Source organism: Microcaecilia unicolor, chromosome 7 (genome assembly GCF_901765095.1).
Source record: "Microcaecilia unicolor chromosome 7, aMicUni1.1, whole genome shotgun sequence".
In the NCBI taxonomy this organism is placed as follows: domain Eukaryota; kingdom Metazoa; phylum Chordata; class Amphibia; order Gymnophiona; family Siphonopidae; genus Microcaecilia; species Microcaecilia unicolor.
In genome coordinates this window covers 104435521-104507297 of record NC_044037.1, presented here as the reverse complement: position 1 = coordinate 104507297, position 71777 = coordinate 104435521, and the positions used below count along the sequence as shown (strand labels likewise).

The 71777-nt window shown below is 47.0% G+C and overlaps 1 protein-coding gene across 1 annotated transcript; it reads left to right on the top strand.

Moving 5' to 3' along the window:
• The first annotated feature begins 33215 nt into the window (after nt 1–33215).
• On the top strand, nt 33216–70849 carry MVP (major vault protein). Its single transcript, XM_030208881.1, has 17 exons — nt 33216–33297; nt 41836–41985; nt 46738–46933; nt 47441–47564; nt 53703–53834; nt 56033–56127; nt 56223–56459; nt 58600–58725; nt 59315–59473; nt 64720–64958; nt 66350–66547; nt 67451–67595; nt 68139–68350; nt 69322–69438; nt 70052–70178; nt 70322–70510; nt 70623–70849. Exons 2-17 carry the CDS (start codon nt 41864–41866, stop codon nt 70761–70763), a joined length of 2559 nt encoding a protein of 852 aa, XP_030064741.1. The 5' UTR covers nt 33216–33297; nt 41836–41863; the 3' UTR covers nt 70764–70849.
• Nucleotides 70850–71777: the final 928 nt, after the last annotated feature.

Sequence of the window (71777 nt, the reverse complement as noted above, 5' to 3'; positions counted from 1 at the left end):
GTAGGTGTCCGTGGATGGGGGTCTGAGTGTGATGTGTGTGCAGTTGATGAGGCCTATAACCGAGGGAAAGCAGACTATGGTGAACAACTGAGCCATGTTGTTCTGGAGTGCCTGGATGATAATGGGGAAGGTAATTAGTGTTAGGCATGGATGAGAAAGGCACTGAGGAACTGGGCAAGTGTCACGCCCCTTACCTCCTCGTCGGAGGGGCTCTCCGGTGGCGTGGGGACGCTCACTGTCTCTACGGGTCTGGCACTTCGGGACGGTGCTGTGCCCTTCCGTAGTACTTTCCAGCTCTGTGCGCGCACCCGGGTCCCCCATGTTGCCCTGCCTGCGGTCGGATCAGCGCGCTTCCTGAGGAACTTCCAAGTTGGCTCTGCCAGTTGGCTTGTGACCGCCAACCCGCCTTCCTGCTCCATGGGCGGGCTCCTGCGCCCCTCCCCTCACTGCCTTCCTGACCTGTCAAGCTCTCCTTCTCCAGCTGCCTCATGTTGACATCAGACGCCTGCACTACTTCAGGAGAGCTTTCCTCTGCATTATTGCTTCGGCTTCTAGTTGGTAAGCTTTTATCTTCACTGTGTTCTGCCTGTGTTCCTGGTTCTTGACCTTGCTTATACCTGGATTACTCTCTCGTCTGCTGCCTGCCTGTAAGACCTTTCTTGGACCTGGACTACTCTCTTGTCTGCTGCCTGCCTGTAAGACCTTGCTTGTACCTGGATCTCTCCTTTGCCAGCTGTCTGCCTGTTGGACTGTTGCCTGTACCTGGGCCACTCCCTTGTACTCTCCTCCAGCTGGTTTCCTCAGCGCCCCTCTCATTTTCTCTCTACATAAGTCCTGTCTGCCACCCTGTACTGCTTTGGATTTACAGCCTGTCTCACTGACACAGACTACTCAATAATTACTGTGGATTCTTTTGGATTCGTATTAGATAAATGAAACCTTTATTAGAGGTGCTAAATTCTACAATGATTAAGGTATATACAATGATTAGCTATATAAACACAATGATTAGCTAAACAATCATTACATCATTGGTCTCTACATCTAAGCAATGCTAAGAGCTCTTAGACCAGGAAAAGAAGCAATAATACATACATACAACATCACTGGTCCTTACATCATCCAGGCTCTTATCATCAGCTGGGGGGGCCCGTTACAGCGAAAGCCAGGAGCATTTTAGACCAGGAGCAGATCCTCTGTGCAGTACGTACGTTACTCACGGATGAGCTCCCAATTTCACTGAAAGAAACTCCCCTTTTTATTAGGCTCAGAACTCATGTTCAGAGCTAAGGAAAATTACAGAATGCTTCTCTGTCTAGGTAAACAAGCCATACTGTGGGAACGTGGTCACATGTTTCCTAGTCCAGATGGCCAGTCTGAACCCGAAAACAAGCTCCATCGTTCCCTTCACATAACAAATTAATTAGAGCTATGTCATATCTTCTGCATTCCAACTTGTTTTTGTATTTACAAGAAAAGTTACTTTCGGTCAAAGACAGAAGATTTCAGAGTTCATTATTGATCAAAGCAGGGTTGAAAAGCAATCCTTTAAATCTTCCATTACACGCCCACACCTGGGGGCTCAACCCCTGGGGAATGGCGGTCACCGCAGGTCAGGGGCGTATCTGGACTCTGGCAGTAGGGGGGGCCAGGGCCAGAGGGAGGGGGCACATTTAGTCCCCCCCCGCCATTGCCAGAGCCCCCCCTGCCACCAACGACTCCCCCCCCCGCCATTACCAGAGCCCCCCCTGCCACCAACGACTCTCTCCACCTCCTCTCCCGCCGCCAACCCTCCCCCGCTGACGTTGTTTACCTTTGCTGGCGGGGACCCCAACCCCCGCCAGCTGAGGTCCGTTTCCGCCTGCTTTTAAAAGTAATTCTTCAGCTGGCGGGGACCACAACCCCCGCCAGCCGCCGAGGTCTTCAAAGTTCTTGTTCGTCGTCCTCCTCCGTGGCCATGTTGTACGCTGCTGATTCGGAGTCTGTCTGACGTCGCACCACGTTGTACGCACGTACAACGTGGTGCGACGTCAGACAGACTCCAAATCAACAGGGTACAGCATGGCCACGGAGGACGACGAACAAGAACTTTGAAGACCTCGGCGGCTGGCGGGGGTTGGGGTCCCCCGCCAGCAAAGGTAAACAACATTAGTGGGGGAGGGTTGGCGGCAGGAGGGGGGCCAGGGCGAAATCTGCGGGGGCCCAGGCCCCTGTGGCCCCACGCAGAAACGCCCCTGCCGCAGGTGAACCTCGGGGTTGCTCGGCTGCCAAGCAGAGTCAGGGTGCGTTTCCTCGCACTCAGCAGTGCTCCATTTGGTACAAAGAACTCACAAATTTGACAGCAAGACAGTTGGAGATGGCAGGTTGAGGAAGGCCTGCATTGACTGCTAGCACTGACTAAGGGCATAGCCAGACAAACAATTTTGGGTGGGCCTGTGCCCAAGTTGGGTAGGCAGAAGAATCCCACCCCACAGGTGAGCTGGTCTCTCCCTCTTCTGCCCGCAGGCAATCCAGTCCTTCACCACCCCCCCGCCCCCCACCCATCCACTCTGCCGGCAATCCAGTCCTTCAACACCCTTCCCCCCCACCATGTACTTTTTAAAGAGCAGATGTTTGCTGGCAGTGAGCAGCATGACTGATACACACTGCTTATGCCAGCCCCACAACGTGAATCAATCACACTGCTTGCTGCTGGCAAAGATCTGCTCTTTTAAAGGTATGTGGGAGGGAGTGTATTAGAAATGAATTTTAAAGATTGTTTTTCAACTCTGCCTTGAACGACAAGTGCACTTGAGGTCTGTTTTTCAACTCTGCCATGAACGACAAGTGCACTCGAGGTCTGTATTTTGATTAGAAATAATTCTGTTTGTATGGAATATAGAAGATAAGACACAGTTCTAATTAATTTGGTATGTGAAGGGGGAGGTGGAGCCTGTTTCGAGTTCAGATTGGCCATCTGGACTGGGAAACATGTGACCACATTCCCACAGTATGGCTTCTTTGCCTAAATAGAGAAATTCTCAAGTATTCTGTAATTTCTCCGAGGACAAGCAGGCTGCTTGTTCTCACGACTGGGTGACGTCCGCGGCAGCCCCCACCAACCGGAAAGAAGCTTCGCGGGACGGTCGGCACGCAGGGCACGCCCACCGCGCATGCGCGGCCGTCTTCCCGCCCGTGCGCGACCGCTCCCGCCAGTTCCTTTTTTTCCGCGCCTGGAGAGAGTCGTGTTTTGCGCTCTCTCTGTTCAGCCGCCGGATCGTTCGATCGCGTATACGCTGATCGTGTTTTTTTCTAACTTTGTTTATCGGTTTTAGTTACCGCCCGGTTTCCTTTTAAAAAAAAAAAAAGAAAAAAGAAACCCTGCGCGTGTGGGACACGCGCTCCCTTTTTTCCCTCGCTTCCAGCGGGGACGCCACATTGCGGCCTAGTGGCCGCTCGGTCGTTTGTTTTTCGTGGTGTGATTTTAGCCACCATTGACGACTTTGACTTCGCCGACGCGATTTTTCCGTCGATGTCCTCGAAGGTCCCGAGTGGATTTAAAAAGTGTGGTCGCTGCGGCCGGCCGATCTCGCAGACCGACACCCACGCTTGGTGCCTCCAGTGCCTCGGGCCGGAGCACAATCTCAAGTCGTGTTCTTTGTGTCTCGGTCTCCGGAAACGGACCCAGGTTGCGAGGCAAGTTCTGCGGGACCGTCTTTTTGGAACTTGCGCCGGCCCCTCGACGTCGACCTCGAAGGCATCGGTATCGACGCCCGGCCCTTCGGTACCGGTATCGATGCCCGAGACATCGGCACCGATGGCAGCGACCCCAGGAGAACAGGTCCCGTCGGCCCGCCGGTCTTCCGGTGAGAGTGGGGGTGAGAGGCCGCGTGGGCAGTCGGCCCCGGTCACGCCCTCAGCTCGTGGGCCGCGAGACCGAACCCTGTCTGACCCGGTACCTCGAGACCGAGGGGGATCGACCTCCTCCTCCTCCATGCCCTCCGGCGCCGGTGACGTGCATCGGAAGAAAGACAAGAAGCGTCGTCACCGGTCGCCTTCGGTGCATCCCGATGTTGGAGAGGAGACGACGCCGAAGCGTCATCGTCGTGAGGAGAGGTCTCCGTCGGTTGTGGAGGTACCGACGCGTCGGGGTTCCGGCACCTCGGTGCCGTCTCCTGGCCCCCAGCAGCTTCCGGCACCGACACCCTTACCGGCCCCACCGCCTTTCCCGGCAGCGGGCCTGGACGAGTGCCTCAGAGCCATCCTTCCGGGGATCCTGGAAGGGCTGATGCGCCAGGCTGTGCCGGCGCCGGGGGTGCTTGCGCCCTCGGCGCCGATGACTGTGGCGCCGGCGAGCTCTAGCCCGGCGCCGGGGCTGTCGACACCGCCGCCGCTTGCGGTGCCGGTCTCGACCGCCACGCAGGTGGAGTCCCCGTCGACGTCGATGGAGGGAGCTCCGTCCCCGCCGGCGCGGGAGTCCACCGCTCGACGACACCGAGAGCTCGGTGCCTCGACGTCGAGCCGGGCCCGGTACAGGACTCAGCTACATGAGCTAATGTCCGATACCGAGGATGAGGACTCGTGGGGGGAAGAGGAGGACCCTAGATATTTCTCCTCAGAGGAGTCTACGGGCCTTCCCTCGGACCCCACGCCTTCACCGGAGAGGAAGCTCTCACCTCCTGAGAGTCTCTCCTTTGCCTCCTTTGTGCGGGATATGTCTATCAGCATTCCCTTCCCCGTGGTCTCTGTGGAAGAGCCGAGGGCCGAGATGCTCGAGGTCCTCGACTATCCATCACCACCTAGAGAGTCCTCCACGGTACCGCTGCACAATGTCCTGAAGGAGACGCTGCTCCGGAACTGGGTGCGACCATTAACTAACCCCACCATTCCCAAGAAAGCAGAGTCCCAGTACAGGATCCACTCTGACCCAGAGCTCATGCGGCCCCAATTGCCCCATGACTCAGCGGTCGTGGATTCTGCTCTCAAGAGGGCACGGAGTTCCAGGGATACCGCCTCGGCGCCCCCGGGGCGGGAGTCTCGCACTCTGGACTCGTTTGGGAGGAAGGCCTACCAATCCTCCATGCTCGTGACCCGCATCCAGTCATACCTGCTCTATATGAGCATTCACATGCGGACCTATGTGCAACAACTGGCGGACCTGGTCGAGAAGCTCCCGCCGGAGCAGTCCAGGCCTTATCAGGAGGTGGTCAGGCAGCTGAAGGCGTGCAGAAAGTTCCTGTCCAGGGGTATTTTTGACACCTGTGACGTGGCATCTCGTGCTGCGGCCCAAGGTATAGTGATGCGCAGGCTCTCATGGCTGCGTGCCTCTGACCTGGACAACCGCACCCAGCAGAGACTGGCTGACGTCCCTTGCCGGGGGGATAACATTTTCGGTGAGAAGGTCGAGCAGATGGTGGACCAACTGCATCAGCGGGAAACCGCTCTCGACAAGCTCTCCCACCGGGCGCCTTCAGCATCCACCTCCACAGGTGGACGTTTTTCCCGGGCCCGGCAGGCTGCACCCTATTCTTTTGCGAAGCGTAGGTACAACCAGCCGGCCCGAAGGCCTCGTCAGGCACAGGGACAGCCCCAGCGCGCTCGTTCTCGTCAACAGCGTGCGCCTAAGCAGCCCCCTGCGCCTCCACAGCAAAAGCCGGGGACGGGCTTTTGACTGGATCCACGGGAACATAGCCTCCCTACAAGTGTCCGTACCGGACGATCTGCCGGTCGGAGGGAGGTTAAAATTCTTTCACCAAAGGTGGCCTCTCATAACCTCCGACCAGTGGGTTCTCCAAATAGTGCGGTGCGGATACGCCCTGAATTTGGCCTCCCTGCCTCCAAATTGTCCCCCGGGAGCTCAGTCTTTCAGCTCCCATCACAAGCAGGTACTTGCAGAGGAACTCTCCGCCCTTCTCAGCGCCAATGCGGTCGAGCCCGTACCACCCGGGCAGGAAGGGCAGGGATTCTATTCCAGGTACTTCCTTGTGGAAAAGAAAACAGGGGGGATGCGTCCCATCCTAGACCTGAGAGGCCTGAACAAATTCCTGGTCAAAGAAAAGTTCAGGATGCTTTCCTTGGGCACCCTTCTGCCAATGATTCAGAAAAACGATTGGCTATGTTCCCTGGATTTAAAGGACGCATATACTCACATACCGATACTGCCAGCTCACAGACAGTATCTCAGATTCCGCCTGGGCGCACGGCACTTTCAGTATTGTGTGCTGCCCTTTGGGCTCGCCTCTGCCCCACGAGTGTTTACCAAGTGCCTCGTGGTGGTAGCGGCCTACCTACGCAAGCTGGGAGTGCACGTGTTCCCATATCTCGACGATTGGCTGGTCAAGAACACCTCGGAGGCAGGAGCCCTCCGGTCCATGCAGTGCACTATTCAACTTCTGGAGCTGCTGGGGTTTGTGATAAATTACCCAAAGTCCCATCTCCAGCCATCCCAGTCTCTGGAATTCATAGGAGCGCTGCTGAATACCCAGACGGCTCAGGCCTACCTTCCCGAAGCGCGGGCCACCAATCTCCTGGCCCTGGCTTCGCAGACCAGAGCGTCTCAGCAGGTCACAGCTCGGCAGATGTTGAGACTTCTGGGTCATATGGCCTCCACAGTTCATGTGACTCCCATGGCTCGTCTTCACATGAGATCTGCTCAATGGACCCTAGCTTCCCAGTGGTTCCAAGCCACCGGGAATCTAGAAGATGTCATCCGCCTCTCCACCAGTTGCCGCACTTCACTGCTCTGGTGGACCATCCGGACCAATTTGACCCTGGGACGTCCATTCCAAATTCCGCAGCCCTCGAAAGTGCTGACGACGGATGCATCTCGCCTGGGGTGGGGAGCTCACGTCGATGGGCTTCACACCCAGGGTCTGTGGTCCCTCCAGGAAAAGGATCTACAGATCAACCTCCTGGAGCTCCGAGCGATCTGGAACGCACTGAAGGCTTTCAGAGATCGGCTGTCCTACCAAATTATCCAAATTCGGACAGACAATCAGGTTGCAATGTATTACGTCAACAAGCAGGGGGGCACCGGATCTCGCCCCCTGTGTCAGGAAGCCGTCGGGATGTGGCGTTGGGCGTGCCGGTTCGGCATGCTCCTCCAAGCCACATACCTGGCAGGCGTAAACAACAGTCTGGCCGACAGACTGAGCAGAGTCATGCAACCGCACGAGTGGTCGCTCCATTCCAGAGTGGTACGCAAGATCTTCCGAGAGTGGGGCACCCCCTCGGTGGATCTTTTCGCCTCTCAGACCAACCACAAGCTGCCTCTGTTCTGTTCCAGACTTCAGACACACGGCAGGCTAGCGTCAGATGCCTTTCTCCTTCATTGGGGGACCGGCCTCCTGTATGCTTATCCTCCCATACCTTTGGTGGGGAAGACCTTACTGAAGCTCAAGCAAGACCGCGGCACCATGATTCTGATAGCGCCCTTTTGGCCCCGTCAGATCTGGTTCCCTCTTCTTCTGGAGTTGTCCTCAGAAGAACCGTGGAGATTGGAGTGTTTTCCGACTCTCATTTCGCAGAACGACGGAGCGTTGCTGCACCCCAACCTTCAATCCCTGGCTCTCACGGCCTGGATGTTGAGGGCGTAGACTTCGCTGCGTTGGGTCTGTCTGAGGGTGTCTCCCGGGTCTTGCTTGCCTCTAGGAAGGATTCCACTAAAAAGAGTTACTTTTTCAAGTGGAGGAGGTTTGTCGTTTGGTGTGAGAGCAAGGCCCTAGAACCTCGTTCTTGCCCTGCACAGAACCTGCTTGAATACCTTCTGCACTTATCAGAGTCTGGCCTCAAGACCAACTCAGTAAGGAATCACCTTAGTGCGATTAGTGCTTACCATTATCGTGTGGAAGGTAAAGCCATCTCTGGAGAGCCTTTAGTCGTTCGATTCATGAGAGGCCTGCTTTTGTCAAAGCCCCCTATCAAGCCTCCTACTGTGTCATGGGATCTCAACGTCGTCCTCACCCAGCTGATGAAACCTCCTTTTGAGCCACTGAATACCTGCCATCTGAAGTACTTGACCTGGAAGGTCATTTTCTTGGTGGCAGTTACTTCAGCTCGTAGGGTCAGTGAGCTTCAAGCCCTAGTAGCTCATGCTCCATATACCAAATTTCATCACAACAGAGTAGTGCTCCGCACCCACCCAAAGTTCCTGCCGAAGGTGGTGTCGGAGTTCCATCTTAACCAGTCAATTGTCTTGCCAACTTTCTTCCCCAGGCCGCATACCCGCCCTGCTGAACGTCAGTTGCACACATTGGACTGCAAGAGAGCATTGGCCTTCTACTTGGAGCGGACACAGCCCAACAGACAGTCCGCCCAATTGTTTATTTCTTTCGACCCTAACAGGCTAGGGGTCGCTGTCGGGAAACGCACCATCTCTAATTGGCTAGCAGATTGCATTTCCTTCACTTACGCCCAGGCTGGGCTGACTCTTGAAGGTCATGTCACGGCTCATAGTGTTAGAGCCATGGCAGCGTCAGTGGCCCACTTGAAGTCAGCCACTATTGAAGAGATTTGCAAGGCTGCGACGTGGTCATCTGTCCACACATTCACATCACATTACTGCCTCCAGCAGGATACCCGACGCGACAGTCGGTTCGGGCAGTCGGTGCTGCAGAATCTGTTTGGGGTGTAAATCCAACTCCACCCTCCAGGACCCGAATTTATTCTGGTCAGGCTGCACTCTCAGTTAGTTGTTCTTCGTAGGTCAATTTCTGTTGTTTCCTCGCCGTTGCGAGGTTCCATTGACCTGGGTTCTTGTTTTGAGTGAGCCTGAGAGCTAGGGATATCCCAGTCGTGAGAACAAGCAGCCTGCTTGTCCTCGGAGAAAGGGTATGATACATACCTGTAGCAGGTGTTCTCCGAGGACAGCAGGCTGATTGTTCTCACCTACCTTCCCTCCTCCCCTTTGGAGTTGTGTGTTTCATCTTTTGCTAGTCATTCAACTGGCGGGAGCGGTCGCGCACGGGCGGGAAGACGGCCGCGCATGCGCGGTGGGCGTGCCCTGCGTGCCGACCGTCCCGCGAAGCTTCTTTCCGGTTGGTGGGGGCTGCCGCGGACGTCACCCAGTCGTGAGAACAATCAGCCTGCTGTCCTCGGAGAACACCTGCTACAGGTATGTATCATACCCTTTTCCTTAACTCTGAACAGCCTAATCAAAAAGGGAGTTTCTGTCAGTAAAATTGAGAGCTCATCTGTGAGTACATACTGCGCAAAGAACCATATTTCCTGGTCAAAGAAACTCCTGGTTTTTGCTGTGAACAGGGCCCCCCCCCCCCTAGCTGTTGATAAGAGTCTGGCTGATGTAAGGACCAGTGATGATTGTTTCTGAGCACTCTACCAGAACCTTCATCCACACTCTCATCTCTTGCTTGGACTATTAGATTGTAAGCTCTTTGAGCAGGGACTGTCTTTCTTCTATGTTTGTGCAGCGCTGCGTACGCCTTGTAGCGCTATAGAAATGCTAAATAGTAGTAGTAGTAGTAGTAGGACTACTGTTTCTCACCACTTGCTTCTTACAGGTCTTCCACTCAACCATCTCTCTCCTCTTCAATCTGTTCAAAATTCTGCTGCACGATTAATATTTTGCCAAAGTCGCTATGCCCATATCAGCCCTCTTCTGAAGTCACTTCACTGGCTCCCTATCCGTTTGCGTATACAATTCAAGCTCCTCTTATTAACCTATAAGTGCATTCACTCTGCTGCCCCTCACTACCTCTCCACCCTCATCTTTCCCTACACTCCTTCCCAGGAACTCCGTTCACTAGGCAAATCTCTCCTAATTGCACCCTTCTCCTCCATCGCTAACTCCAGACTCCGTTCCTTTTATCTCGTCGCACCTTATGCCTGGAATAAACTTCCTGAGCCATTACGTCAAGCTCCATCCCTGGCCGCCTTCAAATCCGGGCTAAAGGCCTACCTGCTTGATGCTGCTTTCAATTCCTAACCTGTCACCTGCTCATAACCTTTATCTTGTCTTCCTCTCTTCAATAGTCCCTTTTCCCTATGTGTCCTATCTATCTGTCCTTCCCTTATCCCTTATTTGTCCTGTCTGTCTGTCCTGATTTAGATTGTAAGCTCTTTTGAGCAGGGACTGTCTTTTCTTCATGTTCAATTGTGAAGCGCTGCGTACGACTGGTAGCGCTAGAGAAATGATTTGTAGTAGTTGTAGTAGTAGTAGTATAGTTTATTATTGCTTTTCCTGGTCAAAAAACTCCTAGCATTGCTTGGATGTAGGGACCAGTGATGTAATGATTGTTTATAGATAGGTATTGTTTAACTATAGATAGATATCATTGTTTCTTTTCAGTTATATATATATATATCTCATTGTGCATCTTAGATTTTAGAACCTCTAATAAAAGTCTCATTTACCTAATACGAATCCAAAAGAATACACAGTAATTACTGAGTAATCTGTGTCAGTGAAGCAGACTGTAAAACCAGGTCAGAACAGGGAGAAGTGTTGAGAGTTTTCAGATGGCGGGGCTTGGGGATCCCCACCAGCCACATCATAGGTGTACTGTTACTGTGGCATTTTGACCCACTTGCTTTTATGTGGAGAAGTTTTTGTTGACCCATGATGAAGGTCTACTGTCTGGTGAATGCGAGGGGCAGAACTTGGCACTTAACCAGTTAAGTGCATACAGTTAGGATAGCAAAAAGGGTGTCATAGCTTTTCCGCAGAGCTAACCAGGCACTGATCTGGATACCAGCTGGCGCCCGGTTAACTTCCAGATGACTGCACTTATGTGGATATTCAATGTCGGAGTCCAGACGTGGCTTGGCATTGAATATCCAGGCTTAATTCAATCCATGGCTGTCAGCAATTTAAAAGCCGCTGACTGCCATACGCTACCAGATCCAATGAGTTCAGGCTCCCAAGGCCTGTGCTACTGAGGTGTCTAACTGCTACTACTCTTTTGAAAGCCCCAGAAGTGAGGGCTCACCACAGGCAGAGTGGAATGCAAGAAAAGTGATGTTTAAAGGAATAAAATATTTACAATTGAAAATTCACAAGTACATAAGTACATGAGCACCGCCATACTGGGAAAAGACCAAGGGTCCATCAAGCCCAGCATCCTGTCTCCGACAGCAGCCAATCCAGGCTTCAAGAACCCGGTAACCCCCACCCCCCAAAAAAAAAAATTAATAATGTTCAATTGACTTTTCCCTCAGGAATCTGTCCAAACCCCCTTTAAATTCCGTAAGGCCAGCTGCTGTCACTACATTCTCCAGCAACGAGTTCCAGAGTCTAACTTCACGCTGAGTAAAGAAAACCTTTCTCCTATTTGTTTTAAATCTACCATATTCTAGCTTCATCTTGTGTCCCATGGTTTTCTTGTTGTTTGAAAGTGTAAACAAACGTTTCACATCTGTCCGCTCTACTCCGTTCATTATCTTGCAGACTTCTATCATATCACCCCTCAGCCGCCTTTTCTCCAAGCTGAAGAGCCCTAACCTTCTCAGCCTTTCCTCATAGAGAAGTCCATTCCCTTTATCATTTTCATCACCCTTCTCTGCACCTTTTCTAATTCCTTTATATCTCTTTTGAGATGCGGCGACCAGAATTGGACACAATACTCGAGGTGCGGTCGCACAGTGGAGCGATACAATGGCATTATAACATCCTCATGTTTGTTTTCCATCCCTTTCCTAATAATACTCAACATTCTGTGCGCTTTCTTAGCCGGCGCAGCACACTGAGCAGAAGTTTTTTACGGCTTATCCACGATGACTCCCAGATCCCTTTCTAGGTCCATAGTAACATAGTAACATAGTAGATGATGGCAGAAAAAGACCTGCATGGTCCATCCAGTCTGCCCAAGACAAACTCATATGTGTATAACTTACCTTGAATTTGTACCTGTCCTTTTCAGGGCACAGACCGTATAAGTCTGCCCAGCAGTATTTCCCGCCTCCCAACCACCAGTCCCGCCTCCCATCATCGGCTCTGGTACAGACCATATAAGTCTGCCCTCCCCTATCCTAGCCTCCCAACCACCAACCCCTCTTCCCCCCACCTGCCGTAACTCCTAACGCGGAACCTTGCATGACATAGCTGTAATTCGGGTTCCTCTTACCCATATGCATCACTTTGCACTTGTCAACATTGAACTTCATCTGCCACTTGCATGCCCAATCCCCCAGTCTCGCGAGGTCCTCCTGTAATCTTTCACACTCCTCCTGCGACTTGACAACCCTGAATAATTTTGTGTCATCTGCAAATTTAATTACCTCACTAGTTACTCCCATCTCTAGGTCATTTATAAATATGTTAAAAAGCAGTGGTCCCGAGGAGGAAGTGATGTCACTACACGATATGGCAGCCTAGTTTGCTTTCTCCTTCATCTGGCTCCTGAAAAGTAGCGATACACCTGGCTGCAGGGGTTGTAAAAGGCTTAAATACTTGCGAAAAGGAGTAGGAGGTGTCCAGCAATCGTGTCCAGCAATTATGAGTAAATCTTCAATGGCGGGAAGAAAAGCCGCGACTTGAAGTTCAGGGTGCTCGGCTGGGAAGGCCGTTGTGCACCACGAAGCTGCAGCTCCTGCTTCTCTGTCGGAGTCGGAGTCAGATTCAGCGCTTTCTATGGATGAGTCAGTGTATGGGTGGATTGGAAAGGTTGTTGATAGGGGCAAGGGAGTTGGGTGGGGGGAGGTGAGCTGGGTGTGTCTTATATGTGAGACTTACTTCCTGGTTTTCCCACTCAGAGGGCTTGTGTCTTCTGTTTGGTGGTGTGTAGGGGGGGGAAGGGGGATCAGGGCTTAGGGGGAAGGTTGGGTGGGAAGGTGGGACGGGCTTTAGCCTTTCATCTGTGCAATTATTCTGAGGGATATTATGTCAATGGGTGAATGTAGGGTACTAACTTACAATATTAAGGGTTTGAATTCTCCATTTAAACGGCATTCTTTGCTCAAGGAGCTGCGTATGGTAAACCTACATGTGGTTTTCTTACAGGAAACTCATTTCTTGAGAAAACATGAAGGTTTGTTACAGTGGCGTTCCGAGGGGCGCTGACACCCGGGGCGGATCGCCGATGCGCCCCGCCCCCGCCCCCCCTGGGTGCAGCGCGATCCCCCCCCCCCCCCCCCGGCGAAGGGACACCGGCGAAAGAACCCCCCCCGGGTGCACGCCGCTGGGGGGGGGGGGTGCCGCGCGCCAGTCAGCGTCGTTGGTTTCCATGCTCCCTCTGCCCCGGAACAGGAAGTAACCTGTTCTGGGGCAGAGGGAGCATGGAAACCAACAACGCTGACCGGCGTGGCATCCCCCAGGCGCGTTGTGCACCCGGGGCGGACCACCCCCACCGCCCTCCCCCTTGGTACGCCACTGGTTTGTTATTCTTTACTCAATATCCGCTTTTGTATTATGCGTCGGATGCACAGGGGGCTAAAAAGAGAGGAGTGGCTATTATGTTTCATAAGGATCTGCAGGTGCAGCTCCTGCACTTGAAGAGAGACCCTGGGGGTCGTTTTCTTTTTCTACATGTCTTGTTGGAGCAGGAGGAGTATACTTTGGCTTGTGTTTATGCACCAAATGAGCACCAGGACATCTTTTTTTATCGTCTTCGGTGAGCTCTGCAGACTTTTGTGCGGGGCAAGTTGCTGGTGGCGGGGGATTTTAATGCTACTATGCAGCCGAGGTTGGATCGCTCTGCTACTCCTGCTTCGACTGATATAGACTCTCTCAGGCTTTGGGAGGGTTGGTAGATTCTATGGGTCTTTATGATGTCTGGAGGCTTGGGCATTCAAGGGAAAGGGACTATACTTTCTATTCCCCGGTTCATTTGACTCATTCGTGGTTGGATTATATATTTTTTTTGACAAATCCCTGTCAGATGGAGGTGGAGACTCATTCATAGGGCATACTACTATTTCGGATCATGCTCCAGTCTGGGCTATTCTTCCAGATTTAAGAGAGAAGGTTCGGGATCGGAGATGGACATTTAATAATTGTTTGCTACAAGAGTCACATATTGTTAACAACTTTGTTCCTATTTTGAAAGAGTATTTTGAAATTAACCTGGAATTGGGGCCATCTTTGGGTGTAGTGTGGGATGCTTTTAAGGCTGTTTCAAGGGGATACTTTATTAAATGTGCAAGTAATCGGGCTAGGGCTCAAAGGGCTCGTCTGGCTAATTGTATGGAAAGATTAGGAGCTCTGGAAGATAAGTATAAGGCCTTTGGCTCTATGTCAGATTATCAGACGCTTCAGGCGGTGCAATTAGAATTGGCTGCATTGCATGATGAGAGTCTGAAATCTGTGCATGCACAACTGCGGCAAGTTAATTATGAATGTACTAATAAGCCTGGGCGTTTGTTGGCTACCAAGTTGAGAAAGTTGAGAGCAGATAGGCATATTTTGCGAGTTCGGGATGAAGGGGGGCTCAGTTACAGAAATCTACTAGTATCCGGGAACGGTTTGCACAATTTTTTGAAAAGCTATACAAGGAAGATGCCACTGTACAGGTGAGGGATTGTCATGCATACAAGCAGGAAACTAGATTGTGAGCCCTTGGACCACTGCCGAGGAGCGGCAGTGGCAGGCAAAACCACCCCACGCTAGAGACAGGGCAGATTTCTGACAAATAGTTAGGCTTCACCTGCACCTGGCCACCTTTCACCAAGAGTTGAGCTCCAGGCTTCAGGTGGCCGGCAGGACTTACTGGACAGGGCAGGACTAGATAGCAGCTAGGCAGCACAGGGACAGCAAGGCAGGGAAAGGATAAAGGACAGGACTGAAAGCTGAAAACAGCCACTAAAACAGGGAGCAAAACACTGACTAACAAGACACAAAACTAAAAGCTGCAGAGCAGCCAGTAAGATACAAACAGACAAGGACTAACAGAGAACTACAACTCAGAGACAAGACAAGCAAACAAACAAACAAACAAACAAACAAACAACAATCTAATCTAACTATCCATAGACTAGCAAGAACAGACAAGAATCAAGGCAGGAATAAACTAGAAACTGGGAACAGCAGAAGTGCACCAGCACCCCAACATACCAGGGCCTTAGACGCAATGCAAAGGCAAGCAGAAAGATTTCAGAATGGCTAATAAGCCTAGCAGCAGCTGAGGCTTCAGCTGCAGCAATCACCAGGCAGCTACGGGTGCTGATCATGGACAAACAAGAAGAGTAAGTTTGGCAGCCTGGAAGATCCGGACTGGACTAGGCTAAAGTCTGGAACGGGCAGGAACAGCAAGACAGTCTATAGTTCATAGCAGCCACCGGTTCTGGCCACCAGAGGGTGAGGTGAGCACAGACGTCACAGGGATATTGATAACTATTTGAACGCTCAAAGTTTGTCGGCCTTGACTGAACAACAGAGGAGGGAGTTGGACACCTCGGTGACAGTGGAGGAGGTTTTGGGGGTTATTAAGGAATTACCGACGAGTAAAGTTCCAGGTTTAGATGGATTTACCAATGAGTTTTTTAAGGTCTTTGCAGGAGAGTTGGCACCATACTTGACACTGGTAATTAATTCGGTGAGAGAAGGTGCATTTTTGCCGAAATTCATGATGGAGGCCTGGTTGGCTGTCATTCCGAAGCCGGAGAAAGATGTAACTGAATGTTCATCATAACGTCCTATTTCCATCTTAAATACGGATGTTAAAATTTGGGCTAAGGTGCTTGCTAATCGCTTGGCTAAGTTGCTTCCTATTTTGAGTCATCCTGATCAGGTGGGGTTTGTGGCAGGGAGACAGGCTATGGATAACATTAGAAGAACTTTGGATTTACTTTATGTCTCACAAAAGAAGAGCCTGCCTATGGTCCTGTTGGGTCTTGATGCTGAAAAGGCCTTTGACAGGGTTCATTGGGGATATCTTGGTAAGGTCTTGGAAAAATTTGGAGTGGGACCGTTGTTTAGAATACGGATCAAGGCGTTCTATACTTCTCCTAAGGCTTGTGTGAAAATCAATGGTGGCCACTCGAGGGTTTTTTCTTTGGAGAGGGGCACTCACCAGGGGTGTCCGTTATCTTCTCTTTGCACTAGCTATGGAACCTTTGGCATCTGCTATCAGGGAGAGTGTGGATATTTCTGATGTAACAGAGGGAGGCAAGGAATTTAAGATTGCATTATTTGCAGATGATGTTCTCCTGTCTTTGACTCGTCCGTTGGTGTCTCTTCTGAACCTACTGAAAGAAATTGAGGCATACTCGGGGGTGTCTGCTTATAAGCTAAATATGAGTAAGTCTATTGGTATGGCGGTGCATGTGCCACCGGGATTAAAGGAGACGTTGAGGACATCTTTTGCCTTTAAATGGTCTACTCGAGATCTTAGATATTTAGGGGTACAGATTCCTTGGAATTTGTTGGAGTTATTCGCTGTTAATTATCTGGCTCTTCAAAAGGCGATTCATAGCGATTTGGACCGTTGGAATGCTGTTGGTCTTTCTTGGTTTGGGCGGATTGCTGTGCTTAAAATGAATGTTCTTCCTAGGTTATTGTATCTGTTTCAGGTTCTTCCTTTGTGTTTATCAAGGTCCTTTTTATCTAGCCTGCAAGCCAGGTTGATTAGTTTTATTTGGAATCAAAAACGTCCGCGTTTACCGAGAGCCTTTTTGTATAAATGTAGGCGAGATGGAGGGTTGGGAGTGCCTAACCTTTTTTGGTATTACTGTGCTGCTCAAGCTACATCGGCCATAGAGTAGTTTTGGAAGGAGGATCATAAATTGTGGGTCCATATTGAACAGTCCCTGGTAGGTTCGTGTAGGTTGGGGCAATTAATGTGGCTTCCCAGTAAGCACAGAGGATGGGTTGAACGGTTTCCACCTGTAGTTCACGCCACTGTTTACTATTGGGATCTTCTGTTCCCGGCACGTCAGCCCTTTTTATCTAGGCTAGTGCCGATTGGAGATAACCCTTTGTTTGGGCTGGGGATGGAGAGGACGACTTTTCAGCGGTGGGAGGAGTTGGGCTTGAATATGTGGGGGCAGCTTTGTGAGGAAGGAGTGTTTGTTTCTTTCGAGACATTAGTTGAGGGCTTTCGTCTTCGGCCTCAAGATCAGTATGCTTATTTACAACTGAAGCATTTTCTGCAGAGTCCTATGTATAGGGCTTGTTTGTTTAGGGATGTTGACCTTCTAGAAGAGTTGTGTGTTGCCTCCGGGAGTACCCGAGGGATGATCACTTCCTTGTATGGGTATTTGAGCCAGCGCCTTAAACCTTATCTTTTACACAGAAAAAACTAGGAGAAGGAGTTGGATTTTACTTTATCGGAGGAGACTTGGATGCGGTTGGAGAGGGGGCTTTTGAAGTCCTCTTTATCTGTGGCTGTGAAGGAGAATGTGGTTAAGGTTTTTTACCGATGGTACCTGACTCCTGTGAGACTGCACCATATGTTTAATACGGAGTCTGCCCGGTGTTGGAGAGGATGTGGAGAATTGGGAACCATGGTACATATTTTGTGGCTGTGTCCTAAGGCGAGGGCCTATTGGAGGGCTGTTCAGTCGCGTATTCAGGCTTGGGTGGGCATTCCTGTACAGTGGCATCCTGCGGTATTTTTGCTTGGACAGAGGCCAGTGGGTGTTACAGGGTCTCAATTTTTACTGGTGCGGGGGGCCTTGCAGGCTGCTCGAATACACTTGGCGAAGCTTTGGAAATCTCCCAGTGTCCCATCGCTGAGCGGGTGGGTTGCTAAGGTGAGGTACATATGTGAGATGGAACATTTGACAGCGGTGACATTGCCCAGATGGGAAAAGATATGGGAACCTTTTGTTCAACATTGCCCTGCATGACTGGTGACTACTTATTCAGTTTATTTGTTTATGGATGGATGAAAGGGGGGGGAGGGCTTCTGGGGGGGGGGGGTATTAGGATGGGGATGCGTTGGCTGAGGCGGATCATTGGGTCGGCTTTGCAGGGGGGGTTAGGGGGGTATAAAACCTGAAAAATAAGGGTATAGTTAGTATCCATGTATGCATTGAATTTGTACTCATGTGGGGGAAATTCAAGATGGCTGCCGCATCGGATGGTTGGTGAGAACGCTCTGTGAGATTTGCGCTGAAATTCTTTTTTTCCTCGGCGAAAATGCCCCATACTAAATATAAGGGAGTTTTGAGGATAGTGCCTCCACCTATCTCAACTCCCTCTCCGGCTCAAACATCGCTGGAGCGTTTTTTCCCCCGGTGTTCCCAGGCTTCGGGGAGAGGATCCCATAGCGGGGAGGTCTGGAGAATCAAAAGCCCTACTGGGAGAGGAAGTCTCCCTGTCTCCACCATCGATCTCACTGATTCCTCCCAGCCCGATGTCGAGAACGTCCATGGTGGGAAACCCCGTCGACTTGGATGGCGTGTCGAAAGGGGCTTCCAGTGAGGACCCAGGTATGCAGGCAACGACTCGGAGACTCGCTGGAAGTTTGTCTTCCACGGTACAGACTGAGGAGGTGACACTGCAAACTTTAAAGGTGATGTTGGACCAGATTACCACTACACTTCAGAAGACATCAGGTGATGTGCTTACTCTAAATACTAAGTTTGAGGACTTAAAACAAACCGTAGACTCTGTTAAAAATAATATAACAAAACAAGTACAATCTATACAAAAAGAGGTTGATAATTTGAATGCCTTTAAGAATGTGACTACGAAGGATTCTATAGATATGAGACGTAAACTTGAACAAATTGAAAATTACAACAGGTGCCTAAATCTCCGATTTTTGAATTTTCCAGTAATAGCGGGGGTAACTCTGATTGATACCTTTAAGAAGTACCTGATAGAAATCTTGAATTTTCCTCCTGAGGCTACACCCCCGCTAAACAAAATATATTATATTCCTAAAATTAGAGAAGGAGTACAAGGTCCTGAGAAAGACAATTTTGATTTACAAAATATTTCTGACATTTTGGAACAATCTTCTGATATTATAACGAACAGAGCTACAATGAGTGTATCTATGGTGTTTGAGCAAGACTACAATGCAATTTTAAGACTTTATTTTAGAAATTTGAAAGCTCAATTCTATGGTTCTAAAGTTTGGATCTACCCAGACGTCACCAAGTCTACACAACAAAAAAGGAAGTTGTTTCTTGCTTTAAAACAAAGGACAATAGATATAGGTGCTTCCTTTTTTCTTGCATACCCATGCAAGTGTGTAGTGAAATTAGGTCAAACTAAATATACTTTCTTTTCACTGGAACAACTTAAATCATTTGTAGAATTGAAACAAGTGAAATGAAATAGTACCTGGAGAGAATGCAGCCATTTCTTTAATTTGAAATTTTGTTTGTATCTAACTTCTCTAACTCTTTTTCCCCCCTTCACGTTAATTGAGGTCTAAGAAAGGTTAAATATTATGTTTGTTTGTTTGTAGAAACTTTCCAATCATTGTATTTTCTTTAAGTATTCTCTTAAATTTATTATAAGTGAAAGTTTGGAATATAAGTTTTCATTTCTACCTGCATTTCTGAACAAGGTTATCCTTGAACATTGTATTTAAAAGCATAAATAAAGAATAATAAAAAAAAGAATTTGTACTCATGTGTTCTTATGACACCTATGTTCTTGTATTTTGAGATTGTGTTCTCTATTATGCACTTTGCATTATCTTGGAAAGTTACTTGCTGTTGTATTGGTTTTCAATGCTTAATAAAGATGCTTATAAATTAAAAAAAAAAAGCAGCGGTCCCAACACAGACCCCTGTGGGACCCCGCTAACTACCCTTCTCCACTGAGAATACTGGCCATTCAACCCTACTCTTTGCTTCCTATCTTTCAACCAGCTCTTCATCCATAGTAATACCCTACCTCCGATCCCATGACTCTCCAGTTTCCTCAGGAGTCTTTCATGAGGCACTTTGTCAAACGCCTTTTGAAAATCCAGATACACAATATCCACGGGCTCCCCATTGTCCACATGTTTGTTCACCCCCTCAAAAAAATGCAGTAGATTGGTGAGGCCAGACTTCCCTTCACTAAATCTGTGCTGACTTTGTCTCATCAGCCCATGTTTTTGTATGTGCTCTGTAATTTTATTCTTGATAATAGCCTCTACCATTTTGCCTGGTACCGACGTCAGACTCACCGGTCTATAATTTCCCGGATCTCCTCTGGAACCATTTTGAAAAATTGGCGTAACATTGGCTACCCTCCAGTCTTCCGGTACCACACTCGATTTTAGGGATAGATTGCATATTACTAACAGTAGCTCTACAAGTTCATTTTTCAGTTCTATTAATACTCTGGGATGAATTTTTCAAGACAGGGAAGAGACTTTTGATTCTTAATCAAGAAATTTAAAAGACAGAGAGTTTACAAATAGTCCCCTAAGGGAGTGGATGGTATAGTGAAGAGCACTTCCTCACTGATGATGCAGTTCAGTCACCTGGAAGCATGTGGCACTAGTCTGCTGAGACTGAGGCTGTCAGAGGGGCGGGGCTCAGACCAGGAGGGCATTAAATGCCCTGAGTCACTGAAAGAGAGGGAGGCCCCAATACAGAGGTTTCAAGGAGGGAGGTTCAGAGAGGAGAGGACTCCACTGCAAGCTGAGCTGTAGTAACTGAGGAGACAACCAGTGAAGTGGTGTGGCTCAGGCTTCACTGGTACCAGAATTGTGTGGGAAGACTGGAAAAGCAGGAGACACCTTGAGTTACATTCAGAAAGTACTTCTTTTGATGTGAATAGACAATGTGTTGGGCTAGGCTTGTGCGGGACTTGTGCTGGATGAAAGCCTGTGAGTAACAGGGGGCACATGGTGTGTCAAATAATAAAATATTTCCCTTTTTCTTGTAAACCTTGTGCATCTCTGAGTTTGTGCCCGATCCAAGCCACACCCTTGACCACATTCTCGTTGGGCTGCTAACTCAGTCCTTGCTTAAGCAAACTATGAGCTTAACAATATTTTTTCTAAGAAAGGAATGTATACAATGAACCAAACCAACTGTAAATTCTGCACCCACAGGAACAAGTGCAGCCACATTCTCTCTTACTTACTCAGTGTACAGGTTGAGATAAGCTAGGGAGGTAGAAATACATTCACAGTGGAGGCTTTATCACTCAATTGAATCTTATCTATAAAGACTTCATACAATTATTGAAATCTTATACTCCTCAGTCAAACAAGAAATAATTAGTAAATATTAAGATCTTTTGGGGGGATATAGTTTAGCCCCAAACATTAATAGAAGATAATTCCATAGATATTAGATACAATTAATGATGTAGAACAGTGCTTCTCAACCCAGCCCTTGGGGCTCACCCAGCCAGTCAGGTTGTCATGATATCCACAGTGATTATGCATGAGATACATTTGCATGTACTGCCTCTTTGGTATGCAAATCTATTGCATGCATATTGATTGTGGATATTCTGAAAACCCAACTGGCTGGGTGTGCACCAAGGACTGGTTGAGAACCACTGATGTAGAACAAAAGAACATAAGAACTGCCCTACTGGGTCGATCCAAGGGTCCATCTAGCCCAGTATCCTATTTCCAGCAGTGGCCAGTTCATGTCACAAGTACCTGGCAGAATCCCAAAAAGAAGCAAGATTTGATGTTGTTACAAGAAATGATTTATCTTGGGGGAAAGAGCTCTAGAGCACTCGCTACTGTTTATAATTTAAGAGCAGGTGCTATATTTATAAGTTTTAGGATATTAATTTCTCCACCAATCACCAAAGGTGATAATTGCAATAAATTAAATAAATTAAGTATACATAAAAGATACCATATACTCAGAACACAAAGAGACCGTATTTTTAGCTTCAAAAAGGTTGATTTAATATACAATTGCACACGAGAGGTAGGTTTTAAGAGATCTTTACAGATAATCTGTGCTTAAGTAAGGCAAGGTAGCAGGTCTAGATCAAAAGTTATGTTACTTACAAGTCCTTGTTACACAGTATGAACAGCATTAGGTAAGCACATGTTTGCAGGACAGGAGGGCTTCTGCAGTGAGTGGATTCCTGAGTTGCTTGCAGTTGAAGAGAATCTGAATCTTGGGGAAACAGCTTTTGCTTTTATATCTTGCAAGCTGCAGGAGGATATGCCATGTGGATCTTTGTCCTGGTTTCCACATGACCCTTGGGCATTTGCAAAGCATTGTGGTATCTTGGTCTCATGTCTTATGACATCACAAGACTTGCTGTCTGGATCTTGCTGACAAATGGTCTTTTGATGTGAAAAGGCTTCCTGCTCAGTCTCTGGAGCAGATACACATTACAAGTCCTTCCTTTCTGCACATGTCTGAAAGCTGATGGGAGGGGCAGGTATACCTTTGACAAGCAAATGTCCTGTTTATGGTTTCCCCTCTGAAGCCTTTGTCTTCAATGGGGTATTCACACCTTTCCCACCTGCTTGTCTCCTTGCCTCTACTGGTTAGGTCCAATCTTTGTTGTGTTGATCAGAGGAATAGAGTCAATTTAAAACTTTAAAGCAGTCTTAAGTCTTTTGTTTAAGGAATGAGATTCCCCAAAGGGAGAGGGAAGAGGGCTTTTGGAATGAAAGACAGTTCTGCTGCAGTGTATTTTTAAAAGCTGCACAAATATATATATATATATATATGTATCTGACCCAACACAACATCATGCTACACATTTAATTCTGATGATTGGCTTATACCATAACAATGTTAATTACCCCCTGGGTTAAGCAGTGACTTTCCCCAGATCAAATGTTAAATCCTCAAGAGAAGATGGGCTCCTAGTGAGCCTACAAGATAATTAATATGATTCTGATCCCCATATTAGCATCCTTATGCAAGTATTTAGTCCAGTAAATTCCCAGGTTTGAGGGTCAGATGATTATCATTCTGCTACACGGATAAGAACATAAGAATAGCCATACTGGGTCAGACCAATGGTCCATCTAGCCCAGTATCCTGTTTCTAACAGTGACCAATCCAGGTCACAAGTACCTGGCAGAAACCCAATTAGTAGCAACATTCCGTGTAGAACCCCAAAGAATAGCAAGATTCCATTCAGAATCTCAAAGAGTAGCAACATTCCATGCTACCATGTCTGTCTTAATACAATCCTTTGCAATGTCAGAACTACAGACTAATCTTACTTCTAAACGTATCCAAAATATTATTAGCAAAAGATTACTAAAATTAATACATAAGACTGTCAGAGCAGGAGCAAATTAGGCACCACTTGTCTATGGCCGAAACAGTTGCAGAAGACATTGTCAGATATGCTCAATCCATCCCTTCTTAGGGTCCCCACAGAAAACAGATGATGTTATCAGTCATGGTTTCTGCGTGGCCCATACAGGACAAAATATGATGTCATTAGTCATCTGTCTTATCAGCTAGCCTGGCACAATATATTGGTACCCCTCCCCCCAGAGTCATTAGACTTCTGTCTGAGAAGAGATGGCATCAATAGTCACTGCCATGCATTGCCCCTCCCAGTGTCTTTAGGCCCCTGTGAACCCTACTAGAGTCAAAATACACTCATAATATCCAAAGGCACTGGAAGCAATAAATAGCCAAACAATTGCCAGAAGCAGGGGTCGGTGCTTGCTGGGGATGGGAGAACAGTGCTTGCTGGGTGATGCAATTAGATGTAGAGGCTAATATATTTATTGGGATTTATTAACTGCTTTTATGAAGAGATTCACCTAAGGCAGAGTACTCATGCTCATGCATTTGTGGAAATTAAAAAATGTATCACATTTGTTTTCTTAGTGCCAACCAAAAGGTTTTCCTGCCTTGAAGATTGCTCATATCGCTTCATTTATTTAGGGGCCCTTTTACTAAGCCGCGTTAAGAGGAAATAGATTTAGGAGTAATCTAAGAAAATACTCTTTCACCGAAAGGGTGGTGGATGTATGGAATGGCCTCCTGGTGGAGGCTGTGGAGACGAGGACTGTGTCAGAATTTAAGGAAGCGTGGGACAGGCATATGGGATCCCTTAGGAAAGGAAAGTTAGTGGTTACTGAAGATGCCATTTGGCCCTTATCTGCCGTCTATGTTTCTATTTTTCTGTGTTCTTACAAAGCATACTATAGCAGTTTGGAAAAGGTTACTGCAAAGGTGGGCCAAACCTGCCGATACAGAGCCTGATATTCTTCCGGTAACAATCAGCATTTTGCTGACCGCCGCCGGCATTACACCTGTTACTATATCCTCTAGAAACGAGTTCCAAAACTTAACTATTAGTTAAGTGAAAAACTATTTCCTCCTACTCGTTTCCTGAAGAAGGGTGACTAGCTGTGTGCTTTGAATCACACAGATGCTTATATTTACTTTTCATCCAATATCTTCAGTTTCAACTGTGCAAGGACCACTATCAGTACAATGTCCTTGATTTTCGCCTTGCATTGGCTCTCAATGTTGACTTCCATTGCTCATTGGCATTGAGACAATTCATCTTCTCCAGAGTCTAGGCTTGTAATAATTTTCCAGAAGCTGGATTCACATTTTTCAGACTAACTTTCATTCATAGCTCATAGGTACCATTCTAGACACAATACAGCCTTTCTGCTGCTGGATGGACTATACTACGATATATTTGCATTAGAAACAAACTTTGGCAAACGTCACAGCTAGGGCCTACTTATAGATGCTGGGTCGCATACCTGTTTCAGTGCAGTTAGTTCTTTTCCCTATTGGAAAATGAGATGGCTTCAATGGGATCTCAATTTCAACAGAACCAATGTAGCCAACCTCTTTTCACCATACTGCATCCTTCACTTCAGTTAGGAAACATGAGGATATCCAACAACATCATCACTTGAGGTGTTCTCTTTGATCTGTTGGAATATCATTCTGTCCTGATAATGGGTGCTTTAAACATCAAGTGGAGAGGTGGAGGTTCCAAGATAATGGCAGCCCAGTAGCAGTGCTCCCTTCCGGTCTAGCAGTGGTGACTATTTTCCTTGGCTGTGCTCACCTCACCCTCTGGTGGTCAGAGCCGGTGGCTGCCATAGACTGTCTTGCTGTCTCCTTACACATTCCAGACTTTCATTCCAGTCCGGTCCAGATATTCTAGCCCTTCAGACTTGGTTGCAAGTTTGGCAGCTAGCCTCACCCTTAGCTGCCTTGAGATTCCTGCAGTGAGCCTCAGCTGCTGATTGCATTTATTAGGCACCTGGCCCTTTCAGCAGGGCCTTTGCATTGCCAAGGGTTTCGAGGTAACCGGTGTGCAGTTGCACTCTTGCCTTGTTCTGTGCTGTGCTTATTTCTTGGTGCCTGTGTGTACTTTAGCCTTGTTCTGTTCTGTGTTTAGATCTTGGTGCCTGTGTGTACTTTAGCCTTTGTGTTCTCTGTTTGTCTGCTAGGTTCTGCTTTCAGTCTAGCTTTATTGCTTGTATGTATGTCTTTCTTAGTGGCTGCTTGGCAGCTTTCAGTCATTGCCCTAGTTCTTGTCTGTGTAGCCTAGCTTTGTGTCCTGTCTAGTCTGTCTTGTTTGGTTCCCTGTTCACCTTGGGCTTCTGCCCTACCCTGGTTAGTCAAGCTTGTCTTAAAAGTCCTTTACCCTATATAGTATCCATTCTTCCTCTGTTTGTGGCTGGTTGTCTTCAGCTTCAGTTCCCCTCCTGCTTGTGTCTGCCCTGCTTGCTTTCAGTTTCCTTCCAGCCAAGCCTGTTTGGAAATCCTGAATCCTGATTCCTATCCTGAACCCTGTTTTGGCCAAGCTTGTTTAACAATCTTTTCTAGTATGAGTTTCTTGGTGTTCCAGCCTGCCTGCTCCAGTACCAGCTTTCCTCTAAGTCCTGCCGGCTGCCTGCACCCAGGGGCTCAACCCCTGGGGAACAGCAGTCAAGTATAGGTGAAGCCTAGTTCCAGTCCGGTGTGTTCCAGTCCATGTGTTCCAGCTTGCTTATCTGCGTCTGCAGTCCCTGCCTTGCTGGTGTGTTAGCCAAGTGCTTTTTGGGGTGGTTTTGCCTGCCGCTCCTCAGCAGTGGCCCAAGGGCTCACAAATCCTGTTTTCCCTTGAAAGCTTGAGAGTTCTAACAAGCAGTTATTGTGAAGAAGAAGGGTAAAGTGAGGATTTTTCCCTCAGAACCCTTGCTGATGCTTACTTCTGCTGTCAGGACCTATGGATGTTTTTCTGACCCGCAGGGGTCTGGTTTCTCCAGATTTAGGGGGTCGAGGTTTGCCAGCTCCTCAAAAGCCGCTATCAGGTGGGGCAGTGTCGGGCGTTGGCTCAGACATCTCATTCACTCCCGATATGCAAATTCCCCCACCTCAATCTGGTTTATTGAGCTCCAGAAATTGTTCATTGGATTCCTACTTGTATTATTGGAGGAGTCCGCTGATAGAGGGAAGCCTGGATGAAGCAATGAGAGGTGTTGGATCTGTGCTGGAGACCAACAAGGCTTCTGTTATTGTGCGGAATGTTGAGTTAGCGGTGGGCCCGATTCAGCTTCAGAGACCCCCCCCCCCCCCAACTTTCATTCTCAAGTCCATTTGGAATGCAGTTTCAGACTTGGTAAGGCCCTGTCTGGGCAGTTTGCTATTATGAATGCCAATATACAATTGAATTCTATTAAAATTGAGCAGCTTCGTACAGATTTAAATTAAACTGTGCAGAAGGTGGCAGACAATACCAAACAGATTAAAATCTCTCAAGTATTGGCTATGTCTGTGGTAAAGGAGAACTCTATTCTAAAAAGGAAAATAGAATTTTTGAAAAATTCTGTGAGGTTTTCAAATTTAAGATTGATTAATTTTCCTAAACTTCCTCTGGTGTCTGCTAGAGATATGTTTCAATGCTACTTGAAAGAAGTTCTCCAAATTTTGTAAGAAGCAATGCCTCCACTCACTTGTATTTATTATTTGCCCCAGGCTAAGAAGGAACCTATACATGCTGTCCAGGTTGTGGTTTTAGCCTCTGATCCTGAGACTGACATATTAAATATATCACAGTTATTGGAGACTTCGTACTGAATCACTGGCTTTACCATCTGATCGTGAATGGCTGTTAAAACATTTCTTCAAAAAAAGAGGTGTTCCTTTCTTGGGTTGTCAAGTCAGGATTTTTCTTGACTTAACTGAAGAGGCACAAAGGAGAAGGAAGAATTTTCTTCTTCTTAAACCAGCTGTCCTCCAGTTGGGAGGTTTTTGTTTTTGTTTTTTTTTTTATAAATATCCTTGTAAATGTGTTAAGTGGAAATCAGTGTAATATATATTTATTGAACCCTCACAGCTTTCCTCTGCCTTTCCTAGTGATAAGAGATCTCTGTCTAGTTCTCCAGTTATGGCTGTTCCTATTGATTCGCATTAATTTAGTAATTTCTGGAGTTTGCTACTTTGCTTCTGCTTTTGCATAATATGATATGAATGTCATGTTTTGACATAGTTATCTTTATTTCTTCTTAAATTTCTTTTGAATTCCTCCTCACAGTGTTGTGGAGTGTATTTAAGTTGGCTTTGGCCTTGTTTCCTTATAAATATTTCTGTATTTCCTTCTAAGAGTTTATACCTTGGATTATGTTATAAATTGCAATAAAAATAAAATGAATTAATCAAACATATAAATGGCAAGAGGCGTACTCACTCGCAAATGCGCAGTAGAGACCCTCTCTGTCCTGCCCCCGCGTCAATACGTGATGACGGGGGCGAAACAGAGAGGGAACCTGCGCACCTGCGAGTGAGGGAACCGCCGTCGCCACCGCTCCCCCCCCCCCCAGGGTTGCCGCTACTGCTCCCTCCACCCACCCGGAGTCGCCGCCACCACCCACCCTCCACCCGGCCCGGGTACCTGGCTTCACTATTCAAACCCCCGGAAACGCAGCACACAGCTCATCTGAGCTGCCGTTGGCCTTCCTTACCTGCCTGTGTCCCGCCCTCGCTGACGTTACGTCACACGAGGGCGGAACACACGCAGAGAAGAAGGAAGGCCGACGGCAGCTCAGATGAGCTGTGTGCTGCGTTCCGGGGGTTTGAATAGTGAAGCCAGGTACCCGACCCGGGTGGAGGGGTGGCGGAGGCGGCGACCTATCCGGGGGGGGGGCTTTCAAACCCCCCCTTCCTTTACTAGCCCGTTTTTACGGGCTCAACGGCTAGTTAATAAATAAAACGTAGAGTGGGGAGTCCACTTATACTCCTACCTCACTCAAAGAACCTGGTCGAAATCCAAACTGCATTTCTACATCAATCACCTGGAGCTCTGAGTCATATGTTCTGCTCTTTGAGACTTTGCCCATTTCCTTTGAGGCTGCTCAGCCTCAGTTAAAAGTTTTTAAAAAATGGCAATGACTTGTGTCAACAAGCAAAAATAGGCAGCAAAACACTAAAGATCTGGATTTTTGCCACAGCAAGTAACATAGTAACATAGTAGATGACGGCAGAAAAAGACCTGCACGGTCCATCCAGTCTGCCCAACAAGATAAACTCATATGTGTATACCTTACCTTGATTTGTACCTGTCTTTTTCAGGGCACAGACCGTATAAGTCTGCCCAGCACTATCCCCTCCTCCCAACCACCAGCCCTGCCTCCCACCACCGGCTCTGGCACAGACCGTATAAGTCTGCCCACCACTATCCTCGCCTCCCAACCACCAACCCCTCTTCCCCCCACTGGCTCCGCCACCCAATTTTGGATAAGCTCCTGAGGATCCATTCCTTCTGCACAGGATTCTTTTATGTATATCCCACACATATTTGAATTCCGTTACTGTTTTCATCTCCACCACCTCCCACGGGAGGGCATTCCAAGCATCCACCACTCTCTCTGTGAAAAAATACTTCCTGACATCTTTTTTGAGTCTGCCCCTCTTCAATCTCATTTCATGTCCTCTCGTTCTATCGCCTTCCCATCTCCAGAAAAGATTTGTTTGCGGATTAATACCTTTCAAATATTTGAATGTCTGTATCATATCACCCCTGTTCCTCCTTTCCTCCAGGGTATACATGTTCAGGTCAGCAAGTCTCTCCTCATATGTCTTGGAACGCAAATCCCATACCAATCTCGTAGCTTTTCTTTGCACCGCTTCAATTTTATTTACATCCTTAGCAAGGTACGGCCTCCAAAACTGAACACAATACTCCAGGTGGGGCCTCACCAACGACTTGTACAGGGGCATCAACACTTCCTTTCTTCTGCTGGTCACACCTCTCTCTATCCAGCCTAGCAACCTTCTCGCTACGGCCACCGCCTTGTCACACTGTTTTGTCGCCTTCAGATCCTCGGATACTATCACCCCAAGATCCCTCTCCCCCTCAGTACGTATCAGACTCTCATCGCCTAACACATAAGTCTCTCGTGGGTTTCTACTCCCTAAGTGCATCACTTTGCATTTCTTTGCATTGAATTTTAATTGTCAAACCTTAGACCATTCTTCTAGCTTCCGCAGATCTTTTTCATGTTTTCCACTCCCTCCCGGGTGTCCACTCTGTTACAAATCTTAGTATCATCCGCAAATAGGCAAACTTTACCTTCTAACCCTTCGGCAATGTCACTCACAAATATATTGAACAGAATCGGCCCCAGCACCGATCCCTGAGGCACTGCACTACTCACCTTTCCCTCCGAGTGAACTCCATTTATCACCTCCCTCTGTCGTCTGTCCGTCAACCAGTTCCTAATCCAGTTCACCACTTCGGGACCTATCTTCAGCCCATCGAGTTTATTTAAAAGCCTCCTGTGGGGAACCGTGTCAAAAGCTTTGCTAAAATCTAAGTAGATTACGTCTATAGCATGTCGATGATTCAATTCTCCAGTTACCCAATCAAAGAATTTAATGAGATTCGTTTGGCACGATTTCCCTCTGGTAAAACTATGTTGTCTCGGATCTTGCAACTTATTGGCTTCCAGGAAATTCACTACCCTTTCCTTCAGCATCGCTTCCATTACTTTTCCAATAACTGAAGTGAGTCATGTGCAAAATAGAAGCAACTCATCTCTTCAGCCTTGACAATCAAGTGGCTGACAGATTGTCATGCAGCCTATCTTCTGAGCTTGGGGGACCCTCAAATAAATCTATCCACTAGCATCAAAAATACAAAACTGCTGCTTCATTGTTCAGTCTTCCTAACCCCAGACCAACTGGTGAAGGATGCTTTAGCAAATACCCTGGGACTGACCTCACTCTACACCTATCCTCCTATAGTATTCATAGGAAAGATGCTACAAACATTTCAACAGAACCCAGGTATGTTGATTTTCATAGTGCTCAACTGACCTCATCAAAACTGGGTTTCTCTGTTAAAGTGGTTTGCAATTTTCCTACGGTGCAGGCTTCCAAACTTATGAGTTGCAGTTCTTTATCTTTGTGTGCTATATTATGTATTTTAATTATTGTAAACTACTTTGAATTTTATGAAAGGTGGTATATTCAGTTTTAACAAACTAAATAAACTATTTGTTCCCCCTGTAATCTATGGGGAGCAACACACAACACCCCTAAAAGCCCAAACTGACCAGATGACCACTGGAGGGATTCTGAATATGTTGTAATCTTTTCATGTCTGTCAGTTGAAAATCTGAACATAATGTGTTGCAGTAATCTAGATGTCCTAGTACTAACATGCAAATTAATTTATGTAAAGGCTTTTGATTGAAAAAAGATATTACTGAGCAGATTAGTCATAATTTAAGAAAGATTTTTGCACCACTGATGAGATATGTAAATGAAAATCGAGTTGGTCATCAATAATAACTCCCAAGATCTTTAAGGCATGTACAATATTAACTTTCAAGTCTGCATATACAGTATAAGAGAAACAGGCAGTAATATTTCTGTGGACCCTGCTAGGGTCATAGCCTTTGTTTATCTGCATTAATTTTATTTTTGTGATTGTAACTGATCAAGCTTACTGTTAAGAGGCAGGATAGCTGAAGGTTGCATATGAATGGAGCCAACTCTGTGGGTGCAGTGAGTAATTGAGCACCCCCAATATTGAACAAATTGGTTAATTGTGTCCAGGGAGAGGTAATTTACATTGGGTTTAGCACCCCCAATAATTTTGAAAATTAATTAATAATTATCCTATATAATAATTCTCACCTCCAACATTCTGAAGCTGCCTGGGACCGTGGATCCCTTGGAGGTGGTGAGCTTCCGTCCGTAGATCAGTGACATCACAATGACACTGCTGAGAGAATCCAATAGCAAACAGCGACCCAGGCAGGGGGAGGAGTCCCTACTCCCCTGTCTAGGAATCAGATGTCAGTGCCATCCCCCTCGGCACATCATCCAAGCCCCTCCCCTGCCAAACCGCGAGCCAGGCAGGGGGAGGAGTAGGGCCCTACTCCTCTTTCTGCCTAGGAATCAGCTGTCAGTGCCCCCCCTCGGCGCATCACCCAAGTCCCTACCCCCCCTCGGCGCATCACCCAAGCCCCTCCCCCCTTTCTCCCCCTCCAGCCACCCATGTCCAGCGACCCTCCCCTCCCCTCGGCGCATCACCCAAGACCCTAACCCCCCCGGGGACATCAATCCCCTCGACACCCGCAACCCCCAATAGTAACCCTGTCCGGCCGCTGCTGCTTCTCCTGTTGAGCAGCAGCAGCCGGTACAAAAAGAAAGAATTAAAAAAAAAAAAAACCCAACCTGAAAAATGCGGCTCCGTAGACAGCCATCTGGCATTGGCTGTCGTCTTTGCAGCCGCTCCTCCTCTCCCCTGCACGTCACCAGGGCTGGTCTTAGCAAGTGCGGGGCCCTATGCAGACCAATCTGATGGGGCCCCATCCTAGCCCCACCCCCACCCTAGCTCCAGGGCCGGCTACCCCTCCCTCCGAGTTCCAGGGCCATCCCCTGGGCTCCCCAGCTCCAGGGCTAGGCTCCCCAGCTCCAAGGCCCCCCTCCCTCCCTCCCAGTTCCAAGGCCGGCTGGCCGGTCTCTCTCTCCCTCCCACCCACCAGCTCCAAGGCCCCCCCTCCCTCCCCGCTCCAAGGCCTGTCTCTCTCTCCCTCCCACCCACCAGCTCCAAGGCCCCCCACCCAGCTCCCACCCAGCTCCAAGGCCCAGCTCCCTCCCATCCACCAGCTCCAAGGCCCCCTTCCCTCTGAATTTTAAAAGTTACCTCGTTGTCGACATCGGAGCGGCCGGCAGGTAGCAGCAGCCGTGAAAAGCATGCGAGCTGCTGGGCGGCGCTTCAGGAGCCTTCCTTTCCCTCACTCAGCTCTGGTCCCGCCCTCAAAACGAGGACGGGACCAGAGCTGAACGAGGGAAGGGAAAGGAAGGCTCCCGAAGCGCCTTGAGCGCGAGGCCCTATGCGGTCACCTCGCCCTAAGACCGGCCCTGATTAGTGCTATGCCTCCTCTTCTTTTTTCTTTTCTTGTCCAGTGAGTGATTTTGTAGCCTGGGGGGCTTAGATCTAAAATTATGGGGTCCTTATGATCTTGGATCCAGGTTTCACTGATGAATAGTAGGTCGAGGTTGTCTGCCGTGATCCAGTCTGTTATTATTGTTGTTTTGTTGACTACTGATCTGGCGTTTATGTATCCCACTTGAATTGTTTGGTAGGGGTTGGCGAGGTTCGAAGTTGTGTTGATTTTTGTTAGTTGTCTGTTCTCTCGTAGTGTGGGTTTGTTGTGTCCTTTCTTTCCTTTGTATTGATTTTGTCCGTGTATAGTAGTTCTCCCATTGTTTTGGTTATTATTTTGGTGAGATGTATTGTATCTGAGTAGTCTGTTGGGCTTGTGTATTGTGGGTATGTTGTTGGTATCTGTGAGAGGGGTGGTTAGTGTGTGGTGAATTAAGGGTAGGGAGTAAATTAATAGGGGCAGTTTGGCGGTGTTCATTTTGGTGGTGGTACGCTTTGGGCTGTTAGATGATCGGGTATGATGGTTATTATGTTGATTGGTCCTTGTTCATAGGATGTTGTCCATGTGGCCTGGTTTTGATGCTCTACTATGGAACTCAATACCAGACAATGGGTTTTTCCTCCAGGAACTTTTCCAAAACCATTTTTGAACTCAGATATGCATATCAATGTATACCTATCTACATATAAAATAAAGTTTGATTGTTTAATATTAAAACATATTAGTTTCCGATGTGAAGAATTTGTCAAATAATGATCTTTCCTCCACAAATACTTTTAAGGAAAAAATTAAACAAAGACAAAAAAAATGAAAATTCAGCCCAACTTTTCATGTGTAACTCCAACAAAACGTAAGGACTTCAAAATGTCCAAACAAGGTGGGAGAAGAGCCGGACAAGGCTAGAGTTCAACACGGGGCTGAGAAAGCCAGACAAGGAAGTCAGCAATACGCAGAATAGACAGGCGGGGGAGGTGACAGTGTTGCAAGATGAAACCCTTCCTTCTTTCCTACCGGAATCGACTCTGCCACCTCCCCGCCCATTGAAGTTAAATCTCCTCCTCCTCTTGGTGCAGGGAACTAGGGAGTGGCTGTGCAAGACTTTTAACTTCGTCATCTCGGGACGAAGCAGAGAAGCCGACCTTGCAGGGAGCAAGACAAGCAGGTGAGTTTCGGACGGAGACCCGCACACGTGTATTCCTTTTTATTTTATTGATGACACACTGGGCACAGGCCATATGCAGAACCAGTGCTGCCATTAGAAATCTTTTCCAGGTTCAGTTTTGGACTGAGACGAGAAAAAGAAGAGAGGGTAGGATTGTCGAGAGTTGGAGGGCTGGGAACTGTTCTGCGAGGGCGATGAGAGAACTAGTTGGGACGGGAGTGGAGCATTGACAGTATGGACACTCCAGTCCAGCAAAAAAGGAGGAAGTAAGTTTTAAAAAAAGGTTCCAGGCTAGTGAGTTGGCGAAACATTACAGGGAGAGAGTCCGGTATGGGCCTTGGAGCAGTAGTTGGCTTGTTGTGTGGCAAACAGGAAAGAGTTAACTTACATTCCGATCCCCAATCCCTCACTCCCCTTTATGGGTTTGTAACCCAGCCAATACCACGCCCTAGAACACCATAAATCGTTTTGCAATATTCACAGTTTGACTGTATTCAGGTTTGCAGTTTTATTTCCTGGGCGCCTCTTTTTGTCATATAATATATTGTTTCTGTTTTATACTGTCTGTGTCTGTGAGTGATGTGTATTCTGAATGGCATTCATCTTCCCCTCCCTCCCCTCTCTACCTGTATCACTAAATGTCTGCATCCAGAGTTAGGGGTAAGGGAAAGAGGAACTAGAAAAGGTGCAAGGAGAAGTTCCCCAACCTAGTGTTAACCTTGCCCGCCCCTCAGTCAGGGCAGCCAGCTAAGCTCCCCAAACCAATTACCCAGGACCAGGGGTCATAAAATGGATTGTACTTCAGGGAGCTGGGCGCAGACCGGTAGGCAGAAGGGTAATTTCTCTGGGACACTTTCAAGTCCACTCTTGTTCAAGAACAACTAGCAGTCGTTGAGTTAAACTTCAACTGGCTTTACTTAATAGCGACTTGGAAAAGAGTTTAAAACCACAAATTAATATGTACAGTTAGGGCTTATAACAGTTCCAGGTCAGCTTCAGACATCATCTCCAAATCGCCAAAAGAAATGCAAGCAGTCTTTAATCATCTCCAATAGTTTCCTCTATACTTCTCTCATCCCAGATCAGGAATTCCTTCGAGCATCCACCAAATGTCCTGCTAGAAGTGAGGCTCCCTCTTCTCTTACCCGCGGTGAATTTTCCCCCGGGCACCACTCCTTGTTCCTGTCAGGAACTTCTCTCTCTTATCTGCACCCTTCTCCTCCACCGCTAACTCCAGACTCCATTCCTTTTATCGTGCTGCACCATATTTATTTATTGTGAACATTTATATCCCACATATTCCCACTAAGGCAGGCTCTATGTGGCGTACAATGTCAGGAGAAAGTACAACACACATGCCTGGAATAAACTTCCTGAGCCGGTTGGTCACGCTGCATCTCTGGCCGTCTTCAAATCTAGGTTAAAGCCCACCTTTTTGATGCTGCTTTTAACTCCTAACCCTTACTTACCTGTTCAGTACCCTTATTTTATCATCCCCACCTTAGTAATTACCTTATCTCTTATTTGTCCTGTTTGTCTGGCCTAATTAGATTGTAAGCTCTGTCGAGTAGGGACTGTCTCCTCATGTTCAAGTGTACAGCGCTGCGTACATCTAGTAGCGCTATAGAAATGACTAGTAGTAGTGTAAGGCACCCTCTGCCCTGTGGCAGAAGCTTCATTCACTGAATACCCATAAGTCCAAGACTTCCCCCTCGGTACTTAGGTCTCGGCAGGGTTGGACAATCAGACCACATTCTTTTCAGACCCACTCCTTTTATTAACTCCTGGTCCTGGCCAAATGTGCTGGCCCTTCCCATGTCCACCCACCAATCCTAGCCCTTGTTTCCTTAGTGATCTCCCTCCCCCTGCCCTAAACCAGGGGCATTTTGTTGGGGGGGGGGTCACACTAGTAAACGATAATCAATACTCTGAAGTAGCTCTAGTTTTGTTAGATTGACAACAGAGGAAGTGGCTCAACATATTTTAAACATTTACCTCAGGAAATAAATACAAATCAGAAAAGGTTTTGTTTGACATTCCAAGTTAATTCTCTTCAAACGTTTGGCTCTGTTATCATGCTTTAATAATGCAGCAGGCAACTAAATAATAGTTGTTGAGAGACCAACTCATATTTTTTTTCTGTACTAGTCTAGATTAAAAAAAAAAGGCCCATTTTACTGTTGCCATTTTGGACATAGCTGGACTTGCTGTGCTAAACTTCACTCTGATATGCAGCTTCACAGAACTTCCATCTACCGCACTACAGACAGGCCCTGTGACTCAGGATGGTTTTGTGGACATTAAGGGGCCCTTTTACTAAAGGGTTGGCGTGCAGCAACCTGGAACTACTGCAGGAGCCCGGCAGTAGTTCCCATCCCCAGCGTGGACCATTTCTGGCGCTAAAGGAATTTTTCCAATTTTTGTAGTGCTGGAATTAACTGGCAGCAATTGCTGCCCGGTTACCACCGGGTTAGCATGGGAGCCCCTATCGCCATCTTAGTGGGTGGCGGTAAGGGCTCTGCACCGAAATGGCCGTGCGGTAAGTGGTTCACTTACTGCACAGCCATTTCTTTTTGTCAAGAATGGACAGCCTTTTACCCGCTGTGGTAAAAGGAGGCCTCAGAGCATGTCAAATGCACACGCTGACACTAGCACAGGCCCCCTTTTACCACTGCTTAGTAAAAGGGCCCCTAAGTTATTTTTAAAGATGTTATTTACTGACTGTCAGTACCATTGTAAATTTAGATGTAGTTCAACCATCAATTGTGAAATCAATGAACGAAATAAGGAATTAACTGTTTCATCCTATCTGCTATCTGCCTAGGAATTATGCCTATCTTTTTGAAAACAGATTGCGTGAAGCCCATCATTAAACATTCATCTTTGGATAATTATAGACTCATTTCATCACTACCTTTTCTCTCAAAACTAAAAGGTGGTTTATGACAATATTACTGAATTTTTTTATTGCGAATGATTTACTAGATAATGATCAATTTGGACAGAACCATGATACAGAAACATTCAACTACTGCAACTCCATTTATGCATGAATTAAAGGCGGCCTTATCAAAAAATTACAAACTGCTCAAAATACCGCTGCACACCTCATATGTAGATCACCTCGCTTCGCCAAAGCAACTCCTCTTCTGTATAACCTGCACTGGTTACCAATAAAAGATAGATAGAATATCTTTCAAGTTCTGTGTTTTTATTCATCAAATTCTATGTGGTTCTGCTCCAGGATGTATGAACAATCTCAGTGAATTACTCCTACGTAATGCCATTTCCTCATCCAGAGAGTATCTCATTCTGCATTTCCCTATTTGTAGGAATGTAATGTATAAAACAATTCACAATGCCAGATTCACATATGAAGGTACTAAAATTTGGAATTCTCTACCAAAAACAAGTAAATGCACAGATGATTTACTTGTCCTTCAGAAACCTAATGAAAACTCTTTTTTTCAATTTAGCCTTTCAGAAAACAAAAATTTTTTATTTGAACATTATCCATTCATACAATTAATTTCATTTCTTCTTTCCTCCCTAATCCTATCTAGCCCTAATTGTACCCATATTTATTCATCCTCTTCTTTGTTTACAAACTTAATTATGATTTAATCATCATCTCTATCCATCAACCCATAAGAACAGTTGCATCCAGGTTTTCACCACGTTATATTTGTTTTACAAAGCCAATGTTACATTATTTATTGTACTTTATAATCTGTTTATATAATTTTTAATATATCATTAATTTAATTATTGTGTAAGCCACATTGAATCTGAGTCCCTCTCAGGCTAATGTGGGGTAAAAGTGTCATAAATAAATTTATTGATCTCATTGTTGAATATAGTGGGCTTTCACAAAGGAAAAAGGTTGTTGCTGGTAACTTTAGTATTACAGCAGCATTTGATAATATTGATTATCAAATTTTATTGAACCATTTGCAGTCAGTTGGTCTAAGTGGAACAGTATTTCGATGGTTTGGTTCAGAGGAAATACTTAGGCCTTAGTTTGCCTGTTGTGTCTGTTTCTTTGGTTGAATGATTCTTTTCTATTTATATTTTGGTGTTCCTTTCCATTTTATTCATATTATAGTTTTTTTTTTATGTGAACCGCTGCAACTTTCTCTAGAAGTGGTGGTATATAAAGTTTTCAAATAAACATTATATAGACTGTTAGGCTGTCTAGGCCTTCAGTTTTGATTCTATGCTAATGACAAATGGCTAAGATTCAAATGATGTTATTGTTGGGGTATCCTCCTGCTGATGTTCCATCTAATATCGGTATTGATAATGAATCAATTTCAGTGGTTTTTCAGCTCCGTAACATGGGAATGATCCTGGACTCCAGGCTAGAGAATTATATGGTGACAGAAATTTCACCCATCCCTGCCATCCCCACTGGAATCTCCTCTATCCCCACAAGTAATCTTCTCCATCTCTGCCCATCCCCTATGCTAAAATAACCTGAAGATTTTTGAATTAAAGTTCCTTGGACACCATTTGCAAGAGACTCCTCTTCTTCTTTCCTCTACAGTTTTATATATGTGGTATACTCTATCTATCTGTGGAGGTTTTCCTCTGTTGTTGTGACTATCTTGTGGCAAAATAACCCAACTCAACAGTAGGCCATGTTGGTAACTTCCCTCCTCAGTGCTTATGGGGATTTCAATGCTAGCAACCGTATCCATTAATTTTTGTAATGCTATTATGATTGCTAAGCTAGCTTAGAAACACAAGGAAAGGATAGGTAAGCTGGCCTGGCACTACACTTCGTGGGAACCCCAAAGGAATTGTGTCCATCCCCACAGACCTGGAGGGGTCTCTACAGGAGTCCTGTGGGCCTGGAAGGGATCCCTAGGATTCCCGCTAACCCCATGCAGCTCTCTACTCCAAGCTGACTATGATGCATTAAGTCCATAGGATAATGAGTCAGGAGATGGATGAGAAGGTTAAAAGATTAACTGTGGGTAACTTTAGACTGGTAATCCAAAGTATTTTGATGCTGTATTTTAACTACTGTAATGGATTATTAATAGGGATACCTAAAAAATATGTTAAAAGCACTTGAAGTAGCCCAAAATGCTGCTGTTAGGGATCACTCCAGTGCTGAAATGACTACATTGGTTACCCATTGAACAAAGGATAAAATGTAAGGTTTTACTTTTAGTTTTAAAGTTTTATATAATTGTATATCTATGGTCATTGCCTCCACTCTTAAGATTTATCATCCACCGAGGGCCTGGAGATCGGCCAGTGTGGCATTGTTGGAGATGCCCTTGTCTCCTTGTTACCAGAGTATTGTAAGTTATGATTCGTAACTCAATTTTTAATGTAATTGCTCCGAGATTGTGGAATACCATGGCATGCAATTTAAGAATGTTGAAGAATATCGAAATTAAAAAATAAATTTTCAGTCCTTTTTTTAAGTAGAGAGGTGTGGTAGCCGTGTTAGTCCACTCTTAAAGGTTATCAATAGAAATCAAACAAAATAAAACATGGAAAAGAAAATATGATACCTTTTTTTATTGGACATAACTTAATACATTTCTTGATTAGCTTTCGAAGGTTGCCCTTCTTCGTCAGATCGGAAATAAGCAAATGTGTTAGTTGATAGTAGATATAAGTGAAGCTTCAAAGCATTTCAATGACAGTCTAGCAAGGTAGGGGTGGGTAGGATGTATGCATGGGTACATCAAAGCATTTCAGGCCTTTTTTGAATGCAAAAGGCATATGGTATGGATCAGGGCTACTGAGAGACATAGCTGGGCCCGGGGCAGGACTGGACTGCTGCAGCGCTCCCCCCCCCCCCCCCCGAACGCGCCACCTGTCCCTGCACCTTTCTCTCTCTGAATCACTGCTGCGCTGCTCCCTCGCTCTGTCCTCTCCTGCTCCAGTACTCCTGTGTGCCAGGAGTCAGGAACCGGATGATTACATTAACGCAATATCGTGTTAATGTAATCATCCGGGTCCATGGCAGCAGGGCCGGCCTAACCCGGTAAGCACCGCAGGGGGGCGCCTGCCTTCAAGGGCACCGCATCATGCAATTTTCCCCACCGGAACCGGAAGCCGGAAGCTCCCAGCCAGGAGCCAGCCCGCTGCCTGACGTCTTCTCCCATCTCCCTCAACAGAGTCCGCCTGCCCCTCGCCTTCCTGCATGCCGCCTAGAATTTAAAAGTCATCTTACTGGGGTCCCGGCGGCAGCAGTGAAAGGCGAGCTGGCTTGGCAAGTCGGCGCTTCAGCGGGCTGCCTTCCCTTCTCTTCGCTCTGCCTCTGGTCCTACCCTTGCAGAAACAAGAAATGAGGGCGGGACCAGAGGCAGAGCTGAGAGCGAAGAGAAGGGAAGGCAGCCTGCTGAAGCGTCGACTCACCGAGCCTGCTCGCATTTCACTGCTGCCGCCGAGACCCCGGTAAGATGACTTTTAAATTCTGGGCGGCATGCAGGAAGGCGAGGGGCAGGCGAAGCACTGTTGGAGTGGGAGAAGAGGTTGGGCTGGAACTCAGTCGGAGGGAGGGCGGGCCACTGGGCCTGGAACTCGGAGGGAGCGAGGGGGGTCTGGAATGGAGGCGGGATGGAGGGAGAGGGAGGGGGGCTTGGAACTCGGAGGAGAGGGACTTGAATCATATATATATATATATATATATATATATATATATGTTCTGACTGTGTAATGTATGCATTGAATATATGTTTCTTTTTACATATGTTTGAGTTTTGATTTTAATTATGGGTGTATTGCTTGTACTCCACTTAGAATATTGGTGTGGATTATAAATAATTACATAAATGTATTTTTCCTGATAGTTTGGCAGTCCTGAGATGGCAGGGAATGTTGCAATCAAGGTAAAGGATTCTGCCTTCCTTTGGTAGGGATTTCACAGTAGAGCAGAGCTGGGTTCGAGTAACCATGGCCTGTGTGTGTTGTCAGGCTAATGCCTTCTCTAGAAGTATAGGGACATAGTCTTGAGAGACAGCTTCTCCTGAGCCTGCCTCAGAAAACAGGCAGAGTTCGAGGCTGGGAAGAGTGAAAGGTGCACACACACATTCTGTTTTCACTTTCTAAGTGTCTTCCTCATTCATGTATAACGATAGAAATCCGAGTGCTGTAAAAGTAGTAAGAAAGTAGAGCACCCTGTACCCAAATACATCCTGGGCCTGAAGGCACAGGCAAGTGGTAGAATTGAGGGCTATATATCAGAACTGGTTCATGACTGGGGCCCTTCAGCACCCTAAGGAGGTTACAGCAAATCTGATAGTGTTTGTAACACAAATAAACATGTATGAGCACATACCAACTCTAACATCTCAGTGCATGCCAGCACTTCTGGTTGGGTAGGGGTAAAGATTTGGAAAGACTAGCAGAGGAAGCATCATTGAAGCCCTATGATATCTCTCTGTACTGACAGTACAAGGTGTGACTCTCAAATCCTGTAGGTGAAAGGGCCTTGCCCACGCCCTCCCCACGTCATCCTTTCCGCACTCTCTCCCTCTTCATTTCTATTCCTCCCAGTCCCTACTCACTTCCCTTGCTTCTGATCTCTTTCTTTCTTTCTTTCGCTCACCTCTGTACTGTGCCTCACCTTGCCTTTCCCACCTTCCTTTCACTGTGATGGTTATTCTGTAAATGAAGGCTTTATCTTACTGCTGTACAGGATTTTCTCTCTGAGGCCTTAACGTGGGCATGATACTAGGGAAGGTAAACTTGTATCACCTCAGCACTGTGGGTTTCTGTGATCCAATGGCCTCAAAGAGAGGTTCTATTTGTGGTGGTAATCTCTTGCTTTAAAAGGATGTCCCTTTATTAGGGAAACATGTACTGTTCCCAGAACTCTAATCAGGTTTGCCAACTCATGTAAATATTTTTTGAGTTTCCCATCTTCTATTTTTGACATGTTTCTTACCAGCGCCATTTTGTGCACACCTGTTTATGTGGACATTTCATATCCCAGACTCTTTGTGGACGGAGGTATAATTCCCAATTCCCGAGTAGTTCAGAGACAGGGCCAGATTTATGCTTATTGTGGCCCCTAAACTGCAATATTTAAGAGCTTCCCCCCATCCCCTGTCAATTTAGTAGGAAGTAAATCTGGGGTTTCAATACTTTTTTCCATTCTAGTAAAGCGTAAGGCCCTAAGCTGTTGCTTGCCTAGTTTATACGTAAATCTGACCTACCAACCCTGTTCTGAGTTTGAGCCCAAGCCCTCGACACCAGAGACAGACTTTGTGGCTCATGATGTTTGTATTGTCATGAAATTATTTTATAGCCATATCGTCTTTTTTTTTTTTTTTTTTTTTTTTTAATCTGTCAGCGCATTTGCTGACAGTTGGCAATGCTGCTTCTGATGCTTCTTAACAGATGTTGGGCACTCTCAGAAACTAATGTCATATGATTGTAATATGCCTCAAACATAGGAGCTGGGAACAAGTGTATATTCTGTAAGAACTACAGAATATTTTTAGTATTGAGGAAATTTCCTTCTCATATCATTCTTTGTTTCTGTAAATTATTTCCTCTCTCTCTCTCCAGTGACTTCCATAGCTCCATAACCCTCACAATGAGTGAAGAAGCTATCATCCGTATTCCCCCCTTCCACTTTATCCATGTGCTAGACCAGAACAACAACATCTCTCGTGTGGAAACTGGGCCCAAGACCTACATCCGACAGGACAATGAGCGGTAAGTGCAATCTCAGTTGTCACTGTGGGGTATGTGCTGTGGGTGTGTTGGGGGGGGGGGCTCTGGAGCCTGCTTAAAAGTGTCCTTGAGGACCTCCTTCCTGGGACGGGCATTTGTGTCGTCAGCTCTTAAGAAAGTCTGTGCTATGGGAGCTTGAGACCAGTGGTGTGCTGGAGCCGGCTCGCACCGGCTTGCAAGAGCTGGTTGTTAAGTTTTTTGTTTTGTTTTTAAGATCTTGCGAGCCGGCTCCAGTAAACGAGGTAAGCGTGGCAGGAGGGCGCCACAAACCATGCTTACCCCGCTTACCTCACCTCCCACAGCCCTCGTTTGCCTGTTCCCGCCCCGCACCGCCCTGTGTGGTTTTAAATCTTTTTTTATTACCTCCATCAAAGCGGCCGCGTCATTGAAAGCCCTGCCTGCCTCTAGCCTTCCCTTCGTGAGTTCGTTCCCTCAGAGTCCCGCCCTTGCGAAAAGAGGAAATGAGGTCAGAAGGCGGGACTCTGAGGGAACAAACTCACGAAGGGAAGGCTAGAGACAGGCAGGGCTTTCAATGACGCGGCCACTTCGACGGAAGTAATAAAAAAGATTTAAATCACACAGGGTGGCACTGGTAGGAAGAAAAAGGGGGATGTTGGGGGGAGAAGAGGGCGGGCAGGTGAAATATGAATGGGAGGGGAGGATGGGGGAGAAGGAGAATCGCTGGACATGGATGGGAGTGGGAGGAGAGGGCGGGGGCGAAGGAGAATTGCTGGACATGGATGGGAGCGGGAGGAGAGGGCAGGGGAAAGAGGAGAATCGCTGGGTATGGATGGATGGGAGGGGGTCAGGGGAGAGAAGAGAATTGCTGGGTATGGATGGAAAGGGGGTCAGGGGAGAGAAGAGAATTGCTGGGTATGGATGGAAAGGGGGTCAGGGGAGAGAAGAGAATTGCTGGGTATGGATGGATAGTTGGAGGGCAGGGGAGAGAGGAGGGTTGCTGGACATGGGTGGATGGAGAGGAGGGCAGGAGAGAGAGGAGGTTTGCTGGACATGGGTGGATGGAGGGAAGACAGGAAGGAGCTGCACATGGATAGAGGGGAGGGAAGAGAGAGGAATGGAGGGGAGACAGGAAAAATGCTGGACATGGATGGAGGAGAGGGAAGGGAGAGAGAGAAGAAATGCTGGACAGTCAAGTCTGCGGAGGACACAGTTTTTACTTACGGATGTAGGGCAAGAAATGATGAAGAAAGGCGGAAAGTAAAGAAATAAATGGAAAGGAAGCCCTGGAAACGAAGTTAAGAGGACAGATAGCAGCAGAATCAGATACTGGGCCAGCATGATCAGAAAAACAGTTATCAGACAACAAAGGTAGAAAAAAATCATTTTATTTTCATTATAGTGCTTGGAATATGTCCACTTTGAAAATCAGGTGCTGAACATTAAAAGTTTATATTTATTTATTTATGGCATTTTATCCCACATTAAACATGAATTAGATTGGAACCTGGGATCATTTAATTTTTTTTTCCTGGAGAGAGTAATGCATTGCCCCCCCCCCCCCCCCCCCGGCTCTTTCCCCGGCTATAGCCAGCTCTACAATTTGGGGGGGTGCAGAGGTAGATGTGGGGGGGGGGGGGGGGGCGCAGAGGTGGACCGTGGAGAGAGCTTGTTGTTAAACATTTACCAGCACACCACTGTCTGAGACCCAACAGTCTTGTCACATTAGAATGAGGGGAGGAGAAGCAGTAACACTAAAAGGACGCCGTCTTCTGATTCTGCTGTGGCTTTCTTCAAAACATAATTTGGAAGAAGGTGGGAGGAAAATAACAACAACAAAAAAAAAATCTATTGAGGTCTTCAGTGCGGTAAAAGATCCAAAAGATACAGTTCATAACAGGAATCAGTTTCTTGGGGTAATAAATCAAGCACACTGCACATAAAAAGTTACATATAAATTAAAGGTGGTTATAAACTGGCACTTAGACATGTTTATCATATACATGTCTAAATCCCAGTTTTAGAAAACTGGGATATACATGTCCAGATTGAGAGTACATGTATGTGGTGAGGAGGCATGGTCTGGATGTGTTTTGAGTGGGACTAGGTTGGGGTTAATATATACTCATATATTCCCCATTTTAGAAATGGAATACCTATTTGTTCTCCAAGATCAGAGAAAAAAACAAAAAGAAGAGCAAAACACTTCCACAAGAAGCTGCACTGCACAAGCTGAAAAAGGGATGGAAGCCTCCAAACCCACAGGTCAAAAGACAACAAATTTCAAGGACATACAGGTTTAATGTTCCAAATAGTTTATTCATCAATAGTCCATACAGGCAAAACTAGACACGAGCTGTGTTTCGGCAAAGTAGCCTTCGTCAGGGGTCCTGTATGAAGGTAAACCATATGCAACTATATATATGAACACATACACACACACTTCTGTTATAAAACAGATATGGTGGCTTTGACCCCCCCCCCCCCCCTTTTTTTTTTTTGGCTTGTGCGGTTTTTCAAGATTAACATCAGGATTCACAGCTACTCCTGGGGACATCTAAGTTCTTTAAAGGTGCTCATTTTGTGCAGTATTCTACAGTAGGGATTAGGGGATATTGTCCCCTAAATCCCCTAGTATTTTTATCCCCCTCAAAAGTGGTGGCAAATGATATTGGACTCTGTGAGCTTGGAAAACATAGATATATCAACAGAGGCAACACGGCACATACATATGTCACGATTTAGGATGAGTGAGCCCTAGGACTGTAGTGGAACAGTAGTGCCTGCCTGCCCAGGGGACAGACAGACTGTAGCAAACGGCGGACGAGTCCCTGCAGAAGGGATTGCTCCAGTAGAGGCGTTGAAGGAAGCTGTACCCAGAACTGAATCTGAATTTGTGCTGGAGCTGGAACCAGGACCTTTGCTGGAAGCTGAAGCTGTGCTGGAGTTGGAACCAAGGCTGGAAGCTGAAGCTGAGCTGGAGGCTGGAACCAGGGCAGGAAGCAGAAGCTGAGCTGGAACCAAGGCTGGAATCTGAAGCTGTGCTGGAAGCTGGAACCAGGATGACCTGTTGCAAAGCAGAGTAGCAACTGCAGAAGAAGGCCCAGGGTGATGATGTCAGTGAGGGACGGGCCTGAGCAGCGCCAACCCCCATCCAGCCTCCACCAAACGAGCATGCACAGCTGTAGGAAGGTCGGAGGAAAGAGCAGGTCGGAGGGCAGCAGAGCTTGTCACACTGGGCCCTGACACGGAGGTAAGGGAGCACTGGGGTGACCGTGACAATACTGTAGACACCAATGTTTGCAAATGGATGCTGCCGCCACCACATGTAGCCAGCATATCATATTTTCGTATTGGTTTCAACTGGATTATCTCAAGATAGCTTGTTTACTAAAATCAGTTACTGTATGGAGGAAATTAAGTGTTTGGTCTTTGTTAAGCTCAACTAAATGCAGATAAGACAAAGATTTTATGGTATGGTGTAAGTGAGACTAATATTCCAAATTATGTCTCATGTTTCAATGGATCTCAGTTGATTGTAGATCGTAAAAGAAGAGTGCTAGGGGTTATCCTAGACTTTACTATGACTATGGATGCTCAGATTAAAAATCTGTCACAAAAGGTCTTTAAGCTGGAACAGCTATGGCTGGTCTGTTCTTATTTTTTCCCGAGCCATTTTAAGGTGTTGGTACAGCTGTTGATGTTGTCGCAACTAGACTACTGTAATTCTCTGTATGTAGGAATCGCAGAAAAACAACTGCAAAGGTTACATTAGATCCAGAATACAGTTGCTAGGCTAATTTTTTGCCAAGCTAAGTATGACCATGTATCTCCTTAGTTGGTTGAACTGCATCGGCTTCCAATAAGAGCAAGAATACTTTTAAAAATATGTTGCTTTGTTGTTATGATTTTAGAGGGCTTTTGCCCTTCTCATCTGACTTCATTAGTCACATTATTTATATGATAGCTACAAGAATAATGTTCTCTACCATCTTATGCTGAGAGTTCCTTCGTTTAGAGGAATCAAACTTAAAGGTTTTCAGGAAAAGTCTGCATTATTTTGCATGACTAAATATTGGAATGCACTTCCTGTAGATATTGGAGCATCTTCATCTTTTTGTTTCCAGAAACAATCAGTCTCATAGTTTTTCTTTTGTTAACCCACGCTGAGCCTAGTTTTAGGGAGAGTAGCGGGCTATAAGCAGGGCCACCGAGAGACTGGGCTGGGCCCCCTGCATTGAAATCATTACAGCACCTCACCTGTCACCTCGCTCCCTGACTGAAAGTGCAGCCGCAGATCGGATTCGCCTCCCTTCGGGCCTTCCCTTCCTGTGCCCTGCCCTCACGGAAGTTACATCACACGAGGGCGGGACACAGGGAGGGAAGGCCCGAAGGGAGGCGAATCCGATCTGCCGCTGCTGCGCTTTCAGTCACAGAGCGAGGTGACAGGTGAGGCGCTGTAATGATTTCAATGCGGGGGGCCCGGCCCAGTGGCGGACAGTCGACGGAGCCAAGGGCGGGTGAGATCGGGGATTGCGGCGCCGGGTCCCTCCTGCCCCCCCTCCCCCCTTTCAGCGGCCCTGGCTATAAGTATCCATCATTGTTCCTACATGAATTTAGAAAAGATTACGTCGGCAGAGCCATTTTGTAAAACGCTAGTGGAATTTGAGACATCCTGACCTGGATGTCTCAGTTCCGATATCTACATTGTATCTAAAATTTGCTTTCATATGTCTTGTTCCTCATAATGGTCTGTTTTTGACTCTTCTTGCTCAGGGTGTTGTTCACTCCAGTGAAGATGGTGCTGGTTCCACCGCGGCACTATTGCATCATTGAGAATCCAGTGGCTCGAGATGCAGAAAAGCAGCTGCTCTTTGATGATGCAGGACAGGCTCGCTTGCGTCACGGTGACCTGGAGGTCCGGCTTGCTCAGGACCCCTTTCCACTCTATCCAGGCGAGGAGCTGAAACAGGTAACGCTGGCAGTAGGGGGGCGGCAGCCAGGCTTTGTGTGAGATTCTTACGGTGAAAACAAAAGAAAAAACCAAATAAGCCATAAAATCCCACATCTTATGCATGAGACATTCATTTCCTGGTTGGGAAAAATTCTCCAGAAATAAAATTCTCCCACCCCCACCCCAACTTCTGTTAAATGTACTATGGGACATTTGAGCTTGGTTTTGAAATTGTACGCATTTGGGGTCCAAGTGAGAGGAATTTTTTTTTTTTTTTACACATTTTTCCTTTATGAGCTTTTTTATTTAATTTTCAGTGCAGAAGTTGCAGGAAATGAGTGCCTGGCAAAAGATGTGCTGTTTCAAATCTGTACAAGCAGACTGGCTCCTGGGCGTTTGCACTCTTACACATTATCCTAATTGTATTTGGTTTACTGTTTTTATGTAAAGAGCAGATGTGGGCCAAGTTCCTGTTTCTTGTTTGGTTTCAGGGTCTTTGATTTTTTTTTTTTTTTCTTCACACAGGGCATCACACCCCTGAAGATTGTCATTGCAAACACTGCCCTACATCTGAAGGCGCTGCTCGATTTTGAGGATGATGCTGGGGACAAGTTTGTAGCAGGAGATGAGTGGCTCTTTGAGGGTCCTGGTGAGTCACATTCACTGCCTTGTCTTCTGATGTCCTCCCCTGCATGCTTTGAGTTGGGGAAACTTCAGAGGCATGGCCGTTTGTATATATGGTACTAAAAGTATAGAGGGGATAATTTTTACAATAGTGCGCCAGTAATTGGAAAGCAAAACCGGTGCTGGGCAGACTTCTACGGTCTACGTCCTGGTTGTGACTGAATGGATATGGATGGGCTTGAGTGTAAATTTTAAGGGGCTTCGACGTTAGCTTCAGAACAAGAAGAGTGCTGGGCAGACTTCTACAGTCTGTGCCCTGAGAATGGCAAGGACAAATCAAACTTGGGTATACATATAAAGTATTGCATACCATGTAAAATGAGTTTATCTTGTTGGGCAGACTGGATGGACTGTACAGGTCTTTATCTGCTGTCATTTACTATGTTACTATATAGGTAGCCATTGTATAAAGGAAAATAGGTGCATATTTAGAATACTAGCATAACCAGGTATATACATGTACTATGATACACCACGACTTACTGGATATTGTTATATTGATCTGTTCACTATGCCACTGTCAAGCTCACGATTCAGCAGAATTCTGTTTATCAGCTGCACATTAGCATGTACCTTTTACCTATGGGTCCTTTTACTAAGGTGCACTAACAGATTTAGAGCGTGCTAAATAAGATGCCCATAAGAATATAATTGGCATGTCATTTAGCACATGCTAATCTTTGGTGCACACCCTAAATCCATTATAGCACCTTAGTAAAAGGACCCCGATGTATCTTCATTACTTGTTTTGGCTACATTATGTATTTTATGCATGGATCTAACATGTTTTTCTTTTAATATTTTTTTAAAGATATCCTCTTAAGATTTATTTATGAATTTGATTCTGTATGATTTGAGTATTTGATTTTTTTTTCTCTGTTTAATTTGTAGAAGTTTTTAAAAAAATTTAAAATCCAAAATGCAAAGATGTAGTAAACAATTCAGGCTTACAATACATTCAAACAAAATACAAATAGCCATCCAACCTGAAACACTTTGATTGATGGAGAGACCAGAGCAGCCCAGCCTGGCTCAGTGACAGCTGCATATCCATCCCGGTGTGAAAGACAGCCATATTACTTTTTAGAGCAGTTCTAATTTTATTTCAGCAGTGTCCTTTTTAGCATCAGCAATGAGTTCTTTAATTGCCTGTATTTCAGTCATAATGGTTTCCAGTGATATTTCTTCCGCAGTGGTGTTCTGGTAAATGTTTAACAACTGCTTGCCCTGGGATTTGTAGTATGGAGTGTTGCCATGATTTGGGTTTATGCCAGGTACTTGTGACCTGGCTTGGCCACTGTTTGGAAAACAGGATACTGGGCTAGATGGACCTTGGTCTGACCCAGTATGAGGCGTATTTTCAAAGCATTTAGACTTACAAAGTTACATTGTAATCTGTGGAACTTTGTAAGGCTAAGTGCTTTGAAAATGAGCCCCTATGGCTACTCTTATGTTCTTATGTAACAATGGACTCTTTCCAAAAAAAACCCCTCAATTTACTTTATTATACATATTATTGGTACAAAGGTACAGTGTAGCAACCGATTTACAAATAATATTAAAACATACAATATTCTTTACTGTAAACTCCATATGGCCATACAGCCTCTCGAAACTCACCCCTGTGAGCAAATCTGTTCAAAATATAGTTCAGTATTCTGAAATAAAATTGTATTGGAGCTGAAAAGGCACAGCCCTCATTTATCCTGAGCTCAGGAAGTGAATTATTTTAATACGGCTATCAGAGCGTAGCAAGGCACAGGCCCAGCAGAAGCTTAACCCTTCCTAGTTGCTGGACATAACAGAGTTACGATGTGGCTATAGTGCTGTATTCGCTTGGTAGTGCTTTAGAAATAGTAAGTGATAGCAGTAATAGTAATTGTTGCCAGAATTCTCTAGAGCAGACTCACTTGATGAATAATGCTAGCATATATGACACACTGCATTATATGACCTTCATGGACCTTTGGTGTGAAACAGTATGGCAGTTCTTATGAATTAAATGTAACCATGCTTGGCATCCAGAAATACCAAATCTCCCACCAACAACAGGTTCAGATCATAACTAGTATATTTTATCCATGGAAGTTGACATGAGAATCAGAAATGTTCTTTTCTATGCTATCTGAGTAATAGCAACATAAATCTCTTCACTATCAGGCACACTGTAAAATAATACAAAACCTGGAAAAAAACAACACATGTAGCAAACTGATTTAACACTAATTCTAGCACTAATTCCTGTGATTCTAGCAACATGAACCCTACTTAAGAATAGGTAGTGCTACATAGTTCATGGGGATCTAAAAGATCAATATAACTACTACTGGTAGAACAATATGCAAACAGACTATCACACCACACAAATCAAAGACAAACCCTCACCAAATACAGAACAAGGGATCACACATTAGAAATATAAATATGAAGACAAAATTAAACTGGGAACCCCAAGAAGTAAAGCTAGGTAGGTACTACAACCTGAGAGAAATTAAAATGGAAATGCATTTCCTCCTGTACTGAACAAAATACAAATACACATTTCCCAAAGCTAGCATACTCCAGTTAATAAATTCAAAACAAAACAGTTTTTCTACCTTTGTATTCTGGGCATTTTATTTTTCTAATCATATTTGGTCCCAGTTTCTCTCTGCTGTTCTGTCTTCTGCTCTCTTTCCAATGTGTGCTGTTCATTTGTCCTTTTCTCAACTTTCTTCCTAGCTTCTTTCATTTCCTCACTAATTCATCTCTTGACATATTTTCTCTGCTCAGTCTCTAAAATTTGAGTCTGCCCACTCAAATTTTACCCTCTCACTCTTCAGTCCTCCACCTAATATTTCACTTATCAACTTTCTATTGCCTCCTGTCTCACTCCTTCCCTGGCTTCCTCATCACTTATCTTTCACCTACTCCCCATTACTCCTCTTGTACCATCCTTTTATTACTCATCTCTTGGAAAATCCCCATAATCTCTTACACAAGGTTCCTCCATGCCCAGTATCTTTTCTTCTTACACCACTGTAGCCCAGCCCAGACTGTCCTTTCTTTTTCTTCACCCACACTCGTAGCTCAGCATCTCTCTCTCTCTCTCTCTCTTTCTTTCTTTCTCTCTCTCTCTCTCTCTCTCTCTTTTCATCCCCTATGGTCCAGCAGCTCCCTGTCCTCCCCTTCCTCCTCCCTCCCCCTGAAAAAAAATGCAGCTTTAATGTTCTTTCAGGCAGTGGCTTCAAGGGGAGAGAGGCTGCAGGAAACCTAGCCTATCCATGTAGGCAGTAAATAGCATATTAGAAGTGAAAGCTTGCTAAATGTGGTTTAGTGCCTACACAATTCGGGAAGGAGCAGTGTTTGGATTTCTATAGTCGCATGTGCTTGTAGGCCCAGCATCTCTCTTCCTCTCTTCCCTGCATCCCACAGTCCAGCATCTCTCTCTTAATCACTCTCTCCCACCCCTCACCCAGCATCTCCCCTCTCTCTCCCTGGTTTCCTCATCTATTGTCTGGCATTTTTCCTGCCCCAGTGCGCCTCAAAAGTCCAATATCTCTCCTCTCCCCCTCACCTGCAAATCCAACACTTCTCCCCCAGCCCCCCCCCCCAAAAAAAAAACAAATCTTTTACCCTACTTCACAAGTCCAGTCCTTCCTACTACTACTACTACTATTAAACATTTCTATAGCGCTACTAGACTTACGCAGCGTTGTACAAATTAACATGAAAAGACAGTCCCTGCTCAACAGAGCTTACAATCTAAATTGGACAGACGAACAGACAGCTAGGGGTGGGGAAATTGCAGTGGTAGGGGTGATAAGTGAGTCATGGTTAGGAGTCGAAAGCAGTAGCAAAGAGGTGGGCTTTAAGCTTTAGGTTGGGCTTCCCCCCACCCCCCCACCCCCAATCACCGGCTGTCCTTCAAACATCACTACTCATCCATCAGCACTAGTGATAATACACTACCTGGCCGACCTGGAGCCTTTTCTCTGCCATGTCCTGGCCCACTGATGCAACTTTCTGTTTACGTGTGGGCGGGATCTGGCAGAGAAATGACTCCGAGTTGGCCAGGTAGTGTTACTGCTAGTGCAGCTGGAAGAGTAATTGAAAGTTGAGAGGTGTGCTGGACTCGTGGGGGGGGGGGGGGGGGATAGAGGAGGGAGAGATGAGGACGATGCTGTTACCTTTAGTGGGGAGAAAAAAAAACAGATGTTCACTGTACACCACTGTGTACCAGCCTGTTCAACAACCGCCTCACAAAGTGTTTTTTAACAGCCAGCTCTTGTGAGCCGGTGCGAGTCAGCTCCAGCACACTACTGCTCTTCCAGTTTGCCAGATGCCATTTTTTGTGAGGATAGAGGCTCGGGTTTTGTGTCTTTTACTTTTGATAGAAAAGGAATTTGCCACCTCTGTTTTAAAAGTTTTCCCAAATAACATACTATAAATGCTAACAAAACTGGTGCAGCAACATTTAACTCACAAATTAGGTTGGAAAAAGAGTCTTTTTAGCAGTGGCGTAGCCAGACAGCCAGTTTTGGGTGGGCCTGAGCCCAAACTGGGTGGGCACAAAATTTTCTCTGCTCCGCCCTCCCTCCACCACTATACCCACAATTTCTCCCCCTCCCCACCTATCCCCTCTGTATGCAGCATGTGTCCCTCCCCTCCACCTCATACACAGCCAAGACTTCTCCCTTCCTCACCCCTCCACCCCTTTGCTGCATCTCTCCCTTTTTCCCCGTGCATCTCCCTCACTCACCAACCAAGCCTCATCTTTCCATCTTCCCTCCCCCCTGTGCAGCATCTTTCTTTCCATCAGCTGCTGTGTCCCCCGTCTTCCCTCCCCCCCGTGCAGCTGCAGCATCTCACCCTCCTTGCAGGCCCGCCCAGCAGCAGTGTTCCTGACGGCGATTCTACTCGCAGGCTCCGCTCGCAGTCGCAGCGATTCCCACACGCTGCCTGCCGGCTGCCGCTCAACAATCTCCTTGCGCTACTAAGCGCTAACCTGGAAGTCTCTGCTGCAGAGAAGAGACTTCCGGGTTAGCGCTTAGTAGCGCAAGGAGATTGAGCGGCAGCCGGCAGGCAGCGTGTGGGAATCGCTGCGAGTGCGAGCGGAGCCTGCGACTGGAATCACCGTCAGGAACTTTGCTGCTGGGCGGGCCTGACCCAAAATTGGGTGGGCCCAGGCCCGCCCGTGGCTACGCCCCTGCTTTTTATGAGATTCCTCAGAGCTCACTCCTTATGCTGTCATTGGTCTTGGTGCTTACCAGTGCCTCCGATTGAATGCCTCTTGTATGAGGAAAGGCTAAACAGATTAGCTTGGAAAAGAGACAGCTGAGGGGGGATGACAGAGGTCTTCAAAATCCTGTTGTAGATTGGGTAAACATGAATCAATTTATTCTTTCAAAAAGTACAAAGATTAAGGGACAATGAAGTTACATGTAATACTAAACAAATAGGAGGAAATACTTTTTCACTCAATGAATTGTTAAGCTTTGGAACTCGTTGCCAGAGGGTGTGGTAACAGCGCTAACAGCAGTTAGCGTATCTGGGTTTAAAAAAAGTTTGGACAAGTTCCTGGAGGAATAATCCGTAGTCTGCTATTGCGATACATGGGAAAGCCACTGCTGTTCCTGGTATTGGTAGCATGGAATTTTGCTACTAATTGGGATTCTTCCAGGTATTTGTGACCTGGATTGGCCACTTCTGGAAGCAGGATACTGGGCTAGATGAACTGTCAGTCTGCCCCAGTGTGGCTATTCTTATGTTCTTATGTACTGATTGGTATTTTATAAAAGGTATTTTACATGCATTTGTGGCCACATATACGTATAAATGACTAAAATACTGCAAACGTAGGCATGTACTTGACCGCTTAAAGTACATGACCCCTTATAAAATTACCCCCCTTACAGTGTATTTATTTGAGGATGTATCTGTGTTTCATGTATTTTGCCTCAAAAGTATAGCACAGGAAACCGTGCAAGCTTCTCTCCAATGTGGTGTCTACCACAGACCTGTTATAGCATGGCTGTTGCATTTTGGGGCAGTTTATAGAAGGATCGTGTAGTGACTTCAGTCTCTGCTGAGGTATTGAGGGCTCCTCTCTGATTTTCTCCAGGGACATATATTCCACGGAAGGAGGTGGAGGTGGTAGAGACCATTCAGGCTACAGTGATCCACCACAACCAAGCCATCCGGCTGAGAGCACGGAAGGAGTGCAAGGACCGGGAGGGACATGACCGGGTGACAGGTAAACCAAGGGCTGCGCTGGGAACTAGAGTTAAGGGAACAATGAGTGAGTTTTGAAAAATTAATGTCATGATCTCATACCCTAGTCAGAATCAGGGCTTAACTATGACTTTTGTTTACCTGTGACATTCAACACAGCTCAGAACTCACTCTGGGGAGAACTTCTGATATTATCTAAGCCCAGGGAAGAGGGGAGGGCTTGTTAGCTTATTAAAACTCCAATGTAATAAAATGCATGAAGGTTAGTACACGGTTTAGCTTTGGTTTTAGTGTGCATTTCTGAGGGCTGGTTTCTTCTTTTTGATACTGGGCTCAATGCCATTACAGTGCATGTTAAAATAAGTGATTGTGAGTTTATTATACTTCCTTGAAGATGGAAGGAAAAGACTTTGAACGTGGAATTACTTTCAGTCAAGAAAATGCACCAAACAAACTTTGTCTTCACCTCTTAGCACTGAATTTTTAACAGCAACCCTAGAATTGAAGTAAAGCTTTTTTCCTCCTCCCCCTTCCATTTATTTAAATGAAAATAAATTTTATTTATATATAGATATATTCATCCATCCTGAGACCTGGACTCCCCAAACTGGGGATACCAGGAGACCTAAATTTGGGACCCCCACTCCAGTAGAACTGTATCTTGGGAGCAGAAAGTCAAACTGGTCCCAGGATAGTCATTCTATCTGCTCCCCACCTCCTCCATGTACCCCTCTATCTTGTGATGTTACCATGACCCTTTCCTATTCTTTTCTTTGCTCCACCTGTGTGGTTGCCATATTAAAAATAGTACTGGTTCAGGATAGCTCAATGTATCTGTTGGTCAGTAGTGGATGACTCAGATCGGGATAGCTCACTGTATCTGTTGTTCGGTAACCTTTTAGGGTGGTGGTGAAGGGTGGGAATTGGGTGAAAATGTGAAAAATTCGGAAGTTCTTTGGCTGTGGATGGTTTCTTCTTAATGGCATTCTGTACTGTACGGTTTTCTGATCCTATTATCTTGTTTTATATGACTTTAATAAAAGAATATTTTAAAAAATAGCGCTGGTTCAATTGAAGTTAGTGACCCAGCTGAACCCATGAGTGTTTAAAATGACTGCCACACAAGAAGATCAGAAAAGGGGGAGGAGGCTTTCTCTTTCATTAGTAAGTATGAAGGCACCATTGGAGGTTGATGGTAGAAGGTAGGTGAGGGATATTAGGCTCACCAGAGTCCCTTTGGCTTGGGGCTTATGGGCCAGACTAGAGAGCCTCCAGTTTTTTTTCTGTTTGAAAACCAGTAGTAATATTTTTTCTCTTTTACCATTTTTTAAGCATCACCCAATGTACTTGGCTTTGCATCCAGTTTTATTTGGGTCTAGCATGAATTTTTTCATGCCCAATTGTGATACTGTGAGCAAGAGTTGAGGGTGGGCCTTCACAATAACATAGAATGCCTCAGATTTAAGTTAATAAAGCACTTATTTCATGTTTACAACCTTATCCTGCTATGTTATTGTGAGCCCACCCTCCACTCTAGGCCTAGAACAAAGGTAAAGACTCTTATCTTCAGAGGGGAAAAAAGTCTTAGCATGGGCCTGTGCCCTACAGGGCCGAAAACATAGTCTATGGCTGTGATTGCCATGCCTCAAACACAGGTTGGAGTTTCTCTTTGGATTTCCAGGTCTGGCTCCAGCTAGACCTCAGAAAAAGGCTTGCAAATCTTGAAATAAAAGATTGGCTTACCTCAGCCAAGTGACTGCAGCTAGAAGTATTCAGTAAAGGCGTAAGCTGGGGCTCAGTTCTTTCTTGCCTGGGCCTCCTTAACCTCAGCCTGGCCCTGTCTTTTAAACTCACAAGAATTGACTCCACCCCTCTCAGTCCCAGCTCACTTCCTGCTGGGGCAGGATCAGTGCTCTTAATGTGGCTCAGGCTAGTTAAAGAGGTAACTTAAGGGTGTGGGGCAGTGTTCTGTAAACCCCCTCACACCAATACATTAGCGCATCATGTGTTAAGACCTTTTTTGATGGGTGAGTTAATTAAAATGTATGCCAAAAATTATTGTAAATTGTAATTTGTTTTTTTATTACATTGAGGCCTAAGTGTTAACATTTGTCTTTTAGCCATAATGTCCCAAGCTCTACAGTACTTTCTGTATATGACTCTTTGCCCCTCCCTGTTGCACTTTTTTTCCCCTCTTATTCCTCCTTTTGATATCTGCAGGGGAGGAGTGGCTCGTGAAGAAGGTGGGTGCATATCTCCCTGGGGTCTTTGAAGAAGTTGTGGACATAGTTGATGCCTTCATCCTTACCGAAAAGGTATGTATTTAATACATTTTTTCCTATAAAAGTGCTCTTGACTGTGACATTGCTGCTTCTTGCTGGCTCTCACACCTTTCTCCCCGCTCGTGCAGAAAGCATTGCACTTACGGGCCACAAAGACATTTCGGGAGGACAAGGGGCCACTGCGCAAAGTCGGGGAGGAGTGGCTGGTCACCATGCAGGACACAGAGGCCCACATCCCCAATGTCTATGAGGAAGTGGTTGGCATTGTAGAAATCACCACACTCAACAGTCGTCAATACTGTGTCGTGCTAGATCCTGTGGGACTGGATGGCAAACCCCAGCTGGGCCAAAAGAAAGTGGTCAAGGTAAATATGTCCTAACATTAATCCCAGTGCAGCCACCAGCCTTCACTCTGTAACCTTCAGCATTGACTTATATGGAGGTAGTACACTTGTAGACTCAACTTCCAATCCTACCTTTTATTAGCAAGTTAGATTGCACTGAGAGTGGTGAGGTCTATTTGGAGTAGCAGGAGCAGTGTCAGTATGAGGACTGAGCCAGTGAGGCACTGGCTTAAAGTGCCAAAAGCCTGTATCAGCAGTCTGCCGCTTCACAGCAGTGGGAGCTTGTGGCTTCAGTCCTGCCACTATACTGTTTTGATGCTGGCTGTTGTGGAATTTTTAAAAGGTGAAAAAAAACTTCTATTTCTGTTAAGTGCTTATCTTCATCTTTTAAAAATGCTATGGCAGAGCCATCAGAAGGGCAGTACAGCAGCAGGGGCAAAGGCAAAAGGTGCCATTATTGTGTAAAAGGATTCATCCAGGGGTAGTAGGCAGACTGATTGGAACTGGAAAGGGGGATTGATGGAGAGGCAGGGACTGGAAATGGGCTGATGCTGTGGGAAAGTGTGGGGGGGGGGGGGGGGCAGGGTTGGATGATAGGTAATGAAGAGGAAAGACAGGGTCAATGAATATTGGAGAAGGAAGTGGATGGGCAGGTGCTGGGGGAATGAGGGATGCAGGAGAGCAGGGAATCTGGGTGGGAGGCCAGAAGATGGCAGATCCTAAGATGGACTGGGTATTGGGAGTGTAAGTGGGGACTGGATATGGTGTAAGAGTGGGGGAATAGTGGGGACTGAGGGTCTAGCTAATTGGGTGAGAGGTATGAGTAGGGCTGCAATACCAAGGATAGAAATATGGAGAGGGGAGATAGTTTGGGGAGGTGTTGGGAGCAGTGACGTACCAAGGGGCGGTGGGGGCGGTCCGCCCCGGGTGCACGCCGCTGGCGGGGTGCCGCGGCGAGCGCCTATCGGCTGCGAGTTTGAATCGCTACGCTAAATTCTCTCGTTCGCTGCAGCTCCCTCCCTCTGCCCCGGAACAGGAAGTAACCTGTTCCGGGGCAGAGGGAGGGAGCTGCAGCAAACGAGAGAATTTAGCGTAGCGAGTCGAACTCACAGCCGACAGGCGCGCGCCGCGGCACCCCCCCCCCCCCCCCCCCCAGCAGCATGCACCCGGGGGGGGTGTCATTTCGCCGGGGGGGCGCATCGGCGATCCGCCCCGGGTGTCGTCGACACTAGGAACGCCACTGGTTGGGAGGCATTTGAAAAGTACAGAAGTACATTGGCTCTGCACCCATTGTTAGGGGAGTTGGTTCATCAGGGAATGTTCCATTTGAATGAATGAATATACTCTATCTGATCGAGATTCAAAGGCAATCCTGGCAAATGCATAATTAGCCTATCCGTGTATTTAAAAAAAAAATTTACAGATAATATTGGGCCTTTTAAGTTGCTAAATATCAACAATATATTTATGGGCTATGTTAGGGGAAAAGTGCAGGAAGGACAGAAAATCATCCAGATGGTGGCAATACTTAGCCATGATTCGGATAAGTTATGCCCTTATTTGGAAGGCTGGCAATAGTACTACAATACTACCACTAGGGGTCAGCGGGCATCATTTTGCATCCACAGCAAGATGTGGTGGAATGAAGGGGGCTTGCTCCTGCCCAGTCCTACTAGACCACCAGGGATGGCCCACAGGTGGAGGGTCTTTCAGAAGGGGTCAGGGCTGATATTGGGGGGGGGGGGGGGGGGGTTGGGCTGGGGGGAAGCGGATTTGATGGCAGGGATTGTATCGTATAGGTTTGTCACTGCAGTAGGAATGTTTCTTGGGTTGGCAACCGTGTTACATAGTACGCTATCTGCCAGTGCCTGTGCAGTAAATGTTTGCCCTGTGTAGTAAATGCAGGGCAGATACTGGGCATGCCCTCTGCATTTACCATACAGTCTTTGCACTTACCCTGCATAAAGTTTTGCACCTAATGCATGGTAAGTGCAAAAGGCCTACTGCCCTTTAGTTAAAAAAAAAAATGTGCCAAGGTAACGCCAGTGTCTGTGCTGTCTGAAAATTTACCCCATTTTGCAACTTGTGGCTCGGGACACCATAACACTGAGCTGGAGTGAGCATGTAGAGGACTAAAACAGCTCTTGGCGTTCTCCTACAGGGGGAGAAATCCTTTTTCCTGCAGCCTGGGGAGTACCTGGAGAACGGGATCCAGAATGTGTACATCTTATCAGAGGAGGAGGGGCTGGTGCTGAAAGCCTTGGAGTGCCTGGAAGAGAAGGATGAGGTAAGTGACAGATAGCTGTGGAACTCTGCAACAGACAGGAAGTGCTTTGTGGTACCAAGCGGATCAGCATCCATATGAGATGACTCAATTTCTTAAGTTCAACTATTTTATTGCAAATAGGCAAACAAGGAACTTGCTGTAGATTGTTGAAATCAAGAGTGCTGCCATGATTCTGAGTCAGTACAAGTGTGGTGAGTTATGTAGATATTTCAGTTGAGTGTGACTGACTGAATGATTGAATAATTGGTAAAAAGACAATGCAGTTTACAGAGGCAGAGAGGGGAGGAAAGAGTGATTAGATTCTAAAATGGAGATATCTGCCTCATAAGGAGGAATACAGTAAATTACCTAATAGGGTAAAAAAAATTACACCCTGAGCTAAGGCATGAATGCAAGGAGATTTCAATGAGCTTGGAGAGAATGGATCACATGCAGCATTCGACCTATAAGAGTAAAGATTATATGATCTTTGCCCAAAGCTGTTATGCTTTGAGCATCACAGCTCACAGGATCATGATGTAAACATGCAAACACAAACTGTGTGGGCAGAACAACTGCAGATGTTTGATCTTCTCTCCCCTTGGCATAGGACGGGAATGATGTGGAAAGGAAGCCTGGAGACCGCTGGATGATTCGGGGGCCTATGGAATATGTGCCTCCTGTGGAAGTAGAAGTGATGCTGACCAGGGAGGCTATCCCCCTGAATGAGAATGAGGGTATCTATGTGAGAGACATCAAAACTGGCAAGGTGAGGGGAAAGAGGAGAGTGCATTCAGCAAAGTCCCTGCTCCTAGAAGATGATAAAGCAGGGATGGATCTGGTGTTAATATGATGATGTAATATGGTTATCTGTATAGCTGCTACTCAGGTCTTTGCTGTTAGGAGGGCTCTAGGTAGAGAATGACGTGGGGACAAAATGTTTCCTTGTCCCCGCCCCATCCCCAAGCCTCATTCTGATTTTTATATTTAAATCATTTTATTAACATGTACAGAATATTGTTTCTTTTTATAACTGTTTTATAAATCACAAACAATACAGAACAAGGGTCAACAAAATCCCCGTCTCCCCTCACAAATATCCCCTCCACTATCAGGAAAACTGAACAAGCCAAATTACTACAGAATGCTACATAGAAAATTCTTGCTAACAGAATACCTCAGCCACCCCCCCCCCCCCCCCCACCCACAGAACACAAATGCCAATAGCTGACCAAAAATGATAAACATATATTAATGTAAAACTACAAGAAGCCACACCACAGAAATAGAAAGATATACATTTCCTCCTATACGATGCAAAATATAAAGATCACACATGCCAGAGATGGTGTTAGGGAGGTGCAACTAGGACATCTGCCCCCTGGCCAGAGAGAGCCCTTAGCCTATCCCTATACCCTCCACCTATGTCCAGCATCTCCCTTATGCATTCCTATGTTCCCTGATGTCTAGCATCTTCCCTCTGTGTCCCTTCCTCCCCTACAGGTCCAGCACCTCTCTCTTTCCTCCAGCCCTAGCTCCCCAAGGGTCCAGCGTGCCTCTCTCCCTTCCGTCCAGCCAGCCCTCCCTCACCTCAGTGGTCCAGTGTCTTTCTCCCTTCTCTTCAGCAACCCCTTCGGGTCCAGCAGCCCCCTCCCTTTCCGTGGGTCCACTGCAGCACCCCCACACACACACGTGGGTCTCTATAACCAGTCCCTCCAAATCACACACTGATTACAATTTATAGCAAATTACTACTCTACCTATGAAAAGTTATTCTGTTATTATACTTCCTCTGTGTGTATATGCGTATGCTGCACAAGCTGGCATGTTTGAAAATATAAGTGGGATCAAATAAAAATGGTACCAACAATAAAGAACAAGAACGTGGAAAAAGTAGCTCACAGGTTTGGTTGCTTTCTTTTGAGGCTCCCTGTCCCCGCAGTCAGGTATTTGAGCTCTTCCTCCCTTTCTTCGGGTCTGGCCGGCTATCTCTCCTCCCTGTTTCCAGCAGTAAGCCGCAGCGCGGGCAGCACTGAAGTTAGCTGCTTCTGGCTGTCCAGGTCTGTCTCGCTGCTTCGTCCCACTCACAGGAAGTTGAAAAGGCAGGATGAAGCAGCGATGGGAACAGGGCAGCCGGAAGCAGCTGTCTTCAACGCTGCCCGCGCCGCGGCTCACTGCTGGAAACAGGGAGGAGAGATAGCCGGCCGGAACCGAAGGAAGGGAGGGAGAGCTCAGCTGTCTGACTGTGAGGACAAGGAGCATAGGGAGCCTGAGAAAGCAAAAAACCACCTGTCTGGGCACTATTGTTGGGGGGGGGGGGGGGTGCTGAGACAGAGGCACCCTGTAGTTACGCCACTGGAACAAGCCACAGGGGAGGAGGAGGACAAAGATGCTGAGAAGGGACCTGAGCCCAAATTTTGGAAGCCGGTTGTTAGTTTAACAACCGGCTCCCAAAATTTTTAAAAAATTAACAAACTGCTCATACGAGCCAGCTCCAGCGCACCACTGTCTGGCTGCATAAGGTAGAGCTACTGCGGGAGAGAGGGAGGAAGGCAGTCACGGAGATGCTGGACCGGAAATGGTAACTGCAACTTTGTTTTTTTAAACCGCGAGAGCAAAGTTTTTTTTACTGCTCCCGTGGGGCGGTAAAAGTTTTGCTCCCACATCAGCGGTAAACGGCTAGATTTTTTTTCTTTTAGCGCGGATTTACTGTGGATTACTGCGGTTTATCACAGATCCATGTCCCTGTGTCATTCTCTAGCTCTAGGGTTCTTAAATCATTGGTCTTTCACCTAGTGAAGTGGTCCACAAGTGTTTATCTCTCCTTGTACAGGGCAGCTCTCTCCTCTGTGAATAGTTTTGAGCTGTGAAAACTTAAATAATAGTAAACTGCCTTTCAATTAACATTTGTGTTTATCAACTCCTAGGTACTATACAAACATTAAATGATCGCTTTTAAGCAATGGCAGTGCTTGCAGCTTTTTAAATGCCATCCATGGCACTTAGAAAATATGGATAGGTGGCAGCGCTGAGTTAATGACACATGTTGTCAGCACCAATGGCAGCTGATTACTGCTATATGTATAATAGTTGCTACACCCCTAAGGCTGCCCCAGCACTATTCAGTGCTGAGATGGTTAGACAGACTTGTACCAGTGCTATACAGATCATGAATTGAACCACCTCATTCTGTAATGTGAGTGCCTAAATTTTATTTATTTGGATTTTGCTCACACCTTTTTCAGTAGTAGCTCAAGGTGAGTTACATTCAGGTACACTGGATATTTCTCTGTCCCAGGAGGGCTCACAATCTAAGTTTGTACCTGAGGCAATGGAGGGTTAAGTGACTTGCCCAAGATCACAAGGAGCAGCAGTGGGATTTGAACCAACCACCTCTGGATTGCAAGACCGGTGCTCTAACCACTAGGCCACTCCTCCACTCCATTTGTGCAGTCGGGGCTGGATTCAGTAAATGGCGCTCAAAATTCGGCATCATAAAAAAATGGACGCTAAGCGCAAGTCTATAAAGGGCGTGCCAGACTTACGCCTGATGAAACCTGATGGAAATGCCAGTGTCCAAATTAGGTGTGCTGAGACCATATTCTTTAAGTATGGGTGTAACTTTTCGGAATGCCCCAACACACACGGTCACTTTTCCCTTTTGAGCTGCATATTGGTAGAGCTAGGTGCCATGTCTTCTAGAATAGCACGCAGCCAGATGCATGTGCAAATTTTAATGAGTGCCCATCAATATCAATAATTGGTTGTTAGAACCCAATCATTGTTAGTTAAGGGCTTGTTACCCAGTTTGCATGCACATCTTGGGCCCGTGCACACAAATTTGGACACCATCCATAGCCATGGGGGGAGACCCCTCGCTTTGGGCTCAGGCCCCCTCCAAACATGCAGCATCCCATTAAACAACTTGTGGGGATACTGAAGCCCCCCCAGCCTAAGAAATTCAGTACCTGAGCTACTCCCCTCCTCCTTGTGTTGCCACTGCTGTAATAAGGAAGTCAGTGGTTTGCCTCCAGCTGCTGACGCTGGGATGTTTCCTCATGTTTGTTTAAGACCTGAGCATGCTCAGGGAATCCCGGAGTCAGTGGCTGGAGGCACACTGTCACCTATCGCATTACAGCAGCAGTACAAAGAGGAGAGGCGCAACTCAGGCACTGAATTTCTTTGGCTGGCGGGTCTTAATAAAAGACCCCCTTAGTGCGTAACTTGTATAGTGCACAAATGCAAGGAGGGTGAAGCATGGGCATTCCCCCAATTACTGTACGTGCTAAACTCCTGCTTATAGGCACACACATGTACGCCTACCATAGACATTGCATAACTGCATGCAGATATTATGTAGGTACGTAAATGCCGACTTCAGCTAGTATTCTTTAATGGAATCTGGGCACCCAGTTCCCGTTACAGAATTCACACGTCACACCTAATATTTGGGGCACTTTATAGAAATGCCCACTTAGCGTACATTGGTATATTTAGGTGCACCCGCTTATGCCATGTCAGTAGCAGATGTAAATGTGAGCACCTAAATGTAGCACTTTAGCGCAGAAGTGATGTATTTTGGACATGCACGTATCCCGCCAATGCGCCTCCCCCTATGCACATCCCCTTGGCATTTATGCAACTTGCGCAGTCACATTATTGAATACCGCTGAGCACATGCCTAAATTTGTGCTAGTATTCCATAATCTTAGCACGCAAGTGGCACTTATATTTAGGCACTAAAGGTTATAGAATCATCTACCACTAATCTGTGGTTCAGAATGTGGAGTACAACATCCTATATAATAATTCTCACCTCCAATGTTCTGACTTGCCTGGGACCGTGGCTCATTCCGAGTTGGTCTGCTAGGCTCCGTAGATCAGGCTGACATCAGGGTAGCCATTATGATGTCAACTTCAGAACCCGGGGGGAAAAAAACATGCCTCATAGCTGATCCATGTCCAGAGGAGGGTCGCTGGACATGGGTGGCTGGAGGGGGGGCAGGGTACAGAGGAGGGTCGCTGGACAGGGGTGGCTGCAGGGAGGGAGGGGAGAGAGGAGGGTTTCTGAACATGGGTGGCTGGAGGAGGGGCCACTGGACATGGGTGGCTGGAGGGGGGGCAGGTGAGAGAGGAGGGTCACTGAACATGGGTGGCAGGAGGGGGGGCAGGGGAGAGGAGGTTCGCTGGACATGAGTGGCTGCAGTGGGCACAGGGGGAGAGGAGGGTAGCTAGACATGGGTGGCTGCAGGGAGAGAGGAGGGTCGCTGGACATGGGTGGCTGCAGGGGAGCCGAGGAAAACCTTGCTAGCGGCCGTTTCATTTGTGTCAGAAACGGGCCTTATTTACTAGTATCATATAAAAGTCAGGACTGTTGTCTGAAAGGAAGTCCATCAACATAAGGAAAGATAAAAGCAAACAGTACTGCTGAGATCTCATGAGTGGAGGAGTGGCCTAATGGTTAGAGTGGTGGACTTTGGTCCTGAGGAACTGAGTTCAATTCCCACTTCAGGCACAGGCAGCTCCTTGTGACTCTGGGCAAGTCACTTAACCCTCCATTGCCCCATGTAAGCCGCATTGAGCCTGCCATGAGTGAGAAAGTGCAGGGTACAAATGTAACAAAAATAAAATGTCTTCAGGTCCTGGCACACAGTTCCTTCTCCACTGCTAACACTATAATACTTTAGAAAGGAGAAGGTTAACTATCCACATTTAATGCTTCTCAAAAGAGATGAGCTTCCAGAAACCGCCCACAGTACTTGCATGCAGGACATTGTCCGTGGGGTCCTCCTAAATCGAGGGTCCAGTAAGATGGTCTGAGTTTTCCTGTGTGCGAGCGACTGAAATCCTCAAAGGAAGCTTCCAGTCTTTTCGGACCATTAATTATTCCAACTGAGGGTTTCAGTGGATCGGACAAGAGGAGACTGTAACTGGAGGTTACAGGTATACAGGATTTTAAATACAAATCCCAGAAAGACCCAGTGTAGCTTGACTTTAATATGTTGCTGCTTCAAGGTGAGGGCTGTCATAGGCCACAGCTACATGCTGACACATGACGAGGAGCTATGGGAGAAGGAGCTGCCCCCAAATGTGGAAGCCCTGTTGAGCTCGGATAAAGATCCCCTGGCTGATCGCTCAGATCGATCCCATTCACAGCGAGAAAAGAAAATCCGTGATAAGACTCGTGCCATCTGCTTTAGAGTGCCCCACAACGCTACTGTGCAGGTCTATGATTACCGGGAGAAGAAAGCCAGGTAAATGCCTTATTCTCTGTACCTTTTTTGTTCCTCTCCTTCTCTGTAGGATATATCCTTTCCCCTAGCTTGCTACCTTTCTCTTTCCCTCCTGCTATTTCTTAACCCATTTTGTCCTTTTTATGTTTAAATCTTTTTATTGATGGATATACAAATGAGGCATACATGCAAAAATTGCAACATCTCTCCAATGCTATACAGCAACTATCTACAAGATGTCTAGCATCCGACATATTATTTCTACTACCCAACCCGTTCTTCCCCTCCCCCAGAATAAAGGCTAAAAGACATAACATTGTACAACAAGGCAGTCCAGAGGCATTTAACTATTGAGGAGACTACTCCTAGCAGCTGGCTGCAACGTATCCCAAAATCGACTCCACATTTGTCCTTTTTAAACGTCCATTTATTTGGGCCAGGTGGATTCTCCTTATCTATGTGAGCTTTCAGCTCACTTGGACTCTGGGCCGCCAAGGGGGGGGGGGGGGGGGGCAAAATTCCCCGGGCCCAGCCTCCAAGGGGGGCCCGGCGCCAGGATCTCTCTCTCTCTCTCTCTCCTGCTCCTGACAGGACCCTGGTGATCACGTCCCGACAGGAGCAGGAGAGAGAGAACTCCAGTGCCGGGCCCCCCTTGGAGGCTGGGAAGGAGCAGACGCAGCAGGGCTTCAGGCCAGGGCATCTGGTTTTGCTGGCAGGGGTCCCCACCCCCCCAGGCTCTGCCAGCAGAAGAGGTCTTCCTCAAGCGCTGCTCTTCACTCTCTGCTGCATTGCCTACCAAGCGGCTGCTTTTTCTCTCACGTCAGGCGTGGTCGGATTCAAAACTGATCATGCACGGCCTGAGGGGAAAAGCAGCCACAGGGGCAAGGCAGACATTGAGGCAGCGGAGTGAAGAGCACTGCAGAGCTGGAGGAAGATTTCTTCTGCTTGCAGGGCCTCGGGATCTCTGCCAGCCAAGGTATTTGGAGTTTGGGGGGGGGGCAGCAGTGACAGCGATCCGGGGGGGGCGGAGGTGGGGCGATCCTGGGGATACAGCAGCTTCGATGATCCTGGGGGGGGGGGGGGGGGGGATGCGGTGGCCCTGCCCTAGGCCTGGCTCAGTCTCTTGGCAGCCCTGCTTGGACTCAACCTTTATTGCGCTTCAGTATCATAAAATTTAATAAGAAACTACCAAGGGGTTTTCCCTCTAGTCTATAACATTCTCCCTTTCCTGGGATATGTGCGCCATACGTCTGGCAAGTAAGTGTTACCAATGTATAGTGAAAGAGCCCCTTCCCAGGGGGAATCAAACCCAAGTGCTCTCCTATTGAGTTACATGCTCTGCACTTTTCTCTTTTCCTTCCTTTCACTTTTCCCAGCCTTTCTGTCTTACCATTTTCTCCTTCTCTCCTCAGGGTGGTCTTTGGCCCTGAGCTGGTGGTTCTTGGACCAGACGAGCAGTTTACGGTGATCAGTCTCTCTGGGGAGAAGCCAAAACGCTCCAATGTCATCAAATCCATCTGCCTTCTGCTGGGACCAGACTTCTGTACAGATATTATCAATATTGAGACTGCAGACCATGCCCGACTACAGATCCAGCTCTCCTACAACTGGTGAGGGCATCTGTTCCTCTGATATCCACCTGTCCTGTGACACGTGTGTGCTCTGTGTTAAACATCCATCTTTAGTGCAGAGGGGGGCATCTGTTCACACACTCTCTGATACCCACTTGTTCCCCACTTGTTCTGTGACACATACACGCTCTGTGGTGTACTTCCATCTGTAGTGCCTACCAAGTATTTCCTCGCAGTGATGGCAGTGAAGCACACAACACAGCAGGCTCGCCTCCAGCCTTTCCCTTGTCTCACACAGTGTCCCGTCCTTGTGGAAACAGGAAATACATCATCACAAGAAGACGGGACACTGAGTGAGGGAAGGGAAAGGCTGGAGGCGAGCCCACTCGCTCCAAGTTTTAAAAATCATCTTCCCAGGAAAGCAGTGTTTAAAGACGTGCAGCCTCGGTCCTTCTCTCTGTGTTAGCTCTGGTCCCGCCCTCATTGCGGAAAGAGGAAATGAGGGCGGGACCAGAGCTAACAGAGAGAGAAGGGCCGAGCCTGCATGCCTGGTGGCGGCAACCTGGGGGGGCATGGCGTTGTGGCAGGGGCGGGGCCTCATGCGGTTGGTCAGTGCTGTGGCTGACGTTCCCGGAACTATGTGACGTTCAGTCAGTAGCCTTACAGCAGAGCAGCGCACGAATGCCTCAGCCAAACAGCCACGCAGTCAGCTTCAGAACGTTGGAGGTGCGTTTTATTAGATATGATATATATAGCGCAAGCTCCATTATTCTCCTTGTGGCCAATTTACTAACTAATGCACATTAATGCAAGTTCTTTGCCTAACACAGGTTAGTAAATGCCTCCTGTCTATTTGAACTGTGCTGAATATTGATCTGCCTGGTGTTTTGTATTATTATTTTTTCTCTCCCCATTTTCTCCGTCTCTATCTCTTATTTTCAGGCACTTTGACATTAAGGATAAAAATGACCTTCTAGAAGCTGCTAAGCTCTTCAGTGTGCCAGACTTCGTGGGAGATGCCTGCAAGGCTATTGCTTCTCGCATCCGTGGGGCTGTAGCCTCGGTGCAGTTTGATGACTTCCACAAGGTAACAGGAGCCAGGAGGAGCTATGGAACATGAGACCTTTACCCATCCCTCTGCGTTCCAAATTAAAGTGCCTAGGGCAGGGGTGGACTGAGGGTGGTCTGTGTCCCCAGCCCAGCTGCTGCCTGATACCCCCCTGTCGCCACCCCCACTGCCCCAGTCCTACTTGAGGGGTCCTAGTAGTCTGGTAGCCTCTGTGGGGGGGGGGGGGGGGGGGGGCATGTTCTTTCTTGCCCGCTGTGCTTCTGCAATTCCCCCGTTTGCTGGCACTGCCGTGTTTTCAAAATGGCAGCAGAGACTTCCCATGGTAATCTTGCGAGACTAGTCTCGGCCGCCATTTTTAAAATACGGTGGTGCTGGGGGGGGGGGGGGGGGGAATAGCGGCAGGCCAGCCAGGAAAGAACATGTTCCCTCCGCTGAGGCCACTAGATCACCAGCGGCATTCTGGGCAGAGCCTCTGGGCCCTCTGGCACTGCGTGGTTGCCCGAATGGCCAGTCCGCCCCTGGCCTAGGGCATGTAAATTCATTCGTTCTCTCTCTCTGCAGAACTCAAGCCGCATCATCTGCTCTGCTGTCTTCGGTTTTGACGAGGCTGCCAAGATCCGCAGTTCCTTACGTTTCCCACAGAACAACCTGGTGGTGACGAGTGTGGACATCCAGTCAGTGGAGCCTGTGGACCAGCGCACCCGGGATGCACTGCAAAAGAGTGTACAGCTGGCCATCGAGATCACCACCAACTCTCAGGAGGCTACTGCCCGGTGAGAAGGAGGGGTGTGCAAAATGGTCTTCACCATGTGGAGTTTTTTGTGGTCAGTCGCACTAAGGGGAAGTCTGTTGCAGCTTTCTCATCGTTTGAATTTTTGTCAGTCACATATTATTTAAAAGGGGAGGTCATAGCTGGGTGGAATTTTGGGGAGCCACATCTTCAAAGGGAGGGTTGTGTTTGGTTTTAGCTTAGTGATTGTTAGCCTGTGTTAGTGTGTCACAGGAAGGTGACACTTCAGTTTGAAAACCTTTTTTTTTTTTTTGTGCTACATATTGATTTTGTTATAGGTGGAGTTATGCATTTGCTGTTTCAGTCAGCAACTGTAATGGGGTTAGGGTTAATTATACACTGCTTTCTAATAGATGTTTACTTTGAAAATTTGGCCAGCAGACATAAAGGCATATTTTCAAAGCACTTAGCCTTCCAAAGTTCCATAGAAACCTATGGAACTTTGGAAGGCTAAGTGCTTTGAAAATATGCCTGACAGTATACCCATATACATTTTGCCCCTGCATATTAGTAGGTGCAGATATCCACAGTGACTTTCCTTTAGGCCCCTTTCTACCCTGACTCCACTCCTCTTTTAAGCCTGGGAACTTGTTTACCCAGTTGATGGGGGGGTGCATTTTTAGCAGGGATTTTCCCTGCTAAAAATAGGGTAAACAGCTATTCATTCTTGGAATAGGGTTTGAAAATTGCCCTTTCATATTCTACACACTGAAATGCTGCTGTTCCACCTCTGGAGCTTCTCTGAGTCATATTTTTAAAGGGGAGGGCGTAGCCCTTCTACATGGGAATTTGTCAACTATATCCTTTAAAGAGGAGTGCTACTGAGTTTTAGATACCTTTTCTTTTAGGGGAGTAGCAGGTAGATAGTTGTGATTTTGTGCATGTGATTGCTGTTTGACAGATGCTGAATTGCTTTTAATGGAAGTATGACAGTTTCTCCCTCCTCATTTTCAGGCATGAAGCACAGCGCCTTGAGCAGGAGGCACGGGGCCGGCTGGAGCGGCAAAAGATCACAGACCAAGCTGAGGCAGAGAGAGCCAGGAAGGAGCTGCTAGAGCTGGAGGCACTGAGGTATCTGGATCAAAATTTCTTAGTTCACTGCACATCACTAACTTAAGAATTGTTACTACACAGTGATAATAGAATACTAAGCTCAGCATGTGTTTTTATTACACCTGTTATCCGACGCTACTGAAATTGTGAGATAATTACTGTATTTGTCTGAGCTCATTAGTTGCAGTACAGAACCTTCTCTTGATGCACTATGAGTGGCATGATCAGAGGGTCTGCAAAATTTACTCCCTCCTCTGGAACCTAAAGTTACGGAGGTGGGGGGGAGGGTTCAGGGCCATTAGACCACCGGGGCGGGGCGTACTAGACCACCAGGTGTCAGTGTCCGGGGGGGGGGGGGGGGCTGGGGAGGTACTAGGCCCCCAGGGCCTTGCCTCTTGGGGTCCAGGGGTTCTTGGAATGTTTAATAAGTTTCTCCCGATCAACGCTAATAATGCACCTACATTGGCATAGCAGTGTTGATCATTGTGGAGTTAGTTCCCTGCGCTGTTCCAGTGCTGTTTTTAACAGTGCAGAAAATTGATCTTCTGGTCCTCTGTTTGCAAAGAAAATAAGTAACTTTTTGACTTGTAAGTTGACTTAATTCTAATCTGATTTCCTTGCCTGCTTACAGTACTGTAGTGGAGAGCACAGGCGCAGCCAAGGCGGAGGCGCAGGCAAAGGCGGAGGCAGCCTCGATCGAGGGTGAGGGGGCTGTGCAGCAGGCCAAAATGAAGGCTGAAGCACTGGAAATTGAGTCGGTGAGAGGGAAAAGAGATCCACTTGTTACAGCCACATTGTGATATCAGGAATAAACATGTGGTTAAATTATAGACCAGCTGCCCCCCTGTCCTTTTAAATTTAATACAAATTGGCATTTATATTTATTCCACTTCCCTTGCAGACAGCAGAGCTAGAACGGCTGAAGAAAGCACGGGAGCTGGAGCTGCAGTACATCAACCAGCAAAATAAACTTGAAGTGGAGAAGGCTCAAGCACTGGCTGCCATTGAGGTGAAAAAGTTCCAGCAGATGACAGAGGCCATTGGGCCGCAGACCATCCGGGACATCGCACTGGCAGGGCCTGAGCTGCAGGTGAGCTACAGCAGATGTACTGGGGAGGGCCTGGAATGATTTTTGTGTTGGCGATATGCTGCCTGTGCTGGTTTAACTGTTGCTGTTATGGCTTCTGTTTCTCTCTTCACAGGTGAAGCTACTGCAGGGTCTGGGACTACACTCCACTCTCATTACAGATGGCTCAACACCAATCAACCTCTTCAGTGCTGCCAGTGGGCTACTAGGGATTCTGCCCAAAACCCTCCCAGGGGGCCAGGATAAACGGGAGTGAAGGAAAGGGGGGTTCACTGCCCCAAGAAGATATGGGCAGAGGGTTATACAACCAATGTACCAGTAAGAGACATAAAGGGGAGCAGGAAGACATTAATTCACACCAACCCACTCCAATCCCCAAATCTCTTCCTCTCCAATAGACCCTGCTTTAATTTTTGCACTTTTTCTATCTTGGGTAGCAAGACCCTCCTTTACCTCTAAGGATTCTATTGTGCAAGAAGCTTAAATCCTGCTAAGAAACCAAAAATACATGTCTATATGAGTGAAAGGAAGGCATGGATCATGTAATCAAACTTTTAAAGCATTAGATACACACTAAGGACTACGACCACATCCTAATGCTATCATGTCTCCACCCGTCATATTTGGAAGGAAGCTTATATAGGATGCATGTGACAAGCATTCTATGTTTACATTCAGAAGATTTATAGATGTGAGTGCTAGGGGTAGACAGGAGATATTTTTATCTGTCAAGGACAATAGTGCCCCCAGCTGGATAGGATCATTGGACCAGGGCCACCGAGAGACTGATCCAGGGCAAGGCCGCCCACCCCCAGCCCCGTCGACAGCCCCCCTCAGTCCACCACCGAGCCCCCTGCATTCAAATCAGCAGCGCCTCACCTCCGTGTGAAAGCAGCAGATCGCCTCCCTTTGGGCCCTCCCTGTGTCCCGCGTTCGCGGAAACAGGAAGTTAAATCAGACGAGAGCGGGACATTGAGGGAAGGCCCGAAGGGAGGTGATCTGCTGCTTACACAAGGAGGTGAGGCGCTGCCGATTTGAATGCAGGTGGCCCTGTGGCAGACGGAGGGGGGCTGTCGACAGAGCCGAGGGAAGCAGGTGAGACCAGGGACTGCAGCGCCGGTGGCCTGGGAGCAGGAGAAGGAGAGAGACCCCCGGCGCCGGGCCCCCTTTGGAGGCCCGGGCCCGGGGAATTTTGTCCCCCCTGCCAGCCCCCCCCCCCCCCCCCTCGGCGGCCCTGCCTTGGACAGCCCCTCAGAGGGGAAAGGGGGAG

Excerpts from the sequence above, each read along its gene's own strand:
- MVP (XM_030208881.1), top strand. The coding sequence starts at position 41,864 with ATGAGTGAAGAAGCTATCATCCGTATTCCCCCCTTCCACTTTATCCAT. Across the intron at positions 56,128-56,222 it reads CCTTCATCCTTACCGAAAAG|AAAGCATTGCACTTACGGGC; the intron begins GTATGTATTTAA and ends CCGCTCGTGCAG. Across the intron at positions 67,596-68,138 it reads AGTTTGATGACTTCCACAAG|AACTCAAGCCGCATCATCTG; the intron begins GTAACAGGAGCC and ends CTCTCTCTGCAG.